This window comes from Procambarus clarkii, chromosome 62 (assembly GCF_040958095.1).
Source record: "Procambarus clarkii isolate CNS0578487 chromosome 62, FALCON_Pclarkii_2.0, whole genome shotgun sequence".
Lineage (NCBI taxonomy): Eukaryota > Metazoa > Arthropoda > Malacostraca > Decapoda > Cambaridae > Procambarus > Procambarus clarkii.
This window is the reverse complement of record NC_091211.1, coordinates 23,852,328-23,924,416: the sequence shown is the minus strand read 5'-3', so window position 1 is coordinate 23,924,416 and position 72,089 is coordinate 23,852,328. Positions and strand designations below refer to the sequence as shown.

The 72,089-nt window shown below is 38.6% G+C and overlaps 2 protein-coding genes and 1 long non-coding RNA gene across 8 annotated transcripts; 2 read left to right on the top strand and 1 right to left on the bottom strand.

The window, feature by feature from the left end:
* Window positions 1–11,711: 11,711 nt before the first annotated feature.
* On the top strand, window positions 11,712–29,927 carry LOC123766530 (calcium-independent phospholipase A2-gamma). 3 transcript variants are annotated; one of them, XM_045755756.2, is made up of 10 exons: window positions 11,712–11,832; window positions 13,556–13,799; window positions 16,172–16,341; window positions 17,965–18,102; window positions 19,373–19,527; window positions 19,779–19,897; window positions 20,346–20,551; window positions 21,175–21,366; window positions 21,862–22,057; window positions 23,756–29,927. In XM_045755756.2, the coding sequence occupies exons 1-10, from the start codon at window positions 11,830–11,832 to the stop codon at window positions 24,010–24,012; spliced, it is 1,680 nt and encodes a 559-aa protein (XP_045611712.2). In that variant the 5' UTR covers window positions 11,712–11,829; the 3' UTR covers window positions 24,013–29,927. The 3 variants fall into 3 exon arrangements, with proteins under 3 accessions (XP_045611712.2, XP_045611711.2, XP_045611713.2); XM_045755755.2 differs by having other exon boundaries at window positions 11,733–11,985; XM_045755757.2 differs by having other exon boundaries at window positions 11,734–11,868.
* Window positions 29,928–35,184: 5,257 nt separating this feature from the next.
* Window positions 35,185–35,874, top strand: LOC138354216 (uncharacterized). Its single transcript, XR_011223474.1, has 2 exons — window positions 35,185–35,422; window positions 35,750–35,874. It is a non-coding gene; the product is annotated as an uncharacterized lncRNA (long non-coding RNA).
* An 11,056-nt stretch (window positions 35,875–46,930) lies between these two features.
* On the bottom strand, window positions 46,931–71,733 carry arm (armadillo). 4 transcript variants are annotated; one of them, XM_045755751.2, is made up of 13 exons: window positions 71,594–71,733; window positions 66,503–66,556; window positions 59,148–59,371; window positions 56,999–57,193; window positions 55,478–55,782; window positions 54,455–54,756; window positions 53,755–53,903; window positions 53,313–53,519; window positions 52,647–52,901; window positions 51,877–52,047; window positions 50,460–50,610; window positions 49,650–49,895; window positions 46,931–49,323 (listed from the first exon to the last, which is right to left on the bottom strand). In XM_045755751.2, the coding sequence occupies exons 2-13, from the start codon at window positions 66,534–66,536 to the stop codon at window positions 49,112–49,114; spliced, it is 2,451 nt and encodes an 816-aa protein (XP_045611707.1). In that variant the 5' UTR covers window positions 66,537–66,556; window positions 71,594–71,733; the 3' UTR covers window positions 46,931–49,111. The 4 variants fall into 4 exon arrangements, with proteins under 4 accessions (XP_045611707.1, XP_069164449.1, XP_045611710.1 ...); XM_069308348.1 differs by lacking the exon at window positions 71,594–71,733 and adding an exon at window positions 71,383–71,446; XM_045755754.2 differs by lacking the exon at window positions 71,594–71,733 and adding an exon at window positions 71,061–71,141.
* Window positions 71,734–72,089: the final 356 nt, after the last annotated feature.

The window sequence follows — 72,089 nt, the reverse complement described above, 5'->3', positions numbered from 1 at the left end:
CAGGAGCGGGGCAAGTAGCACGGGCTATGGTGAGCCCTTAGTGGACTTACCTGGCACAGGAGCGGTGCAATTCCCTAACTTCCAGATATCTATATATACCGCTAGGAGAACAGAGGCATCAGGTGAAAAGGAATCGTGCCCAACCATTTCTGTCATGCACGGGGGATCGAACCCGAACCGCCGAGTGCGAGCCGAGAGCGTAGACCACTGTTGTACACCCAAACACCTCACTTCAAAGTAATATTCTAAGTATTTAATTATAACACATGCTTTGGTTAAGAATTTTTTCTGTAGATATAAGTTTACTCCAGTGGGCGTCACTAGACAACTCCAGTGGTACAGGGTCAGGCGCCCCCTTAATACTGAGCTCATTTGACAGAATTAACTAAAGGATTCTAGGAACGAATTACCTGACTCGTATCCCAGCTGATCTGACTCGTATCCCAGCTGATCTGACTCGTATCCCAGCTGATCCGACTCCTATCCCAGCTGATCTGACTCGTATCCCAGCTTTCCTGACTCGTATCCCAGCTTTCCTGACTCGTATCCCAGCTTTCTTGACTCGTATCCCTGCTTTCCTGACTCGTATCCCAGCTTTCCTGACCTGTATCTCAGCTCCATTCACTGGCATTTTTCTCATAAGCCGCCTTATTTCTCACTGAGAACAGGAAATAGAAATCCAAGACGCTGCCCAATATGGAGGAATGAGGAAGATCCTTCCACTCAGGAGGTTTGATTACTGGCTCTCCCAATGGCCTAATTAGTACGGCGAAGTCCCGTTGACAAGTTGCCAGATGTCTTGACACTTAATCTCCACTAAACACAAGTTTCACACAGACCCGTCTACCTCTTGATGATTCCGATGATCAACGTCCCTGGAATCATCAACAGTCAACAAATAGACTGTTCTATGTGACTCTTGTGTTTAGTGTGGGTTAAGTGTTATCGTCAACTTTCGAATCACATCATTATTTACACCCAAAATTGTATATTAAATAACTCATATTTACACACAAAATTGTATATTAAATAACTCATATTTACACACAAAATTTTATATAAAATAACTCATATTTACACAAAATTTCAGATAAATTAACTCGCTTTTTCACTTAGGACAAACTGCATTTTACGTACGGTATGTGTATATTGATTATTTTGTTTAATAAACAAGAGTTTAATTCTAAATGTTGTGTATAAATGATATCGCGAGTTGTTTTGGTTCCAATCCTGAACTTACTGGTTGCAAATGAGGTCGTTCGAGTAGGTGATTATCATTATCATGTGGGTAGGCCGCTCGACACTGGTGGTCAGTTAATGACTGATGACCTAATTAATTTCAGGCTAGGTAATTTACTATAGCAATTTGCCAAGTTCTCCTTTTCGGCAAACAAGTATTAATGGAGCTCACACACTTAGGAATACTTCTGATAAATTGTTAATATCTGTGCTCCTATACTTCTAATGGATATAGGTTACAACGTACCTAACCTTACTAAATCCAGCTTTACTAAACCCAGCCTTACTAAACCTAACTTAACCTAACGCAACCAAACCACTTAACCTGGCAATACATACAGTTTTAACTCTCAGAATATTAAGGGGGGGGTCGAATTGTCTTAAGTAAGGTCTCACCAAACCACCCATATTTAATATATAAGGATAATATAAATATCTAATGCATAAACAAATTGTGTATAGACATAAATCTGTATTACACCGAAAATAAACGAGGCACTTACTTGTAAACAAGTAAATGAAAAGAGTAAAAACGTTCTTCTCAAGATTCGGATAATCGGATTCGATTCGATTCGATAAACAGACGAAGTATCCGAACTTGTATTCGACTCCTGCAGTATGATGACGGGATATATTCGCGTGGCTCACATATTTCAATTGTACACTTAAGTATTTAAAGAAATATTTTCCCACCAAGAAGGGAAGAGATTAGAACAGAGGGGGAAGAGTAAATAAGAGAAATGGAGAAATAAGAGCAGGGTGGCAGCGATAAGAGAAGGGAGAGTTTTAATGCGATAGAAAGCAATATAGAAGGAAGATTAAGAAATGAAGCGGCAGATAGAGTTAAAAAACAGAAAGAGATACAAGGATAGATGAGATAAAAGCAGGGGAGAAGTGGGAGATAAGAAAGCAGAGACGTAATCAGAAAGACGATAGAAGAAAGAGGGAGAGAGAGAGAGAGAGAGAGAGAGAGAGAGAGAGAGAGAGAGAGAGAGAGAGAGAGAGGCCGGAAGAAGTAATCAGATGCATGCAGCAGGTGATGCCAGCCTCCCAACATCTCATAATCTCCAGAATATCTTTACCTTTTTCCCAGAAAACCAATCCTAGTGATGGTGGGACGTGCCCAGTACCGGAGCCTTGACACGACCAGGACTGTGTACACCGTCTCATGAATCCTCTGACACACAAGGTACCCATGGAGCAGCTGACTTGCATATACAAATTATCCAGTGAATAACATCCTTGGTGTTGTAGAGATGCACTAAAAGACCTTTCCCACTTAGTCCCACTTTTCCTTATTCATTTTCCTTCATTTCCTCTTCTTCATCTTTGTTATAAGTGAAAAAAAGACGAAGATTATGATCCTTTAACTGACAGCAATGTTTTGATGACAAATTTAAGCAATTATATTTCCTAAGAGTTTCCTAAAATACAAAATATGGAAAAGATAAGACAACTGGAGGATTTACGACCATCATTATAATCAATTCCAGGCAAACGTAAGCGGCTGCGATGAAAATATAATGATATCTGTTGTAAGATAATTCCCCTCGGTTAATTTCAACCATCTATGTTGTTATTCCCAACTCATTTCGGCTAATTATCGTCGTTAACGCGGCTTCTGCCGCTCTGTTTTTCGGAGATGGAATTTCTCTGTTGCCTGTGGCGGCTCGCTGGAGAAAAATACTGCCACCATTCCCGTCTTTCTGGCCACTGTGTAATTGTTAAGTGCTCCTGGTGGCTTGGAGAACTGCTCCTCCACCCCCCTCCCATCCTGAAGGCTCTCAACCAGTGGTCCCCAATGATTTGAGTATCATTTCTCCATTTTACAACCTCGTTCGCCTCTGTGAACCCATACAACCACCTTATTTCTATTCTCCTACAACCACCTTTTCACCTGTGGGCCCATACAACCACTTTAATTATCACCTGTAGACCTCTACACCCACCTTCTCACTTGTAGACCTATACACCTATTATGAATAAAATATTATTATCATTATTATTTTCATTATTATTGTCACTATTATTTGCCAGTCCTTGTTGCTTGCAGATCTAACTATTGTTCTCCTTTCCAGTAAGTTATTGTCTAATGTTTTCCTTGCCACTTTTGTATAAACAAAAATTTAATAGAGTATTTTTCGTCCAGATCTCTCTTGGCCTGCAGAACTGCTCGGAAGGTAGCCTCGTGTATTCCCAGATGAACTTTTAGCTCTGTTTAGATGTATCTAAATAATTCAATTGACCACTCACTTGTCCCATGTCTAATTTCTCAACTCTTGTTTGCATGCTCTAGCCGGCCTTTTGTATTATGCCAGAGTTTGTTTCCCCATTATTCTTGTATTCTATCGTGACTTTTAAAGCTTATTGTAACCTTTTATAATATAGGGCTTTTGAAGCGTCTTGCATTTTCCAGCTGTGTTTATTTCCATAATTTTTTTTAGTCATCCAGAAACACTGAAAAGAAGCAGACTGTCACATAAATCTGTAATCTGTTGGAACCCAAATGATAACGCCTTCTGTGTCACAGAAAGAGTTCCTTTCTGTGGCGCTTTGCCTTCTATTGATTGAATGCACTTTTGTATCATCCCTGCTTTTTCCTGCATGATGTGAGAAACATCATGCAGGAAAAATAGGTCCATTATTCGTTTTAGTTGCAGGAAAAATAGGTCCATTATTCGATTTAGTTTAAGCACCTCTTACACTGTTCTAAAAGAGGTATTTATGTAGAACAAATTTCCTAAATTACCCCTTGTTACCTGAAACATCAGTACTGTATTATTAATCAGCTCATTTACTATTTGTGTTCGTAAATAAAAAGGTGAATCAGGGGACGGAGCCATATATCACGCTGGCATTAATATCAACACTTGCTCTCCAGCTGCTGTGAAAAATGGGGCTCAGAATAATATCGGAATATTCTCGTGCAGTCGACCATTAATCACAAATCATATATCACGAAAAACATAAAATTAAAATAGAAGAAGTTGTTGGCGCTTCAGAAAAAGATATTGGAGAATTCAGTAGATAATTGGTGCTGCTTAATCAGTTTTATGAGAGAATATCTCTTCTTTTTTGTTTAACTAAGACTATGGTTCATAAGGGTTGTCAAATGACGTACCTAGTGAAACTGCAAGCAAGAGCTGTTATCCTACCTCAGCTAATCTGAAACCTGCTTCTAGAGACGCATTTATTTCATGAGAATGAGAATGTACTTTGAAACTGTCACATAGGGAACTATCATATAAGAAACCTGGTGAAATTGCAAGCAAGAGCTGTTATCCTACCTCAGCTCAGTTGAAACTTACTCCTAGAGACCCATTTATTTCATGCGCCTACTATATGCATCATTAGGGCTAGCCTTTATTCATTAACAATATTAGGTAACAATCAAATAAGGAACAGAAGGAGCCTGTAGCGAACTGTGTGCCAGAGCCTTCATGTGATCAGTTGACCTGATCTCCTGTGTATCAACCTGTTGAGCGAACAAATTCCCGATGCCAGTCAGCCTGGGAATAAATGATCGCTTATGGAGTGACGTTCTTCAGGTAGGCAGTTTTAACATGAGATTATTGAAGGTTGAATGCCTAGTGCTACGGGTGCCAACTACTGGTTGTCTACGGAGTTGGGCCAGGTGCGGAAATTTTAGGATGTTGGCCTTGTACATAGTAATAAGACCACCAACGTCACGACGGTGTTGCAGGCTTTGATAGATTGTTTCCACCAGATTTGGTCAAGACTAGAAATGAGTCTCCTTCCATGGCTCTCTTCTTTGTCCAAAAGTCTGATGAATGAAGGGGGATATGCGATCCAGGAAAGAGGTGCATACTCTAGATGAGAGTGAACTTGGGCTTCATATAAGGTTTTGTAGCCCCCTGCTGTCAAAAAGGTGGAAATACACCCTAGGGCTGTAAGGTTCCTTTCCTCTCTCTCTCTCTCTCTCTCTCTCTCTCTCTCTCTCTCTCTCTCTCTCTCTCTCTCTCTCTCTCTCTCTCTCTCTCTCTCTCTCTCTCTCTCTCTCTCTCGTCATAAACGAGCACAAAGATCACTCATCAGCACGCCATGCGCACGCAACTCACTCAATCGACAAAGTAATTATGAAACGCAAATTAATAATTACAGTCTGTGGGAGACTGCTGCATCCTACTGAAGGGGAGACTAAATGAACGACGAAGAACCGTGAGAAGTGAAGGATGTCACAAGGAAAAGGAGGAATCTAATAATTAATAGTCGTGAGGATTTCTCGCAGAAATTAAAAAAACAGATGAATGGGAATGGGTCTCCATTCTAGGCAATGTTCACCATTTTGAAGACGCGGGAAACTCTATAGTTACAGTTTGTTTACTATCTTGGCGACGACACGAAAGTATCTATAGTTAAGATCTGTTTACTTCGCTGACAGTGACACTGGAGGAGCTACAATACCTGTCAGTTAGCGTGTCAGCTTACATGTCTCTGTGTCTCCCCCGACAACAATAGATCAGCCATGAGGAGTTTGTTCTCAGTGTGTGTGTGTGTGTGTGTGTGTGTGTGTGTGTGTGTGTGTGTGTGTGTGTGTGTGTGTGTGTGTGTGTGTGTGTGTGTGTGTTTTCTAAACTCAGCAGAACTCTATAATTGGTTCCTGTTTACTTCCCACATTGATATAATTATTGAAATTGAGTTGGAAGTACCAAAGCGTGATGTAGAAAGTTTTTCATGATATAATTACAAATTCATTGCCCGCCATAGTAGGAACAAATTTCAATGAATACATTAATGTTTGGACCTGTATGCGAGGGAGGTTCTTGGCACGAAGCTTCATTGTCTGATTCTTGGGTTACATAAATAGTATTACCTTATCACCAAAGTTAACACCAAAGTTAATAATAGATCAGTGCCATGCTCCGTGGAGCATTATAACTCAGTTGGTACAATATCCAAGAGTAATATTAATTCAACGTCGAATCAATGTAACACTGGGACCTTGTGCCCACTGGGTATATTGGGTTTAGGATAATCTATATGATTTTCTTTCTTGTCACTTTGATTCTGTACTGTGGGTGTTTGTTTACGTAAAGATAACTGCTGTCATAAGGTAATGAATGAACTGTTGTTGCTGATGAGGTAAATATTTTGTTTTAAAGATTATTTATGTTTATCCATGGCCAGTGAAGAGGCTATTCATCATCTCTCCAACATTACCTCCAACCTTTTCCTTCGTTCCACACAACCTCCAAACCTTCCCATCCTCAAACATAACCTCCAACACTATTGCAACTCAGAGGTGTACCCAATTTTTCGGTGAATATACACTGAGAGTTAAAATTTTACCCTGGACTATGTTCATGGCTAATGTATACTTACCTTGCTAGTAAGCTATCGTTTCTGCCTTAATAATCCTCCCGAGGTTTATAGACCTTAACCCTATCACAATACCAAATTCCGTTTAGGTTGATGCGTCGATCTGCCAGAGATCGCTGGCAGTGAAGCCCAATTGTTCGATTCAGTTTGGTGCATCTCTCTCGAGTACCATCGTAACAGCTTTTAATATTTTTTTTTATAATATCTCTTAACTCTCCCTCCCTCCGCCACTAGCGCCAATATTAAACAAGCTATCTTCCACCGCCCCGTGTCTCCAACACTATCCCCCATCCCTTACCTTCCGTGCCTTATCCATGGCCACTGGAGATGTAACTGGAGCCTTCCATAATGTTGACACCCTAATGTCTATAGTCCGAGCCCTCCATCCCACTGCCTCCCTCTATCCCCATCCCACTGCCTCTCTTCCTTCAGCCCCATCCCACATCCTCCCATCAGCCCTATCCCACTGCCTCCCTCCCTTCATCTCTATCACACTCCCACAAACGCTCCCATTACCTCTCTTGCTTAAACCTTCAACAACCCATAATATTCACTTGGAAACAAGACTTCTAAAACGATAACAATAGACCATTGTGCGCTAGTGGGCTTTCTTGCAACGGCGGGAGAGAGGCAGCAGTAAACAGGCGGAGGAAGAAGCTCTTCACTTCAACAACGATCTATCTGGTGAAGAAGTCAAATGAAATATAAAAGTTAGCCTGGTAAGTCTTCCCGCGTTGTGAGTGGATGTCTCCTCTACACAAAATATCCTTCAGCAGCGTCAACAATATATGTTCACGGGAAAATTAATGTGAGGAGTATAACGTACGCCAATACGGTGCCATTTGACTTTCCTGGACACTGGCCCCAATATTATATATAAGTCTGGCCCCCCAGTATTGACGTATATTTCAAAATACAGTGTCATTTTACTTTTTTTCGACACCATGTATGCTGGTGAATGTGTCTTGTACAGTGGCCAGTATATTATACATGAGAGAGAGAGAGAGAGAGAGAGAGAGAGAGAGAGAGAGAGAGAGAGAGAGAGAGAGAGAGAGAGAGAGAGAGAGAGAGAGAGAGAGAGTCAAAACCTTGACCCAGTGTCGAGGCGGGAAGCTGCGCGACCTTGAATAAACAGTAAACACCACACCTGCCAAAGGTCCCCAGACGCATATAGCCAGTCACTTCTTCCTTGGTGTCCGCTGGTCCAAGGAATGTGAACCTAGACGGAGCCACGAGCTTCATTGTTGTACCCTCGACGCTTCTGACGGCGTGACTGGGACTAATGGAGACAGCGTGCAAACAATTATTGACTCTGGAGACTTACTGTGTATGCAAAATGCTGATTAGTAAGAGAAGTGTCGAGGGCAAGGGCGTCTCACCTCGGGCCCTGGTGTTGGTGGTGGTGATGATAAGATGATAACAGCCTGAACAATAATAATAATAATAACTGATATGTGTATAAAGAAACATTTATTGTATTTATGTATTAATATACTAATACAAGGTGATTAGTTAGCTTAGTTCATTGATTATGCACCCCATACCCATCCTGTGGGCGGTAGTGGAAAGGGTTACAGAGGCACATAATGGGCTCAGGGACTGAACCCCACAATTCATTTAGCTAAGCAAGTTACAATCTTGATGAGCTAGTTACAAAATTTAATACACATTGCCACATCAACAATGGGTTCGAGATTGACCACAAGTACAGTTTCTAAATTAAGCAACTGACATATGTGGAGAGCTAGTGTCACAATTGATATGTTTGTCCTGCACACCGCCCCCCCCCCCCCCATCCAGTGAGCAGCGGTGGATAGGTTACAATCACTCAGTTACTACCTACAGTTAGCAAACTGCGGATATTTGGCTAAAATATTCTGGTAGCAGATCATGTTGAATGAAATATTTACACATTGTGGAACATTGGTTATAGAATTGTCTCTGAATTCACGTATCTTTTGGCACTCCATCACATAGTGACGGAGGGTGTGCGAATAAGTCAACAAGGTGATTAGATGCACGCTTGTCAAGCTACAATATTAACATATCATTTCTGGCCCTAAGATAAGAGTAGAGGTTATTTACAGATACCATAAGGCCTGTAAAGGCCTCATGCAACCGTGGCGTTATCTTTAAAGTTACGTATTGAGGTTGTTGATCTACGTCACCCTCGGCACTTTGTTTACTTCACCCAGTATAAGCCACAATGGCAAGGTGATTCTGAAGAGAAGGCTCTAAGTCAATCCGATTATATTGCACGTGGAAAGGATGTGTGGGCAAGTAGTTGATTATAGGGTCCGGGTAGTACAGTTGGGTTCATTCTCGGCTTACTATCGAGAATCCCGGGTTCGAATCCCGGGCGGGACAGAAATCATTGGGTCCGTTTCTTATCACCTAAGCATCTGTTCGTCTAGTAGTAAATAGTCAGCTTGTTGTGGGGTTGCATCCTGGGAGGGTCAATAGTTCGCCCTTGGGGGGGGGGGGTGAGGCTCGATATAAACAATATATAGGTTTAATATACTGTATAAAGGTTTATATATATAAACCTAACATGTATATATACACTCTTACTACCTGTCCCCTGACACAATGAACTATTATTATATGAGGCTACACTTCCTGTCAACATCCGGTTTCCTTTATACACAATCCAATTTCGACTTGCAAATTAGGTGATTCTAGATTTTATTGATCGTAATAGGCTGCACGGTATGCAATGACTGTGCAGCATTCGACGACGACATTGATCAGTAATTTAATAATCAAGTAACATGATAATCATACCAGGGTTAGCTTACAGAGAGGCTCAAAAGTAACCTATTCCCCGTGGATATTTTCCTATCACTATTAGGAAGTTGGGGAATGCCCTTGGTTACATACGTATATCAGCACAATATTTACTCCCTAGTACTTATAATGGTATAGAACCCTGAACCTTGCTGTCATAGTTGTAGTGTTCCAATTGTGCTTCTCCACTCTTGACGTAGATCCACATATGCCCTTTTGATTGCACATTGACATTCTGAGTACAACTTAAAAACTCTTGGATCTCCTGTCAATCTCTCTTTTTATCCATAATTATATCACTTCAATCTGTGTTATTCCTCCATCTGTCCTCGACAGATTTGAATCTCTCTAATATTTAAGACACTAAGCTGTTTGTTATATTAATGGTGGTTATCCAAAATATCTTTATCCATAGATTTTCAATGTCTCTGTTCATCATTATTTATTAAAATATTCTTCCCTTTCAACTCGTGTATTCATCCGTATGCACGTGTTTGTGAAACACTTTGCAAAACTGGGCAGAAAAGTGGCAGTTGAAGTACAATTTTCATAAGTGCAAAGTTCTAAACTTGGGAAATCATAGTGGCGCAGTCTACCGGATGAAGGTACAGAATTGGGAAAATCAAGTTGCTTAAGAGGCTTCGTTGTCAAGACTGGCAGAGACCCCGAGAGATCCAGGGGTCATTGAGCGTAATAAAAGCCTGGGTTTATAACCAGAAGCGTCGGTAATAAATGCATAAACTTTGTCCTCCAGTTATATTTGACCCTGGCGAGGACCAGCTGACACGAAGCTGTCTAGTTCTGTTCACCATCCAGTTCTGTTCACCGTCCAGTTCTGTTCACCGTCCCGTTCTGTTTACCGTCTAGTTCTGTTCACCGTCTATTCTGTTCACCGTTCAACAGAGTGAACATAAAATCCCTCGAGAAAATTAAATGGCAGATAATTGTTGATAGCATGTAGCCTATATATCAGATTATCAATCACAGACGGAAATATATCAATATCTATGGATGTCTCTGTCCATAGCAGGAGGCCAGATGTTTGGGGCTAGCCTCACGCAACTTTCCAATATGAAATATGGGACGGGAAGGGATGAGTGTGTTTTAGGCTCGTTAGGGTTGAACCAAGCTCCACCGTTTAATAAATATCGACTCTATAACAACCCACTGAGATTTTCATTAGGTCTGAAATAAAATCAGGGCTAGTATTTTCCATTGAGTTTTGATGTTTACTTCCACTGTTTGCTTGCCCCGCATTTTCCCGGTTTATTTGAAAACAAGTAACGTGTATTCATTTGGGTTACAATATTACATTTTCTGAGACAGAGGCACAGAAATAGAGAGACAGATAAAGAGAGAGAATGTGGAGAAAGAGGGGGGGAAATGAGAGACGGGGTGGAGAGAGATGTAACATTGTATTGTCAGTTGTGGTGACAATAAACACAGATGGTAATAAAATATATATATATGGACGAATGTAGTATACAGAAGTTTGCAGGTGAAGCTTGGCGAGCACTGGTGTAACGGCGAGTCGGTGAGTTAAGTGTACGCTGAATATGGATGGTGTTGAAGATGTGTGGTAACTCTCAAGCTTCTGTACTGAACCACTCTTGGAGTTTAGACTGATGATTGATTGATCACCGGTACCGCCAGGTACCCCATTAAGTACCCAGATTTATAAAAGAGAATGTTTGGTTTAATAATGTTGTTAGTTCTGTGACCCTCAACCTTTCCCCAGCTTGATAAAATCAAGGCAAATGGTGACACCTTTGACAAGCCACCAGCTTCCTATCTTCGTCGAGGCCACTAGAGATATAGTTTCCCTCAGGTAAATTAAGGTAATATTTTACTGTTGCAGGTCGGTAGTCACAGCTACAGTTTACTAATGCGTTCTTTAACCTAAAGCGTAATCATTATGCCTTATAATAAACAAGGTGTTTCGGCCTAATGACCTCTCAAGTAGGCGCTGGTCGTTAAGCCCAACAATTAGTGATGTATATAAGGACGCATGCATGAAACTACGAGCTCACCATAGCCCGTGCTACTTTGGAAATTTTTGTCCCAAGTAGCTGAATCTAAAAACAGTAACAACAACGTGAAATTACAGGTAGTAGTTAACATTGTCCCATAGGTTCACCCAGAGGGTTATTCCGGGCATGACGCTGTACGTAACACACGCTCCATAACTGCATTATTTATACTTGCATTCTTCATATAGATGTACCCTAGTCTCTTTTTTTTTAATGTCCTTGTCATGTGTTTACATGTAAAAGTATCTGAAGGTCGGTTAGTGCCTGGGCGTGTCTTCAGCCACCAATCACCGTCGATGCAAACTACAAATGCGAGGCTGATTGGCTGTTAGTGACAGTGGTGCGATGACGTCGCTTAGACTCCCGGACAATGTTCTGTATTTGTAAACATTGCCAGGGATGAGACAGGGGATGGCGCCGTGCCAGGCACTCTATGGTTAATATCAGCACCTACGCCAACATGACACCATGAGTTGAGTCTTAGTAGTAAAAGTGGTGGTGGCGGTGAAGTGTGTGTGACGTACCCACTGTGACTTGCTCTGGACAGACAATGCTGTAAATGAGAAGACTTGTAAATGGTCCTTTCCTGGTATGCAATAGCGTTTTTAATTATAAATTGTTGACAATAGTGCGTAGAACATTTAAAATATGTCCCATGTTCAAAACTTCTATGTTTTGAATGTGTTCTAGTGAGCCTACTGTCTAATTCTGGAATTATATAGTGACTTTATGGTATATCTTATGCTTGATTATAAAGCTATCAGTGTTAATCCAAGGATTAAGTGGTTATATCATGGATGTATTTTGATAATCTTGTGTTTAAGGTACTAAAACTCAATAGTTTGTTATATATAGCTAAATTGAGTACATTGAACAACAGGCCTATGTATGATTCCAAACTATATATATCAAATAAGGCTGTTAAGCTAGGTTTGTTACGAATGTTTCCCATAATGTTTGTATATATCAACCCTATTAACACGTGTAGTTTATATACCATTCCTTCCCCTCATCCCATCCCAAATCCCTGACCCCTTCCCAGTGCTATACAGTCGTAAGGGCTTGGCGCTTTCTCCTCATAGTTCCCTTCCCTAGTTCCCATTTCTTCCCTTCCTTCCCTGTCTTCACTCTGCTTGGTGATGGTTTGTCTTAGCCTGAGGATGAGATAAAATGTTAGATAATTGCTCAGTATTTTTTAAAATGGTGTTTGCTGTTTGACAGTTCCAGTAATGCTAAGTTATGGCTTAAAAAAAAAAAATTTATGTAAATGAACTTTCCGGTTGCATTCTAGGACTGGAGTCGGTATGCTAGCATTAGTATGTCTTGATAAGGAGCAGCTGTCCTTACAGTGCCAGATCCTAACAAAGGAGCAGTAGGCTCTTGACTTGGGCAGTAACTGCTCAGAAAGGTGGTTTTAATGACAGTAAACCAGGTACAGTACTGCAAGCCTGGTTTTTTAAATGGTACAGTACTGTATACAGTATATATTTTTTCAAGATATATTAAAAAGTTATTCTTGATACATTTGTTGACATCATGTACATCATGCTTTTATTATTAGGTTGGAAACTATAGGCTGGTGGAAACCTGTAGGCATTAACAAACTTTGGGTATATGAGCTGCTGTTACTCAGTTCTAAGGGGTTAGAGTTTATGCCTAAAGGGGTTAGGTTTAGTCGTGTTCGTCTAATAGTACACTATCTCGCAGCATAGTTTGTTGCACCTGGGATTCGAGTATAGGTGAGTGTTCTATCTTGTGGTAGTAAGGTTTGGGTGAAGTATGTGTATAAACTCTAGTACTCCATGAGTGAATTATATTGTTCAAATGCTAAAGATATGATATGCTACTTGAAACATAAATTTATACTTGGGTAGTCATTAATGAAATGTTGAAAAATGTATCCTAATTATGTTACCCCAGTTTACAATTGTAGAGCTTAATGTTTAGGGATTCATTACCTACCATAAGTACCTTGTTGAAAAATTTGATGGACTGTTGAAGGAAATAAAAATAGGCACAATAATTTTATTAACAGCTATTTCTTGATAAGCCAAGATTTGAAAATATCTAGACAATTGAGTTGCCTTGTTACCTTACTTTTAATTGGAATAGAAATAAAAATTTATAGATTTATTATTTTGATATTTAATTTTTTCCAGAATAATTTGTATACTATAATGGCTTCTGGAGGCAGCAGCTTGACTCAGTGGCGTCTATGGACACAACTTCGTGACTATATTGCCCGCACAACTACACTGACAGCTCTTCAGAGAGACCTCCCACAAGTCATTAAGAAATTTAAAGGAGGAATATTGATTGAAACGGAAGCCAATCTTAAATCGGGAGTGAATAAGTTCGAAGGTGAAAATGGAAACGAGAAAGAAATCGTTGTTAAACCTGTAGGTTAGTTTCAAAGATGTTTTCTGAATTTGATGTACAAATTTACTATACCTTTCATGTATGTCTGGAATGTTTACCTAGAGAATGCTAAACACCCTAAAACTAGTGAACAGTGGTACTGTACATCTGTTTACGAATTTAATCCTTTCCCAGAGACGGTTTGTAAACTCAAAATTCGTAAACCGAAACAAATTTTCCCATAGGAAATGATGTAAATTTAATTAATATAAATTCAATTAATGTAAATTTAATTAATTGTTTAAATTTAATGATATAATTTATATAATTACTTTATGTTCAGAAACAAAAAAAAAACAAAAAAGCAATTAAATTCTTTACAAAGAATTCAAGTGCGATCGTCACTAGGTGGGAAGCACTGGTAAAATGAAGCGCACTTCATTCGTGCCACCAGGAACCACCCGCACATTCAGCCTTTATGTGTATCAACAAACTCCCCAGGGGAGGCAAGTCTAGTTCTTAATCCCTGACAAATGTGCCAAAAGTACAAAAAAAATTATTTTGGGTGATTGTATGATATATGACACACACTTACAAAACATACCTGAATTTATCTGAATTTACCTGAGAGCCACTCTCTCTTTCTCTCTCGTGGCATGTACAGGGATAGGAAACTGGTGGCTTGTCAAAGGTCCTCCCATTATTCCTCATGATTTTTTCTAACTGTACTTTGAACTGAAGTACAGTTCATGGTTTGATATAGAAAAGTCAAAAAGTCTTGACATTCATGGTTTTAGCAGGTAGGTGGTTTCAACGGTTTATTATCCCTTGAGTGAAGAAAAATCTTTTGTTTTCTGTTCTTTACTGTGGCTTGAGCTTGAAGCTATTGCCCCTTGTATGTGTTAGATTTGATATTGTAAAGCAGTAGTCCACATTAATTTCCTCCAACTTGTTCAGTATTCTAAAAGTCTCGATGAGATCAGCCCTATTATGTCTGATTTGCATTGTTGTTAGTCCTATGACCTTCAACTGTTCCTGGTTTGTGAGTTAACCTTGGTTCTAGGATGATTTTTGTTGCTTTGTGTTAAACTTGTGTAGAACAAAGCACATATGTCCTTTGGAAGATTTTCCAGATTTTGGGTTATATTCTAGTAGTCCAGATTTTGGGTTGTGCCAGTATTTCTAGAGCTTAGTTGGCTTCCTTTACTGCAGCTTCCACTTATTATGAAACTTTTAATGATCCGTGGGTCATATCTCCTGCGTTTTTTTCATCATCAATCTGTTGTAAGGTAGTATTGTTGATATGTTTGTTGTGATGTGTATTGCTATGCCCTACATGCAGGGTTATGCATTTTTCAATATTGAAAAACATTTACCAGTCATCTGACCATTTGTGGAACTCGTGTAGTTTTCTTTGTAAGGCATCAATATTGTTTTTGCTTCTTACTTTACCATAGCTCTTAGTGTCATATGCAAATGTGATGTGGTTTGGAGTATTCTCATATGTCATGAATATATTGGAAAAAATTGGCAGGTCCCCAGATTGAACCTTGAGGTTCAATCCTGAACCTAACTATACATAATTTATATCCACCACACGACTACTATGCTCTCACACGTGATGTATAATATATGCCACGTGTGGCGTGATGTATTTTAAACTTTAAAAAAAAAAATTCAAAATTTATTTTTAAACTTTTAAATTACTGAACAATTTGGAGGATGTGGATCCAGACAATTTCTTCAAAAGGTCTAATGTAACACAAACAAGGAGCAACAGTTTCAAGCTCAAAAATCTACTACTGTATGTAGTACTAAGAACAGGAGATGCTTTTTCTGCCCCCGGGTTATAAACTCTTGGAACCACCCACCCACCAAAGCTGCGAGGCCAAGACTTTGTTGAATTTCAAAATCAAACTGGAAAATATTATCTAGGCAAATGGGGGGGTTGGGGGACCGTCGACAAGCTGCTGGTTTCCTGTCCTCGTCGAGACCACTATAGTGACAGTGGCCGTCAGGTAAATTCGTGTAATACAAGTATATGTGAGACTGCATTGCGCTGCTGAAGTCTGTTAATCTGCCTAGAAGCTTGCAAGATTCGGGTGTTAATAAACTGTGCATTTACAGAGGCTTGTTATTGGCTTTTTGATGAGTACAACTCGAGCACAACCTCTGATGTTGCATGTGGCTGTTACATTGAATTAATATTGAGGCCTGATTTAAATTCTGCCCTCTTTACCCGGAATTATGATGAATGTATTACTAAAAGTAAAAAATACAATTTTGTTAATTTTCTCATACAGTACTGTAGCAAACTTTATTTCTAGGAAAAATTTTAAATGCTTGCATCATACTGTATTGTATTCTCTTTTTACCATATGTTCCATAGTGTGTTGATGTAGCACATTCTTTTTCAGATATTAATATTGAAAACTCGTCAGAACTTCAGAAGGTATTGAAAACGGTTAATTCTTACATTCCATTGTATTTTTCTCAAGTAAGATTGAATTTTTCAAAAAATGAAGAACCTAAGACTCCACAAAAATGTTTACCAAAGTGGCAGGTAAAAAAGGACACAATCTCAAAGGTATGCTTTGTATTATTTTGTTAAATTTTACCACCTGTTATTAACTTAATAATTGATGCTGAAATATTAAACTTTACCTTATTATGAAACCTTGAAAATCTTGACAATTGTTTAAGATTTGTGTACATTTTTAACTTTCAAATACAGGACTGTACTGTCTTATGCTTTATTTTTTTAGTTTAGCAAGTTTTTTTTAATAGAACTGAAGAATAAAATGCCTACTTTTTAATGATAATTAAATGAGCATAATATTTTTAATGATTATGCTCATTCATTGTACTGTGTAAACAATGACTTTTCCAAGTGTTGAAATATAAAGGAAAGTTATCTAAACTTAATTTTGATCTAACTCGTGGAAATTTTATCCATTGGGCATTTATCTCTTCGATTTTTTGCCACCTGAATTCTCCTTGCAAGTAATTCTCAAATCTGTATTTTCTACAATTTTAATTTTCAAAATGATACTAATGCTAACATGTACAGCACTTCTGAGCCAGTCTCCTCACTCCCCATACTTTAATCACTTTTCTTTATTAATTTAGTCTTTTTGTCCCATTTAAAATATTTCTTTCCTTTATCTGACCCAGCTACATTTACGAACAGACATTTTCTACTTGCAAAGAATTATATATCAAAAGAAAACGGCTAAATATTTTTTGAGTAAACAGAGATGACAATGCACGAAGCAGAGTGAGTCTGGCATAGCTTCAGTACTACAGAGCCACATAAGAAAAAAACTACATTGCTAACTAAATTGTACAATTTATATTACAATATATTAAACATTTCTAAAAGAAAAATATCATTAGTTTCTATTTGCTATGAATGGCAAAATAATAATAAACAAATATTCAAAATATGATTGATAAATATTAACTGTCTAGTTGTGGATTTTCTTCTCACACACAATGATAATTTGGATACCCAATTTGAACTTTTCATACATTGTTCTTGTAACAAAAGCCTTCATAATTTTCAAGGATTCCATTTGTTACTTGAATTTTCAAGGTTACATTGTACTGTACAGTACATATTTTTGACCCCAAACTGCAGTCTTGATAAGTCATTGGTGGTTGTTTTTCGTTTTCTCACTTTCTGTGGTTCCCTTTAGGGGGTATAAAAGGAGTATTCCCGTGATCTGAAATAATTTTACAATGTTAATTCAAAGTTCAAGATTAAGTGGACAAGGGTTTTAAATTTAACTTTACTGTTGATATTGTTGTGGAGATATAAATTAGTCATGGCAATACGTACACCTGTACTGTACTGTCAGTTTTCCATAGATTAGCCATCAAACTGTTTTATAGCATTTTTCATTCTTTGGCACCTAACTCTTAAATTTATCACTGTGGTATGTATATTTATTTGTTAAGCTTAAGAACATGCAGGCATGAACTTCAGCATTTAAGCGAGAACACTCTGATACCATTGCGCAATGTGACGTAAACCATCAGATGTGTAATGCATAATGAAGTATTTGTAATGCACTAGTTGTCAGGTTTATTGTAGTGAACTTGTGACTGTATAAAAATAATTCAAAATATTGGAATAGGATTAGCTTTCTTGATATTGTATTTTTATTCTTGTAATCATTAGTAATTACCGACGTTGAAAATCTTTCAGGCAAGCATTGATGCTCGAACTCGGTTTTTAGTGAAAGGTCTAGGTGACCACTTGACAGAGGGAGGACGTCTAAGGAGACTTGAAGACCTTTGCAATCACCTGAGGCAACATCCACAAGCTAAAGGGGTTGCTGTTAAGGTAAGGTTATTAGGATATGGGCACCATTCAACTACTGCATATTCCAGCTTTGGTCTTACAAACATTGTGAACAGTTTCTTTAGTATTTCACCATCCATGTTTTTAAAAGCAATTTTTAAATTGGAAAGCGTAGCATAGGCTCCTAACACTGTTCTTTATGTGGTCCTCAGGTGACAGTTTTCTATCAGGAACCACTCCTAGATCTTTTTTTTTTTAACAGAATTTTAGAAATGTTTTCACATAATTTGTAGTGTGTGTGTGTGTGTGTGGTCTGTTTTCTCTTATTCCACATTTCATAATATGACATTTATTTACATTAAAATCTATTTGCCAAGTGGTGCTCTGTACACTTATCTTGTCCAGGTCTTCTTGAAGGGTATGACAATCATTAAAGTGCAGACGAATCGCTAACATACCTGATACCTGATCAACCAGGCTGTGAGCAGCCGCATCCAACAGCCTGGTTGATCAGTCCAGCAACCAGGATGCCTGGTCGACGACCGGGCCGCGGGGATGCTAAGCCCTGGAAGCACCTCAAGGTAACCTCAAGGTAACATGGCTGAAGATATAATGACCAAACCACACATCAGAAGATGGAGAAACGAAAATGTTTCTGGATTGTTATTAAGTCATGTAACACAGGATTTAATAATGGTCCAGGACGGACTGAAATGACTCTATCTTCTGATGTGGTTTGATCATTACAATCATTTAAGTTTCTTCGCTAGTATCTTAGCATCATCAGCAAAAATGTTCATATAATTTTGTATTCCTTCTGGTAGGTCATTTATGTAGATAATAACATTACCGGTGCAAGAACTGAACCCGTGTTACTCCATTTGTGACATTTCTCCAGTCCAATACATTTCCTCTGATTACTACTCACATTTTTCTGTCAAAAATTTTCATCCATATTAGAAACCTCTGTTATGTATGTTTCAGTTTCTAGTACAACCTCTTATGTGGGACTCGGTTGAAAGCATGTTTTTGGGCCAGATAAGTGCAGTCAACCCAACCACTTCTTACCTGTAAAATCTCTGTGGCTCTATCATAGAAACTAAGTAGATTAGTTACGCAGGATCTTGCAGATCGAAAACTGTACTGTCTGTTGTTATGTCATTTCTCTCCATGTGTATATCACTATACGGAGCTAGTATCAATATTATTAATAAATTACAATTTCAGGAAGAAATTAATTATAATTTTCTTAATTATGATACAGTACTTCTTGTTACAAGTATTGGCTGACAGTTTTCTCATTATTTCTCAGAGAGGCGGCATTCAACGATTACTGAGAATTTTAGAGAGGACAACTGACAGTTTCATAGAATGTGAGGCTCGTGAAGCTCTTGCCTTGTTAGGTTACACATCACCTGTTAAAGGTCATGGCATTAGACTCCTGACTATTGATGGTGGGGGTGTGAGGTATGTACATGAGTTTCCTTTGTAAATTTTCTCTTCATTTTCTTTTCCCTATTGAAATATTTTCTCTGGAATGTTGTAAATCTCAAGATTGCACTCTCTTCAACATCAGACTGGCAAAACTGTATTTTCTGCCCAAACACCAAGAACCTTCAAATAGTGATTTATGCTGAAGGCTTGAAGCTACTCAGTCATTAAATACTCAGTAAGATTTGTCTCCTTATAATGTACTTTGCATAATGTATCCATTTCAGAGGTTTGGTTGCTTTGGAAGTGTTGAGAAAAATTGAGGCAGAGGCTGGCCATCCTATTCATGAACTCTTTGATTACATTTGTGGTGTGTCTACAGGCGCTATTCTTGCAGTCATGATGGGTAAGGTTTAAGCACTTTTTCTCTTTTGCTCATTGTTGCCGTGATGCATTTAGAGAGTGGCATGTGAATTTTTCAGCCTTGTAGGCATTGTGGGATAGCTTTTACAAATTATGCTTTATATTTTTATAGATTATAACTAAAGTTAGCATGTTTTGATTGCTTCATAATATTGTATGTATTCTAAATATGCTGGCATAGGAGAATGGGAAAAACCTTTCTTGGTTGCAATTATGGAATCAAATCATATCTCGATTAAATTTATAGACATCACAAAAATGTTTTCTATTCATATTGCTTCGATGAACTAGTTTTTCATACATGACTCTCATTATTATTTAACAATAATAAAAGCTTTTCTTTAAGGTCCCAGTAATTCTTCTCATTTTGCAAAGTACTGTACAATGTTAGTGGAAAACCAGCAATGATTTTTTTTTTTTTTTTTATACAGGTGTACAACGACTTAATTTGGATAAGTGTGAAACATTGTACAGGGAGCTGAGCACGCAAATCTTTACACAGACAACCTTCAAAGGGGCTACTAGTCTCTTTATGCGTAATTCATACTATGACTCTAACTCTTGGACAGACATTCTCAAAGAAAACATGGGAACCAGAGCTCTCATTGAAACAGCACGAGATACAGATTCCCCAAAGGTAAGAACATAGCATTCATTTAAATGGCTGTCTCTTTTGCATTTTAGATTTCCAAAGGCATTATCATTTTTCTCCTTAATTAGCATTTACAAGTTAAACACATAAAAGGTACTTTTGACAATATGGGTTTACATAGGTATAATACATAGCATACTTTAGTCAACTGATACTAGTCTGTCTTGATGTCTTAAAAAATGTCAGATGTACATAATTTTGTAATTTCAGAAGCTACTAGCGTGACAAACACGATTAGACTTGAAGCTTAACCTTTGATCACTAAATGTTAAACATAATTAAATGGTCATTAATACTCAATGTCTTAGTTTGTCTTTCTGTTACTCTGATGGAAAGGAAGGTTGACAAATAACTTTAGAGAAACTAGAAAAGACAGGCTTATGTACACAAATAATAAAAAGGAAGAAATTTGTAAAATTAAACATATAAATGATAGCTAGGATAAGTATAAATGAGAAGAGGCATAGGGTAATGGAAATGTATGGTTCAGGAAATCTATTTAAATAAGAACATTTTAGTAAATGCAATTTATTTTTCATCATTTATTGCAACATGGTAGATAATTGATGATTAGCTCGTTCCCAATTTAGTGAGTGTTATATTTCCAGATCTGCCTTGTTGCTACATCCGCCAACACGAACAGGATCCAAGCATACCTCTTCCGCAATTACAATCTTCCTTACAGAGTCACTAGCCATTATCAGGGAACATCTTCTCCCTTGCTATGGGAAGCAGTGAGAGCTTCTGCAGCAGCCCCTGGATATTTCTCAGAGTTCAGAATAGGAGATCTAATTTTGTTGGCAAGTATGACTGCTGTATTGTTGCAAAAATAACCATTCATTGTACTAAATCTATGCATTTGGTCCTCAGTCTGCACGAAGGATGTGCATCTGAAAAACTTCCATAAAGCATATTTACTCAGTGCAATTAATTATGTTTGATAGTAGTTGGTGTGTGTTCAAGAGATCTCCAACAGTCTTATTGTTTTTTTTTCTGGATAAAGCACACTACCACTTATCAGCCATGAATATAGGGTTGTACATTATAACTCCAGAATGCTTTGAAAGTGCCATAATACAAAAATGTTATTCAAAAGTACATGAATTAAAGGTTCAAGCACCACCGCCACTACAGTTTGTTCAAGCTTTGTACACCAACAAAGTAATAAATAAAAATAAATTACATGTAGATCACACACTTTATTTTATTGCAAAATTTTATGTAGAAGCAAATTTGCATTTTCTGAACATATGCCTGTACTTGCCTAGTGTTAATGGTTATATTTTTTGTTTTAGGATGGAGGGTTATTTGTTAATAACCCAACTGCAATTGCTGTACATGAAGCCAAACAGCTGTGGCCAGATGTGGACCTTCAGTGTGTGGTATCCATAGGTACAGGGAGGCACGAGCCTATTGCAACTACAAGTGAGGCATCCATCAGCTGGGCTACACGCATCAGAACTGTTCTAAATAGTGCAACTGATACTGAGGGTTAGTGTTGTAGTTTAATATTCTTTTCAATCTTATAAACTAGTTTACTCGCGTTGTATTGAATTAAAGGCTTAATTCATCCTTGGTGAATATAGGCACAATACTGTGGAAGAAGTGCAGGTAAGAATCTTGTGTGCACTGTAATATTGTTTTGGTTACACCATTATGAGTCTAATTGTCGGGAGCATCTTTCCTTATTACTTTATTTAGAACAAATATTAAAATGATACCATCAACTTTGTGATGTGTAGGATGATTTAAAAAAGATGCCAAATCTAACTCTTGGTTCTGGTGTTAGAAATTAATTAGGGGTACCATTGCCAATTACCGACCAGTCTCTGGTTGCCCGTGCCTGAAATGTTTTGTATTCCAGAACTGTGCATGTTTCTTATGAAAGTCATAAGAATATTTTTCAAGTTGAAAGGCATTATATTTTATTTATACTACCCTTCTAAGAACCATCACCCTTTGCACGCAGAGTTGAATAAAATGAATTTGAAAACTAAGCAAACTACTTGAGCCAGTAGCTCTGCAAGCCAAAATGATTTAGTTGTGAGCCAAAATGATAATCACTACAGAAATGGTGCAAGTGTAGAGAGAAAAAGATACAAATTACAGTAAAAAGCTCATACATAGATAAATCCACAGATCAAGTTGAAATACTAGCACATAAGCACCTACTTACCTTGTGATGATTTCGGGGCCGAGTGTCCCCGCGACCCAGTCCTGAACCACGCCTCCCACAAATACATCTTGAGTGCATCAACTTGTAAATACATACAGGGTATTATGCTAAAGAAATTTGTAGATATGGAAATTTATCCATGACCTACATTCTTCCAGCCATAAAAATTGTTTAAGGGGCAGAACCATTTGGATCAATGTGTTCTCACCCTAAATAAAAAGATGACGACATAGAATACTGTATTCAGAGTGTCTTCTAGGAAGGTTTTCCTCAGTAGCTTCCTGAGCTAATCACTGGTCCAGCCAAGCTTTAAGGAAATACACCAGACCTCTGAGACCCACCTTTGCCCACAATGTATGAGGTGAGGGAAGCCATACATTGTATGGGCAATCCCTCACCACAATTTATGAGGTGAGGAAGGCTTAGGGATCAGAGCTGAACCAAAAATGGAGACTTTAAATACCAAAACATAAAAGTGTAACAAAACAAGCGTGAAGAAAATTAGGTATGCATAGAAAAAAAAGGCAAATGATCAGTTATGGGGTAAACACCCTAACTGTGATGCACATGACTGCCACAAAATAGCAGCCCAGATTACCAAGAGTGCTAGTCAGCCTGCCCCCCCTCCCCCTCTCCCACTTTCATGGTCACAGGATAAGGAGCACAGGACTTCTGACAGGTGCCAATGCTTTGTTATCCTTCCCATTTTCCTTCACACTTAATTCTGGAAGCTGCCCCTTACAGTAGTTCCCCTAGTTTTTACATTGGATAACTATGCTATAAACCCCTACACCAGGCCTCTTAGACTATTTTGACTCTGTGGCCTGGTTACCCAGGGTACGAGTTAGGAGAAGTACTGGGTGCCCACTAAAAGAGGGAATTTCATGATTCAATGCTTATTTGTTTTCGTTTTAATTATTGAATACCAAATATGAAATACTTCGTAAATTTTGCTTAGAATATACTCTGACGTGTTTTGCTGTAATTTTCCTAATTTAGCCTCTTGTCATTAGGTGTGCATACTACAATGCATGATTTGTTGCCCGGCGATGTGTATTACCGGTTCAATCCATACCTCAGCGATGAAATTGGCCTAGATGAAATCGGGGAAGAGCGCTTAGGATTGATGATGGAGGATACTAGACTCTATCTTAGAAAGAATGAGATGAAGATCCAGGAAGCTGCCCGGTCTCTTAACACAACTAAAAGTCCGGTAGATCGTATTAAAGACTGGTACAAGTATCAACTTCAGCTATGGCCATCACCATAAGTTATATGTACAAGAATCTGTTCAAAAGTGATAAGATTCATCACATTGCTGTTGCTGCATCCTTAACATTGTAACACCTATATATATATATATATGTTACATAATATTTTCTCTTATCCTTGCAAACACACAACATAATGGTCCCTATGTGTTCCTTGTTACATTTTGTTATAATCTTTTATGACGTATTAGAACTTTCTTACAACTTACCTAACAATTGTTACAACTAATATAGTGTTACAACTTGTTTGAATGTTGCAGCAACGTTGCTGTTTCGTCGTGTGTTTGGCGGGATAGTATTGAACAAATTAAATATATAAGAAAGTATAATTTTGACAGTTTTAAAAGTATAGAATTTTAATATCACATTTTTATTTTAATTACTATTTACTGATTATTAATCTATACATTATAGTAATTTAATGTTAAAGATACCAAAAATGCCATTTCTCTTAATTCTTTAAAAGATGAGAAAACTTTCCTCGTGTGATAAATTGCTCTAATAGATTATTACTAGTCCACTGAAAAAAAATTTATATTTGGTTTATATATGTTTATAGTACAGTATACACATTAACCGTATTATGTGAAATACGTTTGGTTACAAGTAAAAGTATTCATTTTCTAAATGTTTTAAGCATATTTGAATTTTCTAAAGAGAAAAATTTCCTTTTTTGATTATCTAAATATAACCTTCAAGAAAATTTTTATTTATTACCACTGTTCATTAAATTTTGATTCGCATTCAGTGTATACATACAGTATATCGTTAGAGGTTGTGACACTTCCCATAATTACGGTACGTATAATTACATATTAAGTGGCAAATTGGGATTTTTCAGGATTTGTGCATTGTGTATCTTGATGAGGTGAATATTTACAACTTCAGTTTGCTATATTATAAGCATTTTCCATGTTTAGGCAAATTGCTTTTTCACTCCCTCTCCCACTCAAATGTCGTATTTTTCCACATTCCGGACCAGCAAATATGTCAACGTGTGTTTGCTATATCAGAAGTCTTACCATTATTTTCTGTTGCAAACAGTTGCAGAACTGGGACAATATTCTTTTATTGCATCGAGACTTGTGTTGAATCAGGTGCCATGCAAATGAGACTGTGCTGTATTTGTAAAAGTGTTAACCAACTACAGTACTCTACTGGAAACTTCACTCAAGCCTTATTACCTGTAGTGCAAACATAGTTGTAGTTTTATTATGTATTTAAATGCCATTTATTCTTTTTAGTTGTAGTAGCATCTTGGAAATAACTTACCAAATATGAATTTAAACACTAAAATTCCCTAAAATAAAAAACACACACGCATATATATAAATACATACATACATGCACTCTTCCCCGTCCCTCACAATTAGCCAGATATTTGAAACTATATTTTATATATTTGAAGCTTAGTAGTTGGAATCCTTGGTTACAATACTGTACTGTACCTTAAAATCTTATATCCGGTAAACAAGAGATTCTCAGGAAGTTGGTTAATATTTTACTCTCCTGTCCATTTATATTTTTGTATTATATAAATATATGCTGTAATAGGGTAATGTGAAATGTTTTAAATACAATGTCAATGGCTTTTGAAGTTATTATGTGATATTAATGAAGTTTAAAGATTACGAAGATTTAATTATAGGTGATATTACAGAAATTATTTTTTTTTTACTAGTCAAATTATATGGAGTGAAACGAGAAATATTATTACATGGGAATTAGTTTTTCTTTTACATTGTAACAGGAGCCCAATGATTAAACAAAGCAGTTATTCAGCATTGAAAAAAATTTCAATATTAGATGTAAATAATATGGTTTTATTCAGAGGATGTCAGTGTATCATGAATTAGAACACTTTAACCCTTGAAGTGCAGCTAGGATCTAAGGCGCTTCTCTGCCTGTGTGGAAAACAAAAAAAACTTGCACAATAAGTAGGTTTGGGTTTCGTGCACACTGTGATCAGCGAGTCAGTGTCATTTGGTCTGTGGACTGTGATGGTGTAATATTCCTGTCTTACCAAGTAGAGACCAGAGCTGTGGTGATCATGGTATAAACCCCATGTGTGTGTTTCGTTTGCTTTAGCTTACACAGTGTAGAATAATTAATTTTATTTATCCTGGCACAGCTCGAAGGCAATGTCTTCCAACTCGCCCCTTTGCTGCTATTCTGTCTGGTAATGTCATCCAGAAATATTCACACACCAGTGGGGAAAACGCCAAATTGCGATTTTTGGCAAATTGCCTTGCTGATGCCTATAGTAAGCAATTAACAAATATTGCCGTTTTTTAATGGCCTAGGTTAACTAAATTATATCCGCAGAGATGTATTATACAAATTATGCATTTATAGTTATACGAACTGGTGGTAACTAAAATCAGCCTGTGATAATAGATGCAATTAAAGGGTTAAAGGTTATTAGGTTTAAAGAAGTAAGGATGAGGAAATTATAATTTCATATTAGGCTTGATGGGCTTGCAGATTGTTCAGGTTTTAATTATGTATGAAGAAAAATATGCCTTTTATTATGAATCACAAATTCCTTTATTTGAAGGAATGCTTCAATCGACAAAATTTTCTGTGAATAAACTTTAATATTGTAAAAATTTTAACTAATTATATATTTGTCTGGGAGGGCTTCTAAGGTGACTTCTTGTTTCTAGTTACCTGACGAGATCCACCAATTTCTATTGATGCAATGTGGGATTTGCCTTTTCAGTGGTTGTAGTTCTGCTTGTTGGCCTGCCATGACGTTGGGCGTCCAGCTAGTTTGCACATCTGAAAGCCAGGGTTCCGATTCTAAGTACTTGCCATGTTTGGTTTTTCGGTAAATTGGGGAAAGTTTCATTTGGTTCTGCAGGTTTAGACCTGGTTGGTCCTAGTCTGGGATTAACAGTTGACTTCCATCACCCTTCTGCCTACATCCATGGATGCATGTTTCTGGCAGGCAGCGGAGAGTCCTTGGGTCATCCAGTGGTGACTTCAGTGGCTGTATGAGAGTTTGAACTTTGCCTGCATGGTGTGTCCTTTGAGCAGAGTTTGGCTTAGCGCTGTGCCGTTTTCTTCAGTTCTGACCCTTTCACTACCACTGGAACCTTAGGGTGTGAGCTTTATGGGTCCTTCAATGACTTCTGTTTCTACCAGTTTTCCCTTTGGCATTTTGGGATTCTGTCCCATGGCACCTTCCTAACCCCTGTGTGACCTCTTTTTAGATGATTCGGCTCTGAATTGAGAGTTTGTATACATCATTCGGCTAGCTGCTAAAGACCATTGGGTGGGCTCATGTAATGCACACAGCAAGGTCCACGAGTTCGTGGCAGTTTGGTATGCTCTGTGGCTGCAACTTCTCCAGGTGGGCTTTATAGTCCAGGTCCCCATAATTCATTGAATCGTGGGTGGTCAGTTTGGTCTCTAATTTTATGGTGCTGAATTCTGCAAATACCATACTGTAGCTTGTCTTCTGGGATCTTGAGGTTTGGCGCTCTATGACTGCCTTTCCATGGCTGAACTGCCTCATGACAGAGTGGTTCATTCAGTTCGGGGGGGCGGGGTCTTATTTTCCAGGAATTGTTTGCGTTGCTGATTGTCTGTCTCGCTTTTCTTGGTTAGTGATCTAGTATTCTCTACGCCTTGCATATCTATAGAGGGGTCTTGTTTTAGCATCTGGTCCCCCAGTATGCTTACAATGATTGGCCATGCATGGATTGAACTGAGTGGAGCTGTCCAAATAACTAGGAACAAGAAGCCACTAAAGATGCACCAGGGAAAGGTGTTTTATTACATTCAATGGTGATTTTATTTTTAATTGTATGGATTATCATTTAATAAAAAAAAAAGACTGAAATGTAAATTTAAGTGAAACAGACAGATAGGTCTTGAAGAATAGTGATAAATGTCAGGAAAAAAAGCACAAGGAAATAAAGGAAAACGGAATATAAAATTAATATGTGGAGATACTTTTGGTCATGGCTGCATACAGCCGTTGGTTCTAAAAAATTTTGCCATTGACTTCCTTTGTACCCCGATCAGTTTTGAGTACAAGTTGGTGCATATCTAAAATGTAAAGTTTTAATTTATATACTTGTACTGTACTTGCATACTTGTACCGGTACTTGCAAGGTATACTGTATACCTTGAAAATATATACAGTATACCATTTGTTCACCTGGATTCTTTGGGGGGAGGGGTGTTTAACAGCATGTAAAAGATCCACTGAACAAAATTATTCATATGTACACTGTGTGTATTTGCATACCTAATAGCCAGAATTGCCTAATAAGCTGTATTTCATTGAAAAACTATATTTAAAAAATCAGCTTGTTTATTAATAGATGTTTAATGGCAAGACAACTAATTTTAAATTGATGCTGATACTAACAAAGCAACCTGACCTAACTTAAACCTGCGTATTTATATCATTTCTGTATAACGTAGACAAAACTAAGCCTAGTAAGTTAATTAATTCATTGAATAATAAAACGAGTATAAGAGCAGACTTAAGTTCTAAGAGACATTTGGAAATATAAAAAATCACTCCGGTTGTGAAGCAATTTGGTCATTGTTTGAGCTTATTAGTATGGTTTTGGCAACTGGGTATGATATTTGTATCTACACACACCTTTTGTATATGTGTAAACATTTTAATAAACAGCATTACTATTAGATGCTTTTAAATGTAATTAGACCGAGGTACTAAGTCTCGCTTTGTTTTGATGGTATAAATGTACTGTACAGTATTTGCAACATGTTGCTCTCCCTAGCCCTAATATAGTAAATGTATGCTAATTCTGTCACTCAAAGATATGCAAACCCATTTCAGTAGTAAAGAGAAAATATTAATTTCTTGTAAACCTAACAGTTTATAGAATACTCCAGCAGCATGACCAAATTTGTAAAGAAATGTGGCTGCATTATTGATAAATCCTTAAACATTTTACCCCATAAATAAGGTTTCCATCATTCTTTTCCTCTCCTGCAAGAGCAGTTCTCATATTTTTCCTCGTTTATGATACTCGGCAGATAACTTTGTCATCCTATAGAATTCTTTGATGAATGTATTTTTGGCTCAAGGCCCAGCATTATCGTATGAGCCTCAAGGAATTATGAATGTCTCCGTGGTGTAGTGGTAAGACACTCGCCTGGCGTTCCGCGAGCGCTATGTCATGGGTTCGTATCCTGGCCGGGGAGGATTTACTGGGCGCAATTCCTTAACTGTAGCCTCTGTTTAACGCAACAGTAAAATGTGTACTTGGATGAAAAAACGATTCTTCGCGGCAGGGGATCGTATTCCAGGGACCATAGGATTAAGGACTTGCCCGAAACGCTACGCGTACTAGTGGCTGTACAAGAATGTAACAACTCTTGTATATATCTCAAAAAAAAAAAAAAAAAAAAAAAATGTAAGGGGAAGAGTATACATGTGGTCATCTCCCCCTCGTCAATGATGGTTGGCACAAGAAACAAAATATGAAAGGTATATAGTGGCAATTCCAATTAAATTGTTTATGCATGTATAAATCAGTGTAAGAATGGAGTTTGTCATCATGGACCAGTGCATGCATGCACTATCTGTGTGTGTAATGTACAGTATAGTGGGAGGGGATGACTGGAGTTAATACCAAACATTGGGACTCCAAGTTATTCAGCATTTAGTACAGGACCACATTTAGTCTTATGGTCCTGATGCAGACATTAATAGTTGCCATTATTGTTGAAGATATGGCACTGAATGTTTGCCAGTAATAAAGTCTCGGTAATGGGATTTTATAAGTGTAGGAATATAGTGTTTCTATATAAGGATGACGTGATACTATTATTATATGTACTGTACAGACAAATCATACTTACTTTTGTGATAAATTATTGTAGTTCTAGTCATAGTGGATTTAATCAAGTAAATTATATAAATGAATGCGTGTTTAACTTTCACAGGTTGAGAATATACATTTTCTGTAAACCTTTTTTTAAATTGTTAAAAAATTGATGAAAATATGAATAGAATATTAAACTATTTCATTACATGTACTTCACAGAATAGTAATTATACCTGAATTACAATTGTTCTACTAGGTTGCTTATAAGCACTCCTCATATGAGAATTTCTCTTTCTCAGTAGACCTACCTTGACCCCCTCCCCTCCTTCCCCCTGCCTCCTTGATTGGTGTCGATCTTGCCATAATTCGGGGGCTGGTGTGTGTTGTTCTTTGCTGGGTGCTGGTAGATTCTCGACTCCCTTCTTACCTATTGAAGATACTTTGTACCTGTATAATTTGTCCCTAGATAGTATCCTCGGTAAATTAGGTACCTTTGGTATCGCTCGCCTTATGTGCTTTTGTTCTTGTATTGGCATCCTTGGTCATGTCTTTTGAACAGGTCAGTGCCTTTTAAACATCATGCAACTTTGATGGTGCTACATAGTCTTCCCAGCTTGGCGCCCTCTTTTGATAAATACCTTGTGCAGGTGATCAGATTTATCAGGACACCCACAGCAGAGGGCCATTTTGTATGGATTGTGCTGTACTGGTCTCACCTGTGTTGTTCCTTGACCTTTCTTAATCCCTAGCTGTTCCTCTCAATCTTCTCCTTAGACCTTCCTTGACAGAGGCATCTTTCCGTCCTACCTGTCCTCGGTATACCATAATACTTATGTCACATAATGCTCATAGTTCCTATGCTGCTAATGTTCATAGTTTTCCTGTGGTAGATTTACAGTTATTAGCTATCATCAAGCACCAACCCTTCCTCACATAAAATAGTATGTCCCATAGTACCCGTCCCATTGCCGTGGATAGCATAATAGTCTGTGTGCTCAAATTTGAAAGATAATTGTAATAATTCATTCCCACTTCTGGTGTGAGACTTACATACCATTTTCCATCCTATTCAAATATCATGGATCAGCTACATCCTCTTGAAGGCTCGTAGTTTTGTTTTGAGAAATCTTGGTAATTCTCAGTAAATTATAACAATTATTATATGAAATATTATCTGTGCAGTATATATTTCAGTTGGCACCAAATTATAATATATATAATAGAATATACTCTATGCAAATTGTAAAAAATGGGGTCTTACATTATGTATTATAAAAAACTAATTGGGTAGGGTAAACTACACTACTGCCCACAGGATGGGTATAATAATTCTAATTCATTGTCGGGGAACTTGAAGCCAGGGTGTATTCACACACGGTAGACTCATACCGAGACCTCCCCAACCCACAAGGCCGAATTACTGACCCCGCCCAGGATGCAACCTCACAACAAGCTGACTAACTCCTGAGTACCTACTTTCTGCTAGGTGAACAAAGGCATTAGCTGAAAGATAATGTGCCCAACCATTGTTGACCAAACCACACACTAAAAGGTGAAGGGACGACGACACTTCGGTCCGTCCTGGACCAGTCTCAAGTCAATTGTGACAATGCTGAGAATGGTCCAGGACGGACCGAAACGTCGTCGTCCCTTCACCTTCTAGTGTGTGGTTTGGTCAACATTCTTCAGCCACGTTATTGTGACTCATCATGTGCCCAACCATTCCGGTCCCGCCCGGGATTCCAACCCGGAATTTTCGACTGTGCGTCAAAAACGAATCCGACCGTACTACCGGATATGGGACCCAATACCCTTCTCAGGATGGTTATGGAGTCCACAACACCCCCACAGGATGGAATAGGGACCATTATACCCACAGGATGGGTATTGGGTTCAATACTACCAGCACGTGTACTCTGTACCCCCACATGTACTCTGTACCCCACCCTCAAAGAGCCGACGGGTAATATATGTAAAAAAAAATAATTAATAATTACCAAAGCAATCTATTTATTATACAGTTCGTGCATCCTGGGAATGGTCAGTAATTCGGCCTTGTGGGAGAACAGAGGACGGCACGGAGACCTTGTGAGACTGAGCACAGAGGACGGCACGGAGACCTTGTGGGACAGAGCACAGAGTGCTCCAAATTTAGCTAAATCGTTTGCTCGCAAGGATGGAATTGATTACCATCTCTGATTGCCTTTGAACAGCCTGATGGCAGCAATATTCCGAGAAAATAACAAAAATCTAGCTGAATGAAGGCAAAGTTAAATAATGAATAATTATTATTATTATTATTATTAAAATGATTAATTAAGATTTATAGTTCACCTATGGTATACATGGCTACCACCTATGGCTCCTTATTTTAGTATTTTTGATGATTTTAAGGCTTAATAATTAAGATTGTAGTGAAGTCGTCAGTGAAGATGATAGCTGTTGACAGATGGATGCTCTCTCAACTAAAATCGAAAGAGAAAAAAAAAAGTTATGTCTCCATTTCGGGTTAATTGATGCTTCAACCCATGATTTAAACCACTATTCTACAGTGTATCCTGTTAAAGGTTAGCACTTCGGAGAAATTTTGGTGCTTCTCAGTAAATTATAATAAGCCCTCTATAAATTATTACATTTAATAATGATACTCTCGCCAAACAAAATTGTATATAATAGTGTATGCTTTGAAAATGTTAAAGAGAATGAATTGTAGAAATGTTGACAGAAAACGATATAACGTTGGAATAACTATGGGGCACACTATTACAAACTGGATACATAAAGGGACCACAACAAGTCACACGATGATTATGTGGGAGACAATTCTATAACCAATGTTCCAGCGATGTGTCAATATTTCATTCAAAATGATCTGCTACCAGAAATTTTAGCCAAATATCCCCAGTTTGCTAACTGTAGGTAGTAACTGATTGTAACCTATCCACCGCTGCCCACTGGATGGGGGGTGGTGTGCAGGACAAACATATAAATTTTGACACTAGCTCTCCACATATGTCAGTTGCTTAATTTAGAACCTGTACTTGAGGTCGATCTCGAACCCATTGTTGATGTGACGACTTATATTGAATTTTGTAACTAGCTCATCAAGATTGTAACTTGCTTAGCTAAATGAATTGTGGGGTTCAGTCCCTGAGCCCATTATGTGCCTCTGTAACTCTTTCCACTACCGCCCACAAGATGGGCATGGGGTGCATAATAAATGCACTAAACTAAAAAAAGAAAAAAACGATTATGTTGTGCTACTACCACACAAAAGGATAGTTATGGGATCCAATACCACCTGTTGAATGTGTATTGGGTTCACTACCACCTTTTGGATTAGTATGAGATCCACTACTCCCCACAGGATGGGTACGAGGATCACTATCACCCACTGGATGGGTATGGGGCTCACTACTACCTGTTGGATGGGTATGTGGTCCACTACCACCCACAGGATGTGTATGGTATCCAGTACCGCCAAGAGGATGGGTATATGGTCCATTACCGTCCACATGATGGACATGGTGTCTACTATCGGACACAGGGTGGGGTATGGGGTCAACTACTATCCACAGGATGGGCAAGAGGTCCACTACCACCTGTATGAGAGGTATGGAGCCTACAACCTTCCATAAGATAGGTATGGGGTCCACTGATATCTACAGGATTGATATGGGGGTACACTACCGCACAGATGAAAATGGGGTAATGGACCCCATACCAATCCTGTGGCCGGTAGTGAACTCCATACTAATCCTGTGGGCGGTAGTAGGCCTCATACTCATCCAACAGTTGGTAGTGTACCCCATAACCATCCTACGGGTGGTAGTGAACCCCATACACATCAAGTGACTAGTTAAAATAAAATAAAATAAAATGTTTATTTAGGTAAGGTACATACAATAAATTTTTACAAAGATTGGTTGACTTATAGGTAGAGGTAGTACATACAATGCCTAAAGCCACTATTACGCAAAGCGTTTCGGGCATGAGGGTTGTGGACCCTATATCCATCCTGAGGATACACTGGCAGTGTTGAAGGTAGTAATGTTCAGTGAACAGGTTCCCAAGTAGGAAGACTAAAGAGGCAAGACCGACGAGAGGCATCAACATCAGAGGCTGCTGTCACGTGACAGACGTGACGTGGTGAGAGGCAATATCGTGTTATGTTATCCCTTCGATGTAGAGGTTTTTTAGTATACCGAGACGGTGTTAGTTGCATTCCTTACTGTCTAGATGTGGTCATCTGAGGTCGAAGTTACGATAAGACAGTTATAAGCTTGTAATTAAATCTCCAGGTAAACATACAGCTCTAACAGGCAGAACTGAAAAGGTTGGAGCTGAAGAGGGCGTGTAGGAAGGAGCTGGGAACCGCCTGGCTCGTCTTGTGACTTAAACTCCAGGCGCTCAAGGAGTACCTTGTGGAGACGGAGACAGACAGAGCGAGGAATGGGACGGGATATCTAGTTCTGAAGACGAGAGGAGTGCCTAGGACCCATCCGGCGTCAGGTGGTGATCGTTGAGGACGCCACTTGCGCAGAATAATATTCTGAACAATGTCATCCTAGACGTTAATAGTTTATATAAAGCATAAATATTCACACTTCAATAAGTTGAAATCACTTAATTTGGCATTAACGAGCAATATCTTAATTCACTTGTAAGGAAATATTTAACATCATCCTGTGTTGTGTCAGGAACTTTGGGTTGTTTGGTTGCTTAGTCTGTTATTGTATATACACTGTATATTATAGCTGTCGAGCGGCCATTAACAGTTCTTGACTTTCTATTGCAAATGTTGCTCTGTTGTACCTGTTGTTCTGTTGCAACATTTACAATACAATAGAATGTATTAACAACTTCAAACATTCAAGCTGGGGATCATTATTGGTTCATTAGAGACTCATTCGTACATGGGGAAGTTAAGGAGTGGCTGTTGGCCGTTGATAATTGACACTTCAGACTTGCAAAATGTTAACCAATGGGGCGAGTTTTACTGTGAATATCAACCAACCAGCGGCCGGGTTTGGTTGCCTGCTGGTTATATAAGGGACGATGAGACAAAAAGCACGTCAGTGTGTTTTACCTCACTTTTGGTATCCAGTTCCAGGTTCGTCTCTTGAAGTTTAGCTGTATGTGGAGGATCCCCCCCCACTTCCCCTTTGTTGCGTCCCCCTCCCCCTCCCCTTTGTTGCGTCCCCCTCCCCTCTCCCTCCCCTTTGTTGCGTCCCCCTCCCATCCCCCTCTCCCTCCCCTTTGTTGCGTCCCCCGCCCTTCCCTCTTGTTGCGTCCCCCGCCCTTCCCCCGCCCATTGTTGCGTCTCCTTCCTCCCTCCCCCCCCCCTCACTTTCCACCACCCCCTTGATGCGTCCCCCTTCTTTTAACCTTGGCGGGTCCCTTCTTTGTTGCGTCTCCCTCACCCTTTTTTTAAGATAAAATACCATTATTTCAGATTTGCCTTGAGGAAACGAAGGTTAAGTGCATAATGCTGCGTGTGGCACTATAGCAGTCCTGTGACGCTTCTCTACCCCATGTACCATGCCAGAGTTTAACCCTTAACGTCTGGCTTCGAACTTGGAAATTCGGTTAAGTATGTATTACAAATTTGTTGTACAGTGGGGTTACTAGTTAAAAATTTAAAGCTACACATTCAGAACTAGATTTAAAAAAAATGCATTTAGTAACAAATTCAGGAGGCTAGAGATGTACTTCTAGTAATGGTTAACAGTAGAAATTATCTACAAACCATGAACCAGGATATGTTAATTTTTAGTGAATAGTTGTGCAGTATCCATAACGTGGGTGGTAGTGAAGGTTGCTAGTGTAACGAAGGCTTCATGTATTGCATTAGGTAACGGTAAAAAACTGCAGTATAGCTTTTTAAACCTGATATTCCTAACGTTAACTTCTTTCCCAGGTCCGGGTGACTACAGCCAGCCAGCCAGACAAGAAGAGGCTACGTGGACACTCTACTAATATCTACAACGACGGAATACACACACTGCCCGTCACCACTTGGTCTTCTGATTATCATCAATGAAATGGCAACGGAAAAAGTCCGATACTCTTTCCTTATTTCCTCCTAGTATCTCGGGAAATTTATAAAGTCGAAGTTGAACTAGATGAAATCCATACTGATGGGTCATCTAATCCTGTCAATGACAGGGCTGGTGCAGCATACACGGTAATTAGGCATAATGCCTTTCAACGCAGAAATTGATAACTATGCCTCTTCAAGGCAAGCAGAGCCAAGTGTAATTGTTATGGCGTTAAGATTCCTTGAACGAAAAATTAATGGTGCACAGATTCAGAAATAGCGCTACAAAGCCCAAGTAAAAATCGGGCAGATAATCTTGCAATAGTAGCTGAAATAGAGCTGTGACGGTACTAACCACCCAACCGGGGAAGAGTCGTAAAGTGTAGATACCCTCCTGTGTTGGAATATGGAAATGAAAGAGCAGATGTGTTGAAGGTGACCATATTAAATACTTCATACCTAAGACTTCTACAAAATTAGAGGTATTGTCGGGCAACATCCCTGTGACAAGGTAACTTGAGGAAAGGATAGAACAAATAGGTGAATCTGAACGCTGGTGCAACATGGTTGCAATTCGCAGTCTCCATCACTATGGACGAAAAGGTGGCGGGCGCGGGAGAATCGGTAATGGTGGAAAATGTCTTGGATGCTAATATACATGGAGATTCAGAATGGAAAGCATTGAGCAGCGAAGTTGCAGAATCAGTCTGAAGTGACTGACACCGCCTTGACCACTATCTACAAGGATGTCAACATCTGATACGTTAGAAATGTGTAAGATAATAAACCCCACATTGGTAGTTAGAAAAAATACCATTTTTTTCAAACAAGATTCTATTAAGATTCCCCCCTATTTTGCACCATAAGATAGATTTTAAGGATTGACAAATGTTAATCTTGTTTGAGAAGCTGCTCACTTGAGACAATTAAGCCAGTCCCAGCTGTGTCTGGGTGAAAGGGTGAACAACCCAGAGGGTTTTCTTTAGAGTATTGTACATGCTGCTATGGCGGTATGTCCACTCGCAGGATGAGTGGCGCTGACCAATAAACTCGCCCCTCGGGGCAAAACTAAACTAAAGTCGTCTAAGAACTTTTTCTGATATAACTCTCTCCGATTCTTGCCTCAAACTTTGAATTTCAGTGCTAAATTGCTCCCTCGAACACTAGCATTTTTATCCTACATTCTTTCTTTAAACGCGATTTGTACTGCTTGGCACAATGTTCTCGCGGGTGGTCTCTGCCGAAGCTGTTAGACGATTCTGCGATCCAGAACCCACAACCCGGATGATCAGATATAATTTGAAGGTGTTCATAGACTCTCAGAATCTAGTTCCAGACTAGACTAATTTGCCCTTCCTATCTCCATACAACACCTTCCTCGTATCTTTAATTTAGTAACATTAAAGCTTAACATTGGGTGACAAGCACTCTTGGCAAGACTTGATAGTACGAAGTCTCTACTCCCTAGGTGGGACATCCCTACTATAGTGTGGACTGTCTTATAAACTTGCCAAAAAAAATAGGGTGTATAAAACCACCCATTAGCTCCACTAATAGGCAAACAGAGGTTGCAGAGTTGCCGTAATTAGATTGAACTGGCCTGGTTAAATACTTGCTTGTAGTTCTGTACAGATGGCCAAGTGCGCGAGCGTTCCACGGGACCTATTCTCTGGGTGTCCCGATTACCATTGGGAATTGTGTACTCGCCTAGTTGTTCCTGCAGAGGTTGAGCTTTGGCGCTCTAGTCCCGCCTCTAAACTGTCAATCGACTGATGTACATATTCCCTAGCCTATTCGTTATATATAAATAAATTCTTACTTGTACAGCCACTAGCGTTCGTAGCGTTTCGGTCAAGTCCTTAATCCTATGTTTCCCAGAATACGACCCAGCCAAATCGTTTAACAACCAGGTACCCATTTCACTTTCACTGTTGGCTTAAATAGATGCTGGTCACCTGTCCCTCAATAGAATGACAGTCTCCGTGGTGTAGTGGTAAGACACTCGCCTGGCGTTCCGCGAGCGCTATGTCATGGGTTCGTATCCTGGCCGGGGAGGATTTACTGGGCGCAATTCCTTAACTGTAGCCTCTGTTTAACGCAACAGGAAAATGTGTACTTGGATGATAAAACGATTCTTCGCGGCAGGGGATCGTATTCCAGGGACCGTAGGATTAAGGACTTGCCCGAAACGCTACGCGTACTAGTGGCTGTACAAGAATGTAACAACTCTTGTATATATCTCAAAAAAAAAAAAAAAAAAAAAAAATTGTTGGTGCCTCGGTACCAAGATAATGGTACGATTTTTTATATCGTTCGCCTTATGCGTTTTTGTTCTCGTATTGGCATCCTTGGTGATATTCAGCGCCCTCTGATGATTCTGCGCATTTGATGGTGCTACATAACCTTCCCGGTTTGGTGCCTTCTTTTGATAATTACTTGCGTATCCTTCTCGGCCAGGATACGAGCCCAGGGGACAAAGGGACGCTAGGCGAGCGTCTTGCCACTACACAACAGACGGCATATATATACATTTTAAACTGTGTAGTCTGCCTCGACATCACTGCCTAATATCTTCCATCTTTCAACTAACATCACTGAAATACCTTTAAAATGTTGCTCTTCATGCAGGTCGAAGTTCTCAAAGTGGTTGGGCACCATTTCTACTCCCCACCCCCCGTCCATCCCAAATCTTTATCCTGACCCCTTCCAAGAGCTATATAGTTGAAATGGCTTTACGTTATTCCCTTGATAGTTTCCTCATTTGGGCACTGCTTCCACCTGTCCCTCACCCTGCTAAATAGGTTTTGTCCACCGTCAATTTAGACATGATCACCTTCATAACTCACTGTCCTCCAGGGACGTGTCGTTTAGTTCCCTTAGCCTTTTCCCGTAAGTCATACCTCTGATTTGGGACTAGTTTGATCCTTGTGGTTGCCTTGGGCCGGATGTCCAGTCTGTAAGCTATGTATGCAGATATTTGTGAGCTTCATAAAACGAACAGCCTGTTATTACACTTTCCTGAGCCGTGGACACAAGAGCGTGTCCGCCGGGGGTTACTTGAAGTTGCCGAAATGGACATTTTTATGTCCTACGAACAAATATTTATAAAATTCAATTCTTATCCGATCGACTTGGGGATAGTATGAACATGTTTGCCATAAAATTTACGTTTTCTTTAGTAGCCACATAGCCTATTTAAGAGAACGGCATTGTCTTCGTGGTAAAACTATTGTAGATCGCCGATGTGCGGTAACAGATATCACTTCGCCCACTTCCCACACTCTTGCGGGCGAGTCGCGATCATCATTCTTCATTTATATGCATATGTCCGTGTATGGAATTTTATTGCGATCTCTCCCGGTTTGGTGCCTTCTTTTGATAATTACTTACTTATTGCGATCTCAAAGATACCAAATTTAACGCTGTAGTACAAGTGTGGAGTTAACTCTGAAAAGAATGGAAGAATGGAAAGTTGTTACAAGAATGTAACAACTCTTGTATATATCTCAAAAAAAAAAAAAAAAAAAAAAAAAATGTTCCGAACCTTAATGGAATCTGACCCATATATCAATCAGGTCAACCCATGTGTTGCGTTTCCAAAAGGGTCGCCCATGTTAGAATCGGTGAACGCCCTAGTAATATTGTTGAAAACATCTTAACTTATTAAACCAAAGGTCTTTTTATGTCAGAAGAACGGCAGAAACTGGATCTATATATGAAAACTCTTTCAGGACAAAATTTAAATTAAAACTAAAGATATTTGTAGTTGTATAAAAGTTGCATTTTTCATCGGTCGTAGAGCCGGAAATCCGCAATATTCATCTCAGAACAATGCTTATTTCACGCAGAATCGTTAATAAACGTAAGATTTTTATACGTCTCAAGAAAGATAGAAACATAATCTTCATTTTAAAAGGCTTACCATGGGCATATTTGTATTTAAAGCGAAGATACGTGTATTTTTCTAATCGGCGAGCTCCGATCCCGCACAGATCGAGCACCGGAGTAACTCTCTCTCAGAACAATGCTTATTTCACGTAAATTCGTTAATAAACGCAAATGTTTTTATATGTGTTGAGAAAGATAGAAATATAAGCTTCATTTTAAATACTTTACCATAGATATATATAAAGTTCTAATGAAGATACATGTTTTAATAATCGCCGAGCTCCGACCCCGCACAGACTGATCGGCAGAGCAACTCTCTCTCTCAGAACAATGCTTATTTCACGTAAATTCGTTAATAAACACATATGTTTTATATGTCTCGAGAAAGATAGAAATATAAGCTTCAATTTAAATACTTTAACATAGACATATATAAAGCTCAAGTGAAGATACATACGTTTTTATAGTGGCATTCAGTAGCTTGTCGGTCATGGAATGCAGAAGCCTACGCACTTGCCAATATAGTGTGTAATTAACAGAGATACGCTTATAAAGCCTAAAATATTATATGCCTTCAGAAAGACAGAGATATGCTCGTTATTATGAGTGCACCAAAGGAAATATATCTTGTTGGAGGACAAAGATATATCAAATCTAAAATAAGTTTCGACTCTCGCTCGGGCGAGAGATAGCACGACTCTCGCCCCATCTATTGGAGATTCTGTTCACCTAATGACCCAAAGCTACTCAAAGCCTCCTAGCATTACTTAAATAATGAAGAAATATGGTATATTTATTCACTATAATGTTGGTGCTTAATGCAGAACACGAGAAAACATATATTTACTATAAAATAATATACTTCCATTATGAAATAAGTAAATATGTGGCCTCATAGGAAGTCAACGGTCCAGGTGTCAATGTTGTGGAGCGACTTCAAGTTCAAGTATGTTTATTGAGATAAGCAATAAATACATCTCAAAGGGATAGAGTAGCTTAGGCTATTTCTACCCCCCTCTACTTCAAGTCCCTCAAGGGGCGCACAAATTCAGTGAGTACAAATAGACATATAACAGTACAAGAATCCCATTTAACATTGCATACAGCAAGTACAGCATATAATGTCTCTTCGCACATGGAACACCGAACCTTACACACTCTGATATATTGTTTAATTAATAGAGATTCACTAATAAAGCTTATAATTGTATATGTTATCAAAAATGCATAGATAAAGTCGTTCTTACGTTTTAGTCACAGAGATTAGATATTAGTAAAGTAAAGTTCATTTTATTCAGGAAAGTACATAAATAGTCGATTTACAAACATAATATTGGATTTATAGATAGAGCTAGTACATACAATACCTAAAGCCACTAGTACGCATAGCGTTTCGGGCATATTATTGAGAGAGGAAAGATATTTATATTTAAGCAATTTTTTTTTTTACCGACGCTCTCCCTATTGATGAGAACTACAACCTAATGAAGATAAATTTTAATTTTATGTAGATACTGTAATAAACGAAAGTTTTTAATGTCATCAGAGAAGCAGAAATATAGGCAAATTTTAAATCCCTTGTCATAAATATAACTGAAGTGAAAGCAAAGATATATGCATTTTGATAGTTACAAAGACAGCTCTTTAACACGGGTGGAACACGAACAAGGGGAACTTAGTACCCAAATGAGCCACAGAGATATTAGAAAGAATTTTTTCAGTGTCAGAGTAGTTAACAAATGGAATGTATTAAGCAGTGATGTGGTGGAGGCTGACTCCATACACAATTTCAAATTTAGATGTGATAGAGCCCAATAGGCTCAGGAACCTGTACACCTGTTGATTGACGGTTGAGAGTCGGGACCAAAGAACTCACCCCCTGCAAGCACAAATTAGGTGAGTACAACCTCTTATCACGCCCTCTTACCACTCTCAGGGAGCCGGCTCTTCTATACAATAGTTACCACTCAGTCCCCAAGGTGAAAGAGTGTCCGGGCATATGACTTGTTACGTGTACTTATTTGCGATTCGTTTGGGCTGTTACGTGTACTTATTTGCGATTCGTTTGGGCTGTCACGTGTGGTGATTAGTGTTGGGTAAGGCTAGGCCAGGTCAGGTCAGACTAGGCCAGGTCAGACTAGGCTAGGTAAGGCTAGGCCAGGTCAGGTCTGGTCAGGTATGGCTAGGCCAGGTCAGGCCAAGCCAGGCTAGGCAGGGTGAGAGAAGTAAAGCGGCAGGTACTTACGTTTCCGAGAAAGTAGCGGCGGTAGTATATTGTTGATTTAGATTCGACGACATCCTGAAGCTAGTAGGTGGCGGCCTCATCGCTCTCGAACTTCTTGTTGTTGTAGGGGATACGAGGCACACCCAATATCCCCCTTACATTGATCACATCGCACACTAATATTTTTACTATTTCGGACACCAGATTTGTCTGTTTCGTATATGTATAATTGTTCAATATTTCATTGTTCAATATAATTGTTCAATACCACAATAGAATGTTCTTAACAGTTACAATTTTCAACTTAACAGCCATATAGTTGGCAAGAACGCCGCCCGCCAGTGTAAATGTGAATAATATCTGTGATCTGTGAATAATACAATTTCTCCCACCCTACCCATCAACATTGGTGTTCCTCAGGGCAGCATACTTGGCCCTCTCCTCTTTCTCATCTACAGTAATGACCTTCCAAATGCCTCCCAACACCTCAAACCAATTCTATTTGCTGACGACACAACCTTCATTTACTCCAGTCCTGACCCCCTTGCTCTAAATGCCACAGTAAATACTGAGCTAAATAAAGTCCATCTTTGGCTAACTGCCAACAAACTCACCCTTAACATTGACAAAACTTTCTATATTCTGTTTGGCAATAAATCGTCTAATCAAATAAATCTCAAAATAAACAATACCCAAATTTGTAACAAATTAGATGGCAAATTCCTTGGCATTCTCATTGACCACAAGCTGAATTTCCAGGGACACATTCTAAATATATCAAAAAAAGTTTCAAAAACTGTGGGCATTCTTTCTAAGATCAGATATTATGTACCACGCCCTGCCCTGGTGACTCTCTATTACTCCCTTATCTATCCATATCTCAATGTATTTGTGCTTGGGGCTCTACTACCCAAAATCACTTACGTCTCTAATTACTCAACGCAAAGCTGCTATTAGGACAATATCCAACTCTGGCCCCAGACATCACTCGGTACCCCTACTCAAATCTCTGAATATGTTAGACATTAAGTCACTGCACATACCTTGAGGTTACCTTGAGGTGCTTCCGGGGCGTAGCGTCCCCGTAGCCTATTTTCGATATAAAAGGTCATAATTTGAAAATGAAAATAGGTGCAGAGAGTCAGAATTCGGCTCAAAAATCACGCTCAGGAGTCAAATTTCCGACATTTCAGAAATTTTGAAAACTGCAGAGGGGTTTGGGCAAAATATGACCCATCGCCGTTTTCAGTAATTGGCATATTTTCGGTATAAAAAGTCGTAATTTGAAAACGAAAATAGGTGCAGAGAGTCAGAATTCGGCTCAAAAATCACGCTCAGGAGTCAAATTTCCGACATTTCAGATATTTTGAAAAATGCAGGGGGGTTTGGGCAAAATATGACCCATCGCCGTTTTCAGTACTTGGCATATTTTCGGTATAAAAAGTCGTAATTTGAAAACGAAAATAGGTGCAGAGAGTCAGAATTCGGCTAAAAAATCACGCTCAGGAGTCAAATTTCCGACATTTCAGATATTTTGAAAACTGCAGGGGGGTTTGGGCAAAATACGACCCATTGCCGTTTTCAATAATTGGCATATTTTCGGTATGAAATGTCGTAATTTGAAAATGAAAATAGGTGCAAAGAGTCAGAATTCGGCTCAAAAATCACGCTCAGGAGTCAAATTTCCGACATTTCAGATATTTTGAAAACTGCAAGGGGGTTTGGGCAAAATATGACCCATCGCCGTTTTCAGTAATTGGCATATTTTCGGTATAATAAATCGTAATTTGAAAATGAAAATAGGTGCAGAGAGTCAGAATTCAGCTCAAAAATCACGCCCAGGAGTCAAATTTCCTACATTTCATTTATTTTGTAAACTGCAGGGGGGTTTGGGCAAAATATGACCCATCGCCGTTTTCAGTCCCACAAGGTCTCCGTGCCGTGTTCTGTACTCCAACACGGCCGAATTACTGACCATTCCCAGGATGCACGAACTGTGCATAAATTGATCACTTTGGTAATTATTAATTAATATTTTTGTCACATATATTACCAAATATCCGTCGGCTCTTTGAGGGTGGCGTGCAGAGTACATGTGGGGATACAGAGTACATGTGCTGGTACAAAGGATATGTGGTGATACAGGGTACATATTATTTATTGTGTCGGTGACAGGAAGCCAGCGTTTATTAATTCACGTTAAGCTTATATTGAGGTCCCCCCCACCAAGGTTGAATTACTGACTCAGTCCAGGATGCAACTAAACAGCAAGTTGACTCCTGAATACCTACTCGCTGTTAGGTGAGCAGAGGCACTAGGTGAAAGGAAATGTGCCCAACCATTTCTGTCCCGCCCGCGATTCGAACTTGGAATTCTCGATTGTGCGTCAAGAACGAACCAAACTGTGCTACCGGGACCAATGAAGCACAGGGGGTCCCGGTAGTCACTCCTGTATGTGAAAGCACAGGGTGAAAGTGGTGGTATAGAGTACATGTGCTGGTATTATTGGACCCAATACCCATTCTGTGGGTGTTATGGTCCCTATAACCATTCCCTGGGGGGTTGTGGACCCCCTTCCCCATTCTGTAGGTTTAGTGTAGTGTACCCTACTTTAACCGTTTTCTATAATACATAATGCACGATTCATTTTCTTTAATTTATATAGAGCATATTCTATTGTATAAACCTAAAGAGGTTGGTGCCTGGTGATAGCTAATAACTGTAAATCTACCACAGGATAACTACGAACATTAGCATCATAGGAACTATGAGCATTATGTGACACAAGTACTATGGTATACCCAAGACAGGTTGCTACATCACCTATGGTAACTGGTTTGTTGTGTTGTGCAACTTTCCTCTCACAATTCAAAGAAAGAGATCCAGGTGTGGTACGTCAGAGGAGCATGTAAAGGGAAACATTGTACAAAGAGTGGAAGGGTTAAAAGTTTTCAATTTAACCCTTCAACTCAACAAGTCATACAGGGATGATTTCGAGTAAAGTGAAACCTTGATTCTGTGAATCACAGACGGAACACTCACTTTCCATGCTGGATTTACTCACCCTATTTGACAAACGTAAAGCAGGGAATGTGTGAATTTGCTTCAGACGTTGGGACTGAGTTCAAAGATGGAGGCAACATTACAAGAAATAAAAGCCTTGGGAAAGCCACTGAGCATATTTAAATCCAATTTTTGTTTTCCAGTTGCAGAGGTTTCTGTTCAGTAAAATACGAGCCATTTTTTCCATTTAAAAAGGTAACTGCAGGCTTGGGCATTGGAAATATGTTTGATGTGGTTGAATCTCTTTACAGACAGACTCTCTTGGTTGGTTACCCTTCATATGATGGACATTTCTGCAAGCACTCCCCATGTTATCCTCTGATGTTTCACCGATTGTTTCTCTTCATTTACAAGAGCATGTATGTTGAATAACTTAAGACATTTGTTTCAATATGTGATTTATGTAAATTAACACATTTCAATTGATAATTGGTTTACCTGGTATGCTGTATTACAGAGAGTAGTGAAAAGGATGTGAACATAATATACAATGGTGTTGGGCTCTGGGTGATGACATATGGCCAAATTGGCACCATATGGGCTAGAGTATAGATCAAAAGAAAGGTGTAAGCCACCAATGTGACACACACACACGACAGCAGGCTCCACCTAGTACACAAATCCATGAAATGGTGGTAGGATTTTTTTTACTGGGTCAAATTAAAATCTGTTATATTCACAGAGAACTATTATAACCATATTTGCATCATACATGTAAAACCCAGACGGTAAGTGTTCAAATCATCATATAACAATGACTGCATTCCCTTAATAATATTCATGACAATAGCCGCATTTACCTAGTACACGTGACCATGAAACGGTAGCAGGATTTTTTCAAGGGGCAAAGGTAAACTCCATTACATCCACATAGCACTATTATATCTGTATTTGGATGCATGCATGCAAAACTCGGGCAAAAATTGTTTAAATAATCAAATAATGATAACGCATTACCCAGTGAATTAACGAATGACGATAACCGCTGTCTAAGGGTTAAAAGTGTTGCCATTCATACCAAATATTTTCCATACTATGGGGCTGATTTTACTGAGCAAAATTGTAATTACAGTCTTGAGTAACAAAATTACCTGTGTGTGAATTTTTGTTACTCAAAAGTGAGTCCTTCACTCATCCCTCTCCCTGTTGTCATCATCTCCTTAATATTATGAAGATCACTTTTGATGGTAGGACCCCCTTCCATCTTCCGTCATTCTTGCCAATGCCCAATGCTCCATTCAGGAGTAGACACCTCTGTAATAGGGGGTTGGAATTTTGGTCATGGTTCTTTCAGGTGCAGCAGTCAGTTGTCCTTTGCCCTTTCTTCTGCTGCTCTCCAATCTGTGGCCACACGTGTTCCTCTTGAATCTCCATCTGCCACTTCCACCCTTCCCGCTCATCTCCTCCCCGCCAGGTTAGTGCCACATTACTTTCATGTATAGTACTGGTATTTAAAACTATGAACTGTATTTCATTTAACTAAATGAGGTAGTAAAGGTACAATCGCATTACAATTATTTACAGTTAATGGCAAGTAAAGTAATGTTTGCATATGTCTTAAACACTTAAATGTTATATACCTCTAGGACCTTCCCCATTTAATACCTATACTGTACTTTGGAAGCAATGTCTCTTGAATGAATAAGGATAAACTAATTTGATTGTATTAAGCTTTACAAATGATTCTCAGTTTTTATTTTGAGTCCTCCAGTCACAGACCTAGAGAAAAGACCAACTAGGCAATTAACATGAGCAATTTTTTTTATTTTTTTAAATGTATCAAACTTATGATTAAAAATAACTAATAAATGTACAGTATTTATTTGGTAAATCAATTAAAACAATGTTCCTGAAGTTATAAACACATAGGAAAATAACAATCTCGGTCATAAAAAAACATTCTATTTCTCACTTCACTTACACTGGATAATCTGATGAACTGATACATTGACTACGAATCTAACAAACGCAGTGTTTGACAGGATAAACTTAGGAAACACTGAGGCACAACTGCAACCCTCAAACTTTCAAAGAATATACTGTTAAAAAACATCTTTGTAGCTCCTTGAAAGCTGCTGTTGTCAGCCAGTGATTCCTAGAAATGATGTAAACTAAATATATCATGAATGAAAGTTTCAACCAGTCCATAGTGCATGTACGAGCTGCTGGTGTATATGGCAATAAATGTGTCAGGTCTTGCTCGTACACACACTATGCACTCGAGAAACAGATGCTGTGAATAAAAGAACATAGATGTGAACTTGTATGACTTCATTCACTTGCAATTCACTTTATACTTTAATACTGTGGCACATTGTAAACCAAGATATGGTGGGAAGGAGTGCATATGTATTCTAAAACTAGAGATAAAAATTAAACAGACAGAAATGATGCAATGTTTACAAGTACCCTCAGTAACGACTACTGAAATTGTAAACAAAGAAATTATCCCTGGCTATTTACATTATTTATCACGACTGTTATCAGAATATATGCAGCTACATGAAGACTGTCAATGAAGGCAACCAAGGATCTGAGAATGAATTTTCACATGAATAGTGACTGGTTGACCTGAGACAGTAATTCACTAAGGACTGTAATTCTATTGACTGGAAGAAATAGAGGCCCTACTGAACCACTAATAAAATCAGAACAACTAATCCCTATGCTTAAAAGGTAACAGTTGCCTTTAACATCCACATTCTTCACGTAGTTTCTAATTGAAATCACTATATCATCTTAGGTGAAATTAAACTGCTTCCACATGACTCACAGAACATGAAAAAAAAAAAAAAAAAAAAAAAGGTTCAGTGAGCCATGAAATGCAAGGCTTTGGATACACTCAATCACTCCTCAGGATGAGTAGGATGATGATTCACATAACCTAATAAATGAATATATAACCTACAAAAGTTCTAATAGGTACTGAAAACCTGTCTGTAAACAACACATAATAATCACTGTTACAACTTTGCTCAGAGGTGATTGTCCTTTACAGCAAGAAAAGCTTAGAACTTTTTATTCAGTTCATATTCTACTTGTGAAATCTACAGTGTATTAAGAACAGTTTGTTACAGCGAAGCTAACTAGAGAAAGTGGTAAAAAATATTATGGTGGACCAATACCAACTAGTTCTTATGGATTCCGAGTCCACATGCTCACTCAAGAGCCAACCATAACCTTACACCTACCTGATGGTTCGTCACTCATTATAGAATGGTCAAGAATAAATTATCTGCAAATTCATCATATGCATCTACTTAAATTTGGTATACAAATCTAAGTCAAAGCCTATTTCTGATCAATTTGTGCAATGATGCAATTCTATACGTTTAAAAGATCCATTTTTGAACACAACATATCCTGAAGTCACTGACACGATACTTTAACTAGGTCTAACAAACCATAATTCCACAAACAATTAAATGCATAATATTCAATCAATAATGGTATGTCCATGAAACAGCTACCTCACAAGCTGCACAACAAGACACCATAGTAGCTGTGCACTTGCCTACACTCAAAACTAAAAGCAAACAAAAAAGCTGCTGCAGCACCTGAGACATAAATGAACAATTATTGGAAAGGCCCTTCCTTGCATGCGCTCAAAAGTTGTAATGGTTAACAACAACAAATATTACAAATAAAGGGCATATGAAATTCAGTACCGGTACAGAATAAGAATGGCTGAAAAAAAAATACAATTTGGACCAAATTAACCTAATAAATTTAACGAATCCTGCGCTCTTCCAGGTTTCATTTGACATTCAAGTGTTATAAATAGTTAAAAAAAAAAAAAAAAGTGCCAATCATTTATGTTCATATATTTTTTATACAAATATCTAACCCACATTTCACTATTTGGTTCTTCGTACATGGCCAATATATCTTGGTACTGTACCTAGCCTGCAGGTTAGGCACAAAAAATGTACGTAAATGGTGACTTGAAATTACTATAGTGGGCAGCCAATGACAGTATATTTAATGTACTGTACTCGTATGACCGTAGGTCACTCTGTTTACTGTATATATAATTAAAAACATGTTATCTTGTGGTTGATGATAACTTACAAGTCAGTATCATACCAAGCTGCCATCTGATTATTGTCACGAGGAGGTTGTGGTGGCATTTGCTGATCAAATGTTAAGTCTGGATGGCCGGGATGGCCTGGAGGTAGATCCCTGGGGTCTATAGGACCATAATTTGATCCTGGACCTCCATGCTGAGAACCAATATCCAAGCCTTGCATCGAGTCCACAGGCACATGATCGTAGCCTCCTGAAAATTTTAAATTCAGGCAATTAATCATGATCTGGATGAAAAAAAGGTAATTACACATTAATATAACACAATGAATATGAGTAAGTAAATTTGCTATTTGTACTTTATACATAGCAGCATATAGCAGCTTTATACATAGCAGTATATACAATCAAAACTCTAGTACTGTACTCTAGATGTCTAGCTGCAAGAAACTGGTAGTGGTAACTATGGAAAAACAACTCTAATTCCTCAAAAGCATCAATTGTTTTTGTGGTAAATACTAGCGTCGGACTAGTCATTGCAATAACACACTGTGTAGGAAAAGTTCACACAACCCTTACCTTGGTAGTTAGGCCCAGCATGGCCACTGTGAACACTTGGTGGCCCCTGTGCATACATGGGATCATAGTGACCTTCAGGGGGAGCTATAAAGTCTTGAAGGTCTGGGGGCATGGCAGCCATATCCCCTTGCCACATAGAGCCATCCTCACGGAATAAAGAATTGGTAAGCTCCATACTCAGCCGTTTCTTGTAATCCTGGGGCTTATCCTCCGACATGCGGAACAGCACAGCTGCCGCATACGTGGCTACAGGAGCAGGGGAAGGGGGGGGAGAAATATTATAGTTCATTTATAAAATTCATAACCAAATGATTTAATACTTGAGTTCAAAGATGCAAACTTCATACACAAATGCAAGCCTATGTAGACTAGCATAAAAGTGTACTTATACACAATCATAAATATAAATTTGTGGAGAAATTAAAATATAATATATTGTAATACGTATCTGGCAAATTATGTACACAACTAAAATCAGCAGCAATAACAGATAAAGTGCACTGAAACTGTCAAAACACAGACTCAGGTAAAGTATAACACTACCAGTGATAGGATGAAAATGTACACTTGTGTATATATGAAATTTATGTAAGGAATTTACACCAAGTCTTTTGCACTCTCCTGAGTGCTTTACAAGGTCTGAGTGTGTGATTAGGAGACTTACATCTCAACGTCTAATCTAATCGGGAGAGTGCGAAGGGCTTGGTGTAAATTCCTTACATAAATTTCACATATACAAAATTGTGGGATATTATCCTGATATTATTTCTGTGAGAAGACATTTCTATTACTATCAGTGATGATACCCACCAACGCCCTCGTTGCGGGAATGGAGAAGCTCGGTAAGAGGAGCAGTCGCACCTTCCTGCTCAATCATCTCTGCCCCTTCTTTATCTGCTGCCAGCTCACAGAGCACTCCTGCTGCCACACGTTCAATGTTTTCAATGTCGTTATAAAGCAGCTGAAAAAAGATAAAAAACATCAAATTTATTCATACCCAAAATACAAAGTAACAGTGGTTTTAATGAAAAATAATGCAAGCGTCCATTCAGTATTTCTTGCAAATATTAAAACAAGAAGATAATTATTAGTATTTGAAAAAAGTCATGTCTGTATATCCTTCAAAATAAGCAGCAGTCATGCTTATTCACAACCTCCCCCTTTCCAACACTCAGCATTTCATTGATCCTCCTCCTGTTTTGAGAGAGAAAAAAAAGGTACTTCTTATAGCATTTTAACCCTTAAATTGCTATAATTACAGCATCATGAAAAAACACTATAAAGCTGCTCCCCATGCTATATTGACATTTCAATCTTGCTTAAGTTGTTTATAAATATCAGCTGGTGACTAGTAACATAGTCACAAAATGCCTTAGGTAATCACCTATCACACTTGAAGAAAATTTTCTTATTATCCATCCCCCTCACTTGTATGCTGACATGCCGATACATAGTACATTCAACACAGACTACCATCTCATCCAGTTTGTATGCCACCAAGCATGAGACTAAATATATATTTGTATTTGTAATGAGACCTTTCAAAGTTGCATATTTGCCTTTTCCAGAATTTTTGGGAGTTCATCAGTCTCTAGAAGCTCTTAGCAGATAAGAGTACTTTTGCAGCCTCCATCAGCAGGTATGGTGATACCGGGTCTGCCCCACTGCCTTGTTGCATCTAGGTCCTGCAGTTGTATTTTTATCTCTTCTACAGTGATTACTATATTGTTTACTGTTACTTCTAGTTGGTCCGTCTTCTCCCGCCTAAGGAGAGCGTGCAGCCTTCAATTATACCTAGTGGCCATCAAGATGACTTCCAGAAGCATTTACAGACTACTAGATGCCAATCGAGCAGTGCAGCCTTGCATCTTCAACATTCGTGTTCCATGAACTTGCAGGATGTGTAAATTTGAATATTGTGTACTTAAAATATGTGGTGCACACAGTTTTTCTGTGAAAATGTATTTTCTTTTGTTCAATTACTTATGTTTTCATATATTTCTACATTTCTGCAATGCTTACTGAATGAATGTTATTTTCAGCTATTTCTGTATTTCTGCAACACATACTAAATGTAGTGTATCAAAGGGAAGATTAAATTAAGAGCTTGTCAAGGATTGGTGTCAATTTAAAAAAAGAATGAGATAAACACAAATGCAAAAACTGAACAAATCTGACAAACATAACACAAATGTTGACATAAACAAACAAATTATAAAGGGCATACCTGAACAAAGATAGGGATGACATTGAGCCCTCTGATGATAGCACGGTTGTGTGACTCGCGTGCTAGGATGTGTAAGGCACCAACTGTTCCCTCCACAATCTCCTCCATACGTACTCCATCGGCATAGGCTCCAATGCTACCAGAACCCCCACTGGCCACAGATGACCGTTGCTACCAAAAATTAATACACAGAAATTATTAATTTAATATAACACTGACAAATATTTATGCTAACATTAATGTACATTATAATGAATGGCATCCAAGCCAGAAAACTACAACAACCTAAACATGTCACTGGTCCCTTGGCTAAAATACTGCTGATACAGCTCTGTTTACAGAGGTTGTAAATGATAGTTTTAATGGTGTCTATCAGAGTTCTTTAGACATAACAATGTTTGAGTTGAAATTTGTTCCACGAGCCTGGGTACTGGAATCGGTATGTTACTTAGCATTATATTTTTCTCATAACATGATCCTAGTTTTTTTCCTTCCTTTATACACATCCTTATTTCATACTGCTAGATGCATGGGTGACAAAACAGTGCCCAAATGTTTCACCCTAAGCAGGTCCTCTTGTTTGTAAGGTAAATGCAATCCTCAGTACAAGTTTATTTCTACTGACACAATAAGACTTGATATTAAAATGAATTGTCAGTAACACAGTTATTATACAGAACACACAAAATGCACAAGCTTTATCGGAAACTAAATTTTAGAACAATTAAATATAAAAAGTTGAAAATATTAACAGGAAAAGTTAACTTTACCCTCTGAGTGTCCTGGAAAGCCCTGATGAGGAGTTGCACCAGCCGAGGAATAGCACCAGACTCCCTGAGTGGTGCATGGTTAGCAGGGCAGAGCGCCAGGTTGCGTATCAGACCAATAACAGCCTTCACCAATGGCCAGCGGGATGGTGGATGGAGGAGGTTCACAATAATAGGAATGCCATTCTTCAGTCGTGCTGCATTCTGGGCAACTTCAGCCTCTGGATGACGAGCAGTTAAATGACGTAGTGCACACACCTGTACGAAAAAATCCATAACCAATCATCTCACTTGGCTATTAAAGCCTCTAACTCTTCTTTTAGAAGTGTAATGTTATTTTGCTGACCTCATTATATACAATATGCCAATTCTCCCTTTGAGTGATTTGGACTAGGTTTATATCCTAGTCGGGAAGGAATGACTAGTGGCCAGTCCTTAACTATATGCTTCTGTTCACTCGAGCAGTGATTGGATACCTGGTTGTTAAATGATTGGCTGGTCACATTCCAGGAAAAACTAGTGGGTACAGCTTACCATGAGCTATAGGAAAAAAATGCTCTCAGCCTGCTAACACCAGTCCACACTATTGTATCTGCCATTACAGAGACTTGTTCATTATGACTTAATTACCTAAATGCAGAAGCTGGAAAAAATCTCGACAAAACTCACCGCAGGCTCCGTAATCTCCTCTCGTTCTCCAGCATTGTAGATGGTGGCCACGAGTGCCTCGACACCACCAACCTGGCAAACTGTTATTTTGTTTCTCTGGTTGTTACAAGTCAAATTAGAGAGGATGCCAGCAGCGCAGGTCACTACATTGATATCACTGGCACGCAGCAAGTGCACCAAGTTCTGAAGAAGCTGGTCCATGTTGTCCTGTAAGCCCATTATAAATATTAGCAAGTAAATTATTAAATAAAAATTAAAATTGTAAAAGAAACCTAATGGAAAGAAAAACTTGTATTTGTATCTGCAAAATTCTGTCTCCTAGTATCACTCATGCTCCAGTTGTATCTACGGTATATGTATACCAGGATAAACAAATTTCTTTACATACAAAAAAATTAAAACATTCAAAAATACAGAAGTTCATGAGTCAATTAAAACATACAACTTTAGTTGCTGCATCAGAAAGGTTACGCAGCGTCCAAAGGCAGTTCTGCACTAGACGAGTCGACTGATGCGTTAGGTGCATAGCTAGAGCCTGCATTCCCCCAGATTCTACAATAGCTGGTTTGTTGCTTGAGCACACAGACAGAACTGTTGAAAAAAGGAGATTACTAAAAATAGCTTATGACCAATTTCTTGTTAAAACTTTGTTACACTAACCTTGAAGGTTTCTCAAGTTTTGACACTCTTATTTTAATATTATCTTGACCTATCTATCAATAAAACTTGATATATGAATGAATCATTTACTGTGTACATATGTACTCACTTCTGATTTTTTTCCTCAAGACGAGATAAATTTTCATTTGTACACAAAAGTTTTACGACTTCCTATGTCATAAAACTTGTCATGACTTCTCAGCATATTTTGATGACAAATCACTTGGAAAATATAAGTTTTAATAAAAACCAATATATTGTAAATTTTGTTAATTCTATCTGAACAGTATTGCATTCCCATAAAATGACTGCAATTTGCATAATCAGAATTCTACCAATATTTTGTACTGCAACTGATCTTGCAGTTGAAACCCTATGGTTCATCTAATCATCCTTAAATGTGGCATCTTTTCAAGTGGACTTCCACTGTAGCTATGGTAATAGAAATTATTTAGTTTATCCTCTTGAAATGAAAGTCATACCTTTGAGAACTCGTGAGGTAGTCCATAGAAGCTTTTCATATGTGTAGGAACGTAGGATGCGCACCAACTCCTGTGGTCCCTGAGAAGCTAAGATGATGAGCTTTGACTCTTGATTGCCATAAGCCAGAATCTGCAGACAGTCGGTAACAATGGCCAGAAACTTGACATTGTTACGCTGGAGAAGAGCAACCATTTTCTGAAGCCCACCTGCCATACGCACAGCAGTTTTTGAGCCTTCTTGGTGCAGCAGTAAGTTGTGAAGAGTTGTGATGGCATAAAACAGGACAGACTCCACTGGCGAGCTGCAGATAACAAACAAGTACTGAGCCAAGGTGAACAATAAACTTCTCTAGATCAAGACCCATACCCACCCTTGATTACTCCTCTAAATGTCCAATATTCTCATGACCTAAAAGCATTTGCAGTATAAAACAGGTGAATGATACATCAATACTTATTATGTACAACATTGAGAAATGGGGTACTATGTAATCTATTTATGGATTCTTTGGGGCACCATAATCTTTATACAGTACCGTATACAGGTTATTTGACTATCAATAATTATTTTCTTATGGTTTTCCTAATAAGTGTGCACAGTTGTGAAGAGCAAAACACAAATTTTGCTAATTTTCATCCAAATTGCTTTGTATTAGATACAGTACATTTATGTGTTTTCAACATGTTATTGGAGTACATGATATTTAAGAACCTCCTTTAATTGTTGTGGTTTTGTTCTATACAATGGTGCAGGATATATTTTATGCACTGGTACCCGGATGCTGACAAATGGCCGGATGTTGATGACTGGTTGAATACAGCATCCTTACCTTACACTATGACTGGTTGAATACAGCATCCTTACCTTACACTATAACTATTTCCCCTTTATTGAATAAGTTTATAAAACTAAAACACATACAAAGCATACAAACATATGTTACAGAACAGGTTAGATGATCATGTTTATAAAAGCTACCTGCATACAAGATAAATACTGTATATTAAACAAAAATTCCTTACCTGAGTAGTTTAACTAGAGCAGGGATGCCACCAGATTTGAAAATGGCAAGGAGACCTTGACGATGGTGGGACAAGTTGTGCAAAGCTCCAACAGTCACTCGTGTTGTTTCCAAGTCATTTGAGTTGGAGAGGGCACGAACAAGAGCTGCTACCATTTGTTGTGAGTTCATAATAGCATGACGGGATGCCTCCTTCTTACTGAGACGATGCACCATCATGGCTGCCTGTGACACCACGACTTGGTCCTCATCGTTCAGTAATTTGATCAACTCGGGAATAGCACGTGTGGCCAAATCGGCATCATCCTGAGAAGAATTGGATACAATAATGCTTAAAACATTCATAAAAAAATTAAGCAGTCTATCATTGAGCTAAATACACATTATTATGTCTAGTAAAAGAAAAATCAGTACTGTTCTCTTAAAAATATTTACTGCTATGACTCCTCAATTTTATCGTTATATAGTATTTTAGCCATTTTGTCATCTTAGAACCAAATAATTCATTATTAGGTATCCTATTTTGAAAACACCAAGTCATGTTTTATTTTGCATGTTGAAAGAAAATGTTAAGTATATTTAGTAATTGCTTAATTTAATTAAGTTAATAATATAATGACTAAACCAAACCTGAACAAACCTAACCAAACCAAACTGGCATAACTAAATCAAACATAACCAAACAGCCAAACCAAATGCAACATAAAAAACAAAACAAACCCTAACGTAACTTTATCCAAAATAGCCATAATCAAACCAAATCAAATCTAAATTGACGTGATCTGACCTAGCCTAAATTTATCTAACTTAATATGAAAAGCATCTAGAATGTCAGCAAAGTTTTACAGACAACTAGAGGGTTCACAGAAAATGAAGCTTCGAACCACAATCAACTCTGCAAACGAATCACTCTGACGAGAAGAGAAACACTCAAAACTAATCTGATGAGTAAAATATAAAATTGACTATAATATTTATTAATTTTAATTACATCATAAAATAAAATCAGATAAATATTTATTAATAGTATGAAATGTGACAATCTAAATAAAATTAGTAGTACCGATAGTTGTCACCAGGCAGCCTGGCCTCACCAACTGAATGTAAGAAATAGTGGCTCCATCAAGGCATAACATTAAGAAACTACAGTATGAGATGCCAACCGAGACACAACCACAACAAAAAAGACAGTCTCATCCTGACTGTAACGAAAGAAGCACAACGAAGAGACAAACAAACAAAACGAGAGCCAGGCAACTTCATACAGAACTGCCACTGAGAAAAGATGCAGATGGGACCTATATTTTGAACCTGCATTTAGAAAATATATAACTAAGATTTCTAAAGCATTCAATTTGTGTAATTTTGTAATTTAATAGAATAATTACTATTTTTTAATATATGAGTCAAGACACAAAGATAAAAAGAAATCAGGAAAGCAATCTGACTTGCAAAATAAATAATTCAATGCAGCTCAAATTTGAATGCAGATACAGTACATCACATGAAACTACAAACTAACCTGGTAGTTAATTAAGTTCACCACTGCATGCTTGAGCATTTGAGAGGGTTCTGCCAGCCTCTGTACTGCAGTGGGTTGCTGCGGGTCAAACTGGGTAGAGGGAATCTCCATCCCCTCGTCAAGAGTCTCGGGAAACATGGCAGCTCGGACACGTTGTGACCTAGTCTGGTTCAGTTGTTGGTTCATGTCATCGACCTAGTAACATGATAATAGTTAGTTATATATAAATGCATAATATAACCAAAAAGAAATAAAATGTTATATGCAACAAGGTCATATAAAAGGAGCCCACTTAAAAATATATATGTTGATAAATATATAAAGTTGAACATGAGTTTATTAAAGCAAAATGATTCACTGTACAGGATAAAAAGAAAGGTACAAAACAAGATTTAATGAGCTATCTCTATTCCTACCTACTGCACATGAAAGAAATATCAAATAAGTGTTACAGCATAAAATATGACCCATGATCGGACACTGATTCTGTTACGTCCTTGAATGTCTTCCTCCCTTCCATGGGAGGAAGACACACTATTATATCTTGATATATTTCTTAAGCAATTGCATAAATCCAAAATATGAATTTGTCCAGAGATTTGTAGCATATCAGCCTCTCGGTTCTTCACAGTTAGATTAGACATGACCAGAACCTGAGTTCTGTGGAACTAGGTAACTAGGGGTTCTGCAAGAGAAAGCGATAAATAGAATAATTCTAATCATATGTAAATGTATGTTCAAATCGTTTTTGTGCTCAATACTTGTAGAGTGATGACCTCGCTTCTTGCAGGTCGGCATTCAATCCCCAACTGTCCAAGTAGTTGGGCATCACTCCTTCCCTCTGTTCTATCCAAAAATCATTACCTTCATAGTCCTTCCAAGTGCTATATAGTCATATTGACTTAGCACTTTCTCCTGATACCTCAACACTTTCCTTAGCACTTTCCTCCTTACCTCAACAGCTTGGGCCTGATGATGACCTATAATGGTTATTGAGCATCATAATAGAACATCTTTATCAAACTACATTATTTTATACAATAACTGAAAAAAATACAAACTTAACCTCTCTGTAAGCAGCCTTTAGTTTTGACACAAGCTAAAAAAAAAAATAAAGCTAATCACGACTTACAAATATTATGTATAGTGGCATAATTTTCACCAAAATTTGTAAAGTAATTCATGTACCAGTACAATAATAGGCTCAAGTATACAACTGCAAATTACCTTTATTTCTGTTTGGCAATGTACAAAAACTGACTAATTTCATAATAGCAATGCATCTTTAAATTTTTATTCATTTTTTAACACTTGAAAATACGTAAAATATTTACTTTTAAATATCAATTTGAAACAATGGCATGATGTCTTTACTGTACTGTACTTTGGCTTCAATACATTAAATCATGTATTTATATTATACTTGTATACATTGTGAGTAATGTAAGTACTGTACTAAATACTGCACACAGATGCCCATATATTGTACAATAATAAATCCTAGTTTCTTGCAATGGTAAGTAATTATTGTGCAGGTCCAGTGGCTGACATGGTTTTTACACACTTCAGGGACAACTGTGAATGAACAGGTGGATTTGTGTCAAAAAACTGTTTTCTTTGGCAAATAAAGATAGGTCAAAATATTATGAACAGAACCAAGAAATAGGTACTGGACTTGCTTAAAGTAGTGGTATTCTTCTACGCAAGAAGTTGACTTAATTGTTATGCATGGAGGTGTTGATTTAGACTGTCTACGTAACATTCACTCTCCATTAACCTTCCAAAATACTTATGATTTAGTAATGCTCAAGGCACTGGCACTTGTAGTATTTAGTCTCTCTTTAATGAACTATTCATTTTGGAACTTTTTGTGTTGAGAGTCTAATAACAGATATATATTTATGCCAGAGAAATACAGTAAATATACATGTGCTTCCCTGCATTTTGACTATTGTTAGGCCAGATAGCCATCAACCCCACTTCCCCCATTTATTACATATACAACCTTATGCCCAGCTAGCAAAGAGAAAATCCTGTATACCTACAAATTGCAAGTCTGTGAATACCATGCCGTCCGCTGTTCTCTAGAACGTAACTGGTACATGCTACATGCTTAAAATGACCTATCCTTTAACATGTTGACTGTTACCTGCTCTGTTGTAAAGGCTGCCTGGTTAAAGCCCTGCTGTGCTTGGCCCTCTATCCACTCGGCGTCCATTTCCTCCTCCTTCCCAGAAAGGGATGGAGCATTAGTGGTGGCGCCAGAGTGGATGCCCGAGTCACTCATGTACGTGCTCTGTTGCCACATGGCAATCTGTTCCTTGGGGTTCTGCATAGGCATATCTGCAGGGTTGTGGTAACCACCCTGTGACACTGTCAGAGACAAAGAAAAGAAAGTAATAAGTAGGTGTTCACATACGCAAGCGCTGCATTTAAATTAACATTGTTATATTTGCTAAATAAAAAAATATCCATCCAGTCCCAGTCCTTTCTGGGAAAAAAAGATTTACATTATTTTAAATAAATAAGAAGAGTAAATATAATGCCCTACGAAAACTACATGTTCTACTAGTATTTTTCGATCACAGCCAAATTATGAAAGTATTCCCAGAACGCACGATATGTACATATTGCACAATACAGAGTATATTATAAACATCCGTAAAAATAATAACATGTCCTCCTATGAACATACAGAACATATTAAAGAAAGATCACAGAATGAAAGGGAGAGATTAAGATAAGTTGGATGGAAGATAATGAGTGGTGGGTGGAGGTTGCAGGATGGAGGCTTGGTGGGTGGCAGTGGGATTGTATGGAAAACAAAGGTTGGAAGGCAAAGGTGCCAGATGGAGGTGGTGATTGTGGTTGAAACTGGGTGTAATTTGTGCAGTTAATGAGTGTATGACAAGAGTTGGACAGCCTCACTGGTAATAAAACACACTGGGTTCACACTTTTGTCCATTACAACCTTGTCTCAGAATAAAACAACCAAATCGTTGCCTTTTTAATACACCCCCCCCCCAATAACAAGATTATGTTAAGTTTTATTGCCATACACAAATGATTTACATTTCATCCTGTAGTGCAGTGGTCAGCACAGGTAGATATGAGATAGGAGCATAGGTGAGAAAGAGAAGCTTCACATCCCTGGTGGGAAAATATGGTTCAAATGCCTCCACTGTTTAAATGGATGGGATCACCCCCAGAGATGGCCAATCAAAAATTCCAGCATCAAGTGTAATGAAACGCCTCTTAATGGTAGAGCCCCAGTCCTGGGATTGCTCTATACCAGTCACATCAGTAGCAGAAGTTTTGTGTGGTCTAGAAAAGCCAGAACTTGGCCCCACTCACTGAAGTGCAAATAGTGAAAGGCCCGGCAAGAGCCGCTAACGAAACCATCCTTCAGTGACAACGCAGAGCAGAGAAGGGATCCGCATTAGGATATGTAACGTCCCAAAAATCAGACCCACCCAAGGACCTACCTCAACCAACAGCATGTGAGGTCCCCACCCTATCAGACTGCCTCTGAAAGTTAATAGCCCCCTCCCCTTCCTAAGGAAACAACAAATGACCAATTGGGTGGCAAGAGAATGCCCCCATGGAAAAAACCTGTGCATGACACACTCAGGAAAGAGGAGAGATGAAAAGAGAGAAGCAGACAAAAGGGTAAGAGACTAAGCCTAATCTAAAAAATGGATGAACATGGCCTGTCAACACACAAGACTGGCCGAATAAAATGCCATCAAATGTCTCCTGAAGGAAAGGGGTAAGCATTTTCAACAAGGCCACCAGGGCTGGAATCTCAGGCCTCACATCCTCCACACCCAGAGCAGAACCCAACAATGCCATGTCCTCAGAGTTGCTCACAGTGCCTCTCCACCTGGACCCAAACACCTAAGATCATTAAGTGTGAACACGCCCTGTAGTCCTTTGCCCTAAGGGCCCTGGAAAGTGCAGGCAGTTGCACATGGAGCTACCACTTGCCCACATCCTTGGGAAGTGCTGAAGCAAATATGCAGTTCCTGAGCAGAGCAAAAGAAATGCAGTCCAAGAACACCTGAAAGATAGAGCTCACCTCATGCCAATCAAGCATGTAGAACAGACAGAACCCCCTGCCAAGTTCAAGAAAAAGAGAGGGATTGTCATCCAGCCAGGATGAACCTAAGAACTTCTACAGCAGCCAAAATGCCAAGACAGACCCTTACTCAAAAGAAGTTGGGTCCATCAGAGTAAAAGAAGTCAGAGTTCCTTAGGAGGTAATGAAGCAAATTTGCGCAAACCACTGAAGGCACAACGGGTGAAGATGGAAACCTCCAAAAAAATAGGACAACTCTGAAAAATCAAACGAGACCCAAAATTAAACCCGATGGGGAGCAGCCAAGCAGTCATATTCATACATAGAAGCAAAATAAGATAAATTCTCCTGAAACAAAAACAAACCCTCTGCAGAGGGGATCAAAGTCCATGAAGGGTAGAAGGGGCTCCCATGGGCTCCTCTTGGGCTTTCCCTCAAGTGCTAGAACTCCACTATGAAGGCTCCAAGGCAGAGCCAAAGTCCTCGCCTAACACTTGCAACAAAAAGTGTCTTCCCAAGAAGGAAAGAGGGTGGGACCACCCCCATAAAAGGCCAAACTACACACAAAGCAAAACCCAGATCCAACTCTGAAATCCTCAAAGGCTTCGAAGATGGAAGGGGAAAGGGGAAACCAGAAGCTGGGCGAACCACACCCACTTAGGACAGGAAGAGGTGATGCAGACTTAGTCCAGGTGGAAGTTACCAACACCTCTAATTCCTGTCCCTAAACACAATAGGATGGTTTAGGGCATCCAGGGCATCCAGACCATTAGTATACAATACCATGAATGCCTAACCCAAGCAAACCTACTTCGCAAAGCATCAGCTGCGTGAAAAGCTTTCACACTCAAGGCTGAATCACTAAGGGTAGAGACCCAATGAGAACATACTTCATAGGACTCAGGGTCATAGGTATCAGTCCCAGTAGGTAGCATGGCAGAGGCAGAAAAATTATCATTGTCAGGTAGCAAAGATAAACACCCTTCAAGTTCCCTCTCAGTGAGCATGGGCTCAATGGGCCAATCCATGACAAACCATGCCAGAGATTTGCTGAAAGCAGTAAACCAATCAGAAACATCAGGCACTGGGACCACTTGCCAGAATAAGTCACCAAATGTAGCCTAAACAACCAGGCTATGAATAGTGACAACAGCTTGCCATATAGACAAGCATGAGAATCCCAGCATGCCCCAGCACAACCAAAAGAATGCCCCCAGCCAAGGGTCCAAGCAGAGGAATTAATGATTCGTGAATAGGATAAGGCAAGGCTCTCCACCCCAGTGACCTGGCCTCTCAGGGGGAAAACTTCCAAGCACACAAAAATGATAACTCTATGCAGGTCAGTTCAGCAGGAACATATCATAATAGTTCTTGCTATATTTCTTACTATATAGTATATAATTTATAATTGTAATGATCAGTGTTAGGCTTCTAATAATATTACCTTTTCTTGTATAAATGAATAATGAGCTTTAAATAATGTAAATTAAATAAATTATATATGCACAATCATTTTATGAATTAAAGCGTTCAATTTCAATATTGTATATATAAACACTTGCACACTTATGAACAGATATTTTATTCTTTCAACTATACTATTACCAACATGTATATTGTTTGTCTCCTACTGACTACCTACCTACCCGTTGTCGATTTTAAGGATCTATGTCTCTGTGGCCCAGTTTCCGACCAGGCCTCTGGTTGCTGGCCTGATTAACCAGGCTGTTCAATGTGGCTGCTCGCAGCCTGAAATACGAGTCACAGCCTGGTTGCTCAGGTATCCTTTGATACTTGGTGCTTGTTGAGTTGTGTTTGGAACACTGCGAGAGGTCAACCAGGTATGCCTGGAATGTGCTGGGGAAGAGTGTTGGAAAGTCTTGGGCCTTTGATGTTGATCAACTTCTCTCTCAGCGTGCCTATTGCACCTCTGCTTTTTGGTGGGCCTGTTTTGCACATCTTGCCATGCAATCAGGTCTCATGTGGTGTTATTTGTGTGTCCAGATTTGGAACCAGTCCTAATATTTTCAAAGTGTATATTATTATGCATCTCTCTGCCCTGCACTCTAGGGAATACAGATTTAAAATTTTTAGGCAGTCCCAATAATTTAGATATTTTACCGAGTGAATTCAAGCCGTAAAAGAGCTTTGCTCTCCAGGTCAGCAATTTCTCCACCTCTGAATGGGGTTGCTAGTGTGCAGCAGTATTTCACTCTAGGGAGCAAGCACTAATGTCTTACAAAAAATATCATTGGCATGGCATCTCTTGTTTGGAAGGTTCTTGTTATCCAACCTGTTATTTTTCTTGCAGTTGTGACAGCAACTTTGTTGTGTTCTTAAAAGTATGGTCTTTCGACAATTATTCTGGGCAGTACTACCTCATTTCTTTCACAAAATGAGCTTCCAAAAGACAGAAGCTTCAACGTCAAGAACCAAAGTTGATTTAGTTGTGTTTTTCCATGAAAGTGGCACGTCGTCGTCTTAGCACTCAATGAAGTACCAATAATGTGTGATACGGTATTATCACATAAGTTATCACAAGTTGAGCCTGGCCTCAGGCTGGGCTCAGGGAGTAGAAGAACTCATAGAACCCTCTCCACATATGCTCTAGGTATTAGTCAAACTGATCTACGATTTTAGCTGCTACATTACTAATATCTCTGTGAAGTGAGGCTCTATCTGTTTTTGTCATCACTTCCAAATTATTAGCCTTGGTATTCAAATCTGAATAATTAGTATAAAAATATCTAATATCATTTACACTTATTTAGGCTATTTATGTATGAGGTACATTTATCTTATTACAGAGTTTGGTGATCGAGTGGTACATTCTCGCTAAGCCGTTAACACGCACAGCGCAACTCTCCAATAAGATTACATGATTAGATTAGAAGTATTCATGCTAAGTTGACTCACAGCATTTATCTAGAATAGCATTGTTATGATTAGTGTTGTGCTATCATGCTACTCATCACATACCCAATCACACAAACTACATTAAAAATATAATAACTCAGAAGAAAATTAAGATACTACTGTATTCTACACAAATTTACCGATAGAAAAAAGTAAAAATACACTTTTCAAAAATTCAAAGGACAAAAATACAAATGCTTAAATTAAAGTGCACACAAAATTAATATAAGTCCAATAAAAGAAGCATGTCAAGTTAGACGATCGCTGCCATTCATTCTACACATTAATTAAAGAGCATATTTAGTCACACAAAAATGTTTGTAAAACTAGATATTACAGCTTACATTTGCAAAGCAGGAAAGAACCAGAGACCCAGCTGCAAGTGTAAATACAATAAGTAACTAATCCAAGGACTTCTAGATACAGTCTAAAAGATATCAGAAACCATCATATATATGTAATGGGCAAGCACACAATTTGAGCATCAAGTTCCACTGGATAAGAATATCATATTAATCAAGTGAATCCAATACTGTACCTCAAATACAATTTAAGACAATGTTTCCAGTATGCCCTAATATGTTTTATAGAACTCTGATGTATTATATGATTACTGTATTCATAAATAGAACAACAGTTTAGAATATACAGTGATAAAAGTTAAGGTTCAAGCCCACAATACGGTAAGGGACTTATGCTAAGGTCAGGGATCAAGGCATGAGCTTAAGGGGTCAAAGTCTGACCAAGAATTACACTAGTCTACCATCTTAACCTCAAGTCAAACAAACAAATGAGAAGAAATAACACACATTTGATAATCATTATAAATATATGTACCTTACAGTATCTCTCTCTTCCTTTACTCTCTATATTTTCATAATTATAATTGCAATAATATTAAAAATTTACACATTTTAATTTTACACAAATATAAAAAGGAAAACATTGATAAAAGAATAGGAAAGGGCAGGGAGGGGGAGGGGGGGGAGTTGAAAGGGGGCCAAGATTTAATCACAAAACAGAGCAGTACATTGCCTGTTACCAAAATACACACAAATATCATCAACTATCAAAGATGAACACACACACAGGCTGCAATTCAGGCATGTTGTGTATAAAAGCCAATTCAACGAGAAGCATCAGTGAAGCACAGAACTTCATAATGGTCCAGGTCGGATCAAAATGTTGTCAATTCTTTCATTTTCAGATTGGTGGGTTGGGCATTTGCCATTTTCAACTCATTATGTGACTGACTGACTGCTTCAATATACAGTACATTGTGCAGAATGTAAATACTTTTTGGACAAAAAGTAAAAAATGGGAATTATACATACAGTACAGTACTGTATTATCAAACAATAATAACTCAAAATATATACTGTACATGCAACTGCTAAAATATGTGATACTGTATGTAAACTTTTGTCATTTGAACATCTATGAACTATTACTAAGAAATGCATAGGCCTAGTATTTGTCAGATGTCATAAATAAATGATTGATGTAAAGTACAGTATTTACACTCGCATGCCAAACTCTCCTTCTTGCCAGGAGTGAATGGCAGTGCGCTGAATGTGAATATTTATAATCATTTTGTTTGTGCAGTTATTGTCGTTTATGTTATTTATAATTAGGGCACCGAAATGTCCATAAATTATTGCTATACGTAACAAGCGACCAAGGAAGAATCCACTTGCCATGTGCAGATTTTTTATAATTATTTTGTCAATAAATTACACAGTATGATTGTTCTATTGTATGTCAAAGAGAGAGAAAACAAAGATTGCTTAATACTAGCCCTGTAAATGTGTGTGTTTTTTTTAGTGGGGCCTTACCTACCAAGTGATTCAACTAGAAGCCATTTGCAGTGAACAGATCTCATACAAATTTTAAATTCATGTGGTAACAAATTATCATGAACAGTATTTATAGTTTTGGAATTGAAATGATTGCTTGAATGCTACGAGTATTCTCTAATACAGTACAGGTCATTTCAAAGCCTTACCCTGCATGCTCTTTCACAGAGCACAATCTACCAATCATTTTACATTCACCCTCTTAATGCTAAATGAACAGGGGATGAACATTGAATGAATACTGCCCAATCGTCCCATTTTGCCCAAAATTTGAATCCAGGCCTTCTCATTTAGAAAGTGAGCATGCTGATAACAGCACCACAGGGCTTTTTCAAATTTGAAGCCCATACAAAAAAGTGTTTTGCAGATATGTTATAGACACAGCAAAAACAAGAATGAAAAAAATCCAGTGGTAAATAAGGTATCCCTACATGGAATACCTAATTAGCAAACACAGTAGTGCAGGCAAGAAAAAACAAACAAGACACTTTGAACAAGCAATGCATTAACTGTAATCCACAACCTACATAAACAATTGAAAATAAATGACAGCAAAAATGTATTAAAAACTAAACTGACAAGACAAAGTTAATTACACATTTCATTAGACTACTTTTAAAGGTACTGTAAATAAACTGAACGCTGGTAACTTACAAGGCCGCGCTTGCTGGGGCATCTGATAACTCATGGTGCCGGCTCAGCCCACCTCTGAAACAGGAAAAATTGGTAACATAATCCTTGAATAAGAATGAGCATCAGTATCCTTAAATAATGTCCAATGCCTCAACACTGTAGTCTCTCCTAGGTATTCAGATTTGATCATGGGAAATCATTTGCAATAGTTAAGATACGCAATGGGAAAGAAGGAAAAGGAGGGTATTTTTTGGCGTGCATATCGATAATACTTTATGCAACCCTTGTGCAGTGCAAGGGTGAAAAGCAATGTCATCTCTTCATTTATATAATCCTCTACTTATATTATTTTAACTTTCGTCTGAACCATCTTCTCAAAAGACCAGCAATGAATGTAATGAAACGCCAATTTCTAGGCGAGCCCTGGTGGCTCCCTGAAACTATTACAGTATATGGGTATACTGTAGTGCCAAACTACAAAGTGCCATTAGTCAAGGAGTTCTTATTTTGCCTATCAGGAACCATAAGTCAGAACCTGGCCCCCCCTCAGAGAGGCAAAGAGAGCAGTGGCATGTATGAAAAATTTGAACTAAACTACCTCCACCTCCACAGGAAAAAACTACCTCCACTGCTCTGCAAACTACCTCCACTGCTCTGCAAAACTCCCTCCACTGCTCTGCAAAACTCCCTCCACTGCTCTGCAAAACTCCCTCCACTGCTCTGCAAAACTCCCTCCACTGCTCTGCAAAACTCCCTCCACTGCTCTGCAAAACTCCCTCCACTGCTCCACAAAACTACCTTCACTGCTCCACAAAACTACCTTCACTGCTCCACAAAACTACCTTCACTGCTCCACAAAACTACCTCCACTGCTCCACAAAACTACCTCCACTGCTCTACAAAACATGAATACATGACAAAACTACCACTACTAGTTAACAACAATCTTGCAATTTCACTGCAAAACTCACTATTTATGAGATCACTGACACTAACAGAAGTGATTCGGTATCTTGCTTTAACAGCCAGCAGTTAGTCAATTTCCCATATCTAATAGTGAGAAGACTTCCCTTCATATCTAATCAATGGTGATGGGGGCTTCTCCTGATATCCAATCAGCAGTAATAAGACTCCCACTGATACCCAACTAACAACAAGGAGACTTCCACTGATATCTAAACAGCAGAAGGATGACATACCTTAATTATTTACTCAGAATTTAGTTGGATTCCAGTTCCACATCAGTATTGCCCACACAATTAACACCTGTATTTCACACATACTATAACTGCTCATATCTAGGATTTGTAATGTCTGCCGGCGATAACAGAAGGATACAGTATAAAGAGGAAACTGTATGTAACTATCGCTGACAAGAGAACTGTTCCTTTATCTTGACCCACCAAGCAGTCATGTGCAAGCAGCATAAATCTGTATATATTCATCTGTGCACACAAATTAAGGCCAAAATACATTTTATGAATAGATTAATGGGAAAATTTGCCCCATTTACGTTCATTCTGGTTGCACACACTCACACACTATCATCTGAGGACCACATAAAGAACGTTGTGTGAGGAGCCTATGCTACGCTTTCTAACTTCAGAATTGCTTTTAAATATATGGATGGAGAAATACTAAGGAAATTGTTCACGACTTTTGTTAGGACAAAGCTAGAAAATGCAGCGGTTGTGTGGTGCCCATATCTTAAGAAGCACATCAACAAACTGGAAAAGGTTCAAAGACATGCTACTAAGTGGCTCCTAGAACTGAAGGGCAAGAGCTACGAGGAGAGGATAAAAGCATTAAATATGCCATAACTAAAAGACAGAAGAAAAAGAGGTGATATGATCACTACGTACAAAATAGTAACAGGAATTGATCAAATTGATAGGGAAGATTTCCTGAGACCTGGAACTTCAAGAACAAGAGGTCATAGATTCAAACTAAACAAAGATGCCGAAATATAAGAAAATTCACTTTCGCAAATAGTGTGGTAGACGGTTGGAACACGTTAGATGAGAAGGTGGTGGAGGCCAAAACCGTCAGTAGTTTCAAAGCGTTATATGACAAAGTGCTGGGTAGACGGGACACCACGAGCGTAGCTCTCATCTTGTAACTACACTTGGGTAATTACACTTAGGTAATTAAACACACGTACACACACACACATATGGATGAATGTGGATGAGGCAACACGCCTAAGTTCACTGGAGAAGGATAAAAATAAACGATCATCTCATTTAAAAGGATTACACTTCCAAATGAACACACTTTTTAGGTGCACTTCATCAAGGAAAGCTAACAGCATTTTGCCAGGAAATATGAAATTGCTGTAGGTTTGAATTTTCTCTGCAGTAATAATGTAATGCAGAGATTCTTGGCAACATATTTCACTCTCCACTTCACAGGAAAAAGATGTTGGAATTTACCAAAAAAAATAGAATATACTAAGCAAAGCATCGGGGCACCAAAGTGGGCCCTCATCTCACTGACACATGTTAACATCCTTTCAAACTCTGCCTCAAGAGGGGTCTTCTTTTCACAATTATGTAACCAAAGCATAAGCAACATACATTTTATTAACAGCAAGTCTTTAATAAAACTGGGAAGCAAAGTTTATGTGTGATTCGGACACACATTTCTTTAGACATCAAGTGCCCGAATAGACTACAGAGGAGACTGTAATTAAAATCTGATTAGAACATTTACACGCTTGAAATGCGAACTATAAACAGCAGATGTGTTGATCTCCATTTGATGTCTGTAATCATTTAACTACATCAACAAGAAGCATGTTCAATACATAAGCAGTGAAAGGGAACAGTTAGGTGGAACTAGTTTATGCATTAAGATATGAATGCTTGAGATTAGTGAGAATTCATAGGTGGCACTTTCCATCAGTCCTTTCCATCAGTCCAAATGGTATTAATGTGGATGATTTGCAGAAGTGTAGTAGAGATGATTTTCTGAGATGGCATTTAGTGTGACTTAGAAGGTGAACAGATGGGTAAACTATTGGTATAAGTAGTATTAAGTACTGCTGTTGTAGCCAAGGCTTTGATTTGAGTAATTGGGTTTTTAATTGGTTTCTTGAAAATTGGGTAAAAACCAATCAGTCAGGTTCAGGTTCTAAACCTGCACAGAAGAATAACATATTGGAGCAAAAGATACACAAGGAAATGCAGAACAGAACCAATGAGGAGTAAGAGGCACCATAAGCACAGTTTTGTATGAACATCAGACATCAATGGATATTCAATACTCTCCCTGCAACCATTAGAAAATTTGCATTAACAAAGGTGGATGAAGGGGTGAAGGGGAGGGGAGGATGGTGAAGGATGGGGGATGGTGGGAGGAGAGAGGGAGATGGTGAAGGAGAGAGGGAGGTGATGAAGGAGAGAGGGAGGGGGGTGAAGAAAAGAGGGGAGAAATGAACAAATCCACAAACCTGTGGATTTGTTCATTTCATACATCACGCTATTGTGATTTCTTTGTGTACATTCCAGCATCATTGTATGGAACATATCTTTCAATTCATACCATAACACTGCAAAACAACAAATATCTTTTTTATTGAATCCATTAAGAACATCAATAACCTTAAGTCTCAGAAGAACAGCAACTTTATTTTATCCATAGATTGTTCTACATGTTCACTACCATTCTTACATTGTTCCACATGCTCACTACCCGTCTTACATTGTTCCACATGCTCATATCCTTTATTCCACTGTTCCATGTGCTCATTACCCTTCTTAAATTATTCTACAATCAGAGAACACAGTATGAGCACCAAGGAATATGTGCCTCGACAAAGCTTGTTTTCTAATTGCCAAAACCATATATACTGTAATCTATACTCTTAGGTAAGCTTGGGGTAAGGATATGTAGGCTGTTCCAATCTGTCTTGGGTACAATCTTATCTGTATCCAAGAACATCAAGAACTCCACAGCTTGTCACTCTCCTCCTCCTCCCACCAAATAAATTGAAATCTTGACAGGACACAGGGGAACATTCTCAAGAGGCAATTGGTCAATTGACACATTATTACAAGATCACAGACCAAGTTTCTACTAAGACCAGCCTGGTCTAGGCCGAGCACTGGGGAGTAGAACTCTTAAACCCAATCACTGTACAGGTAAATTCAAATGAATCCCTCCCAATTAGTCTATTCACTTATTAGATGATTAATAAAAAGCAGTCACTCTGGTTTTTGAGCTAACACTATATCTCAAAATATTATTGGATGCGAGTTTAAGAGTTGGATCTGGTTAAGATAGGATAGGATGGGTTTATTTCAAGATTAGTGGTGACTTAGCACAACATCTTACGGGTACCCTTTTTGGAATATGTAAAATCCCCGGTCTTAGTAAAAACCAGTCAGTCAGTCCACTTCTCTGCTACTCAACAAAAACCCTGCCAGTTAGTTGGTTCACCCCACAGTTAGAGAAAAAAAACCCAGTCGGCCAGTTCACTCCACAGTTACTGAGTAAACCCCCTCACCAGTCAGTTTATTCGTCACATACACAGAATAAACAAAGTATTGAGACTCCTGGCTGGCCACCACTCTCTCACACTCGCTCCGCTCTCCTTGTTTCACGCCCGTCACTTCAACCACCACTTGCCCACGCAAATACCTCCACTTGGAACACCAGGGCAAGCGTTCAGCGTTATCGTGGAGGTGATAGCGATAACAGAGATACCGCGATAACAGCCTATACAGACCTCTCACTCCCCCCCCTTTCTCCCATGACACCTATCCACCATTTCCACCCCCAAGACACACCGAGAACACTTGGATTTGAACGCCTGTTTTCCCTTTAATATTTTTTGGGGGCCTGACCAGGAGCCCTATGCATCAGGATACCGGTCTCCGCCGCCTACGAGGGACACGCACACAGCAGGAAATGCCGAAGAGATGACGGAGTCACGGGGGAAATGGGGCGAGTGTACACAGGAGTTATCCAGCAGAAGCAACACACACATACACACACACACATACAAACACACACACCCCTCTCTAACCCATAACAACAAACTCCTTCACTTCATTTGTATGATACATATTCGCTCCCTCGCCCTGTTTCATAAGCCAAATTGCAACTCACCCTTTTCCGCAGGTTACTAGGTCTCGAATTCACGAAATATCCTGATCGTATAGTTTATATAATCGAAATAAGTAAGAATGTGGTGATTGAGCGCCACTTCCACACCTCCTCACACTCCTGCATCGATCGAGCCACTGAGCCGACGGTCAGGTGCACCCTCCGCCCCACGAACTAGTACTGTCCTAATACTCAAATATTTGTTATATTCATCTATCCCACTATCTCCAAACATTATCACAGGCTTGTATGGTATCATAGCTAGGTAATAAAGGCCAGTTATCCAACAGGAATCCTCCAAAGCAAAGATTTGCTATAATCTGCTTTCATTGATAACTTGTCAATGCTCTCCCAAGGAGAACATACGTCAGAATGAATCTGTAGCGCAAAGCATTCACAAATTTAGTGTCTAATGCACTACAAGAACAAACCCAATCCTCGAACAACCGTATGGGATTTTAAATAGTATTCTTGCGCGCCACTTGAGATTGCCATCTGT

Bases quoted from the DNA above. Each gene is read 5' to 3' on its own strand.
- LOC123766530 (XM_045755755.2), top strand. From the start codon at position 11,956: ATGAGAAGACTTGTAAATGGTCCTTTCCTG. The intron at 19,528-19,778 runs GTATGTACATGA...TATCCATTTCAG, and splicing joins ATTGATGGTGGGGGTGTGAG to AGGTTTGGTTGCTTTGGAAG. The intron at 20,552-21,174 runs GTAAGAACATAG...TTATATTTCCAG, and splicing joins GAGATACAGATTCCCCAAAG to ATCTGCCTTGTTGCTACATC.
- arm (XM_045755751.2), bottom strand. From the start codon at position 66,536: ATGAGTTATCAGATGCCCCAGCAAGCGCGGCCTT. The intron at 59,372-66,502 runs GTAAGTTACCAG...TGTCTCTGACAG, and splicing joins GCCCCAGCAAGCGCGGCCTT to TGTCACAGGGTGGTTACCAC. The intron at 50,611-51,876 runs GTATGCCCTTTA...ATCTTTTTTCAG, and splicing joins TCATCCCTATCTTTGTTCAG to CTGCTTTATAACGACATTGA.